At 40.8% G+C, this 72,089-nt stretch overlaps 2 protein-coding genes and 1 pseudogene across 8 annotated transcripts in view; all 3 read left to right on the top strand.

Moving 5' to 3' along the window:
- The window catches only part of XPO4 (exportin 4), a 121,980-nt gene extending 107,527 nt beyond the window's left edge, over positions 1 to 14,453 (top strand). The window contains exons 17-23 of one of the 3 annotated variants that reach the window (XM_058437796.1): positions 1,459 to 1,752; positions 2,267 to 2,447; positions 7,979 to 8,097; positions 9,921 to 10,052; positions 10,940 to 11,056; positions 11,478 to 11,570; positions 14,235 to 14,453. In XM_058437796.1, the coding sequence (XP_058293779.1) occupies positions 1,459 to 1,752; positions 2,267 to 2,447; positions 7,979 to 8,097; positions 9,921 to 10,052; positions 10,940 to 11,056; positions 11,478 to 11,570; positions 14,235 to 14,432 (1,134 nt within the window). In that variant the 3' untranslated portion in view covers positions 14,433 to 14,453. Of the gene's footprint in view, positions 1 to 1,458; positions 1,753 to 2,266; positions 2,448 to 7,978; positions 8,098 to 8,302; positions 8,904 to 9,920; positions 10,053 to 10,939; positions 11,057 to 11,477; positions 11,571 to 14,234 lie in introns of those variants that run through there. The other 2 variants (XM_058437797.1, XM_032150709.2) reach the window with 2 other exon arrangements.
- A 9,715-nt stretch (positions 14,454 to 24,168) lies between these two features.
- Positions 24,169 to 70,314, top strand: EEF1AKMT1 (EEF1A lysine methyltransferase 1). Of its 5 annotated transcripts, none has more exons than XM_032150712.2 (5): positions 24,169 to 24,209; positions 41,849 to 42,011; positions 61,641 to 61,723; positions 67,130 to 67,410; positions 70,015 to 70,314. In XM_032150712.2, the coding sequence occupies exons 2-5, from the start codon at positions 41,868 to 41,870 to the stop codon at positions 70,149 to 70,151; spliced, it is 645 nt and encodes a 214-aa protein (XP_032006603.1). In that variant the 5' UTR covers positions 24,169 to 24,209; positions 41,849 to 41,867; the 3' UTR covers positions 70,152 to 70,314. The 5 variants fall into 5 exon arrangements, with proteins under 5 accessions (XP_032006603.1, XP_058293776.1, XP_058293775.1 ...); XM_058437793.1 differs by lacking the exon at positions 24,169 to 24,209 and adding an exon at positions 24,462 to 24,636; XM_058437792.1 differs by lacking the exon at positions 24,169 to 24,209 and adding an exon at positions 24,462 to 24,701.
- On the top strand, positions 51,528 to 52,480 carry LOC116467178 (GTP-binding nuclear protein Ran-like; annotated as a pseudogene).
- Positions 70,315 to 72,089: the final 1,775 nt, after the last annotated feature.

Here is a 72,089-nt window from a genome sequence, read left to right as displayed (position 1 = left end):
TTAACCATGATATTCATTTCCTAGGGCTGCTCTAACAAAATACCACAACAGAAATTTGTTTTCTCCTACTTCTGGAGGCTAGAAGTCCAAGCTATAAGGTGTCTATGGGATTTGTTCTTTCTGAAGACTATGAGGGAAAATCTGTAGCCTCTGGTAGCTTGCTGGCAGTCTTTGGCATTGCTTGATTTGTAAACGCATCACCCTGATCCCTGCCTTCATCTTCACATGCTCCCCCTGTGTGTGTCTGCATCCACACTTCCCCTTTCTATATCAGTTATATTGAACTAGGGGCCCACCGTATTCCGGTATGACCTCATCTGAACTAATTACATCTATGACAACCCTATTTTCTTTTTTTTTTTCTTTGAGACGGAGTCTTGCTCTGTCACTCAGGCTGGAGTGCAGTGGTGTGATCTCGGCTCACTGCAGCCTCCACCTCCTGGGTCAAGTGACTCTCCTGTCTCAGCCTCCCGAGTAGGTGGGATTATAGGTGTGCACCACCATGCCTGGCTAATTTTTGTATTTTTAGTAGAGACGGGGTTTTGCCATGTTGGCCAGGCTGGTCTCCTGATCTCAAGTGATCCGCCCACCTCAGCCTTCCAAAACGTTGGGATTACAGGCGTGAGCCATTGCGTCCGGCCAACTCTATTATCAAATAAGTTCATATCCTGGGGTTTGGATTTCCACATATGAGTTTTTGAGGAACACAGTTTGACCCATAACAACCATGGGCACATTATTTAATAGGCTTTAAATCAAGGGCCAAGAGTTGCCAGTGTGTGTGTAGGTTGCCAGCCTGCAGTCCTTGTCTAGAGGGCCCTTAGTGTTTGAGAAGGGGCACAGTAATGGAATTAGGCAGTTGTTTGTGACTTCAAATCCAGGGGAAACCAGACTGACTAAGTATTTTTATTTTAAACAATTGTATTATCATATGGACAACTTTAAGTCGAATTAAGATACTGTCCTCTTGAATATGAGTACTCTTATATACAGGGCAGGACTGATTATCTGAAGTTATGTTCTGTGCCAAGAGGAATTAGGTAAAGGAAAAAGGAAAAAAACAGATGAGAGCTTTGAATCGGGCTTCACTCTGTAGAGGTTGGCAAGCTGCAACCCATGGGCCAAATGTGGCTTACTGTCTGATTTTGTAAACAAAGTTTATCTTTGTTTTTTCCTTTTTGGCTCATTACTTGGAAAGAGATGGAGGGAAATGGCAGAATTCTTTGAGTGGCAGGGAGAAAGTTATGTCCCGTGCTTTGGGTGTTCTGGCTTTGCATGAGCCGGAAGTTAGGATGACCCTCAAAATGGGGAGTGTAAAGTCTGGTTTAGATATTCTTTGTTATGTGCTTGTCCTGCCTCCAACAATTAGAAATGTTTTGGAAAGTGAATATTTATCCAAGCAGAGGAAATAAAGCATGTGAACTGAGCTTTAAGAAAATTCCTGGTTTATTTTTATAGGTTCTTCAGCCACTTCAGCAGCGATTCTTAAGAGTGATAAACCAAGAAAACTTCCAGCAGATGTGTCAGCAAGAGGAAGTCAAGCAGGAAATCACTGCCACACTGGAGGCCCTGTGTGGCATTGCTGAGGCTACCCAGATTGACAACGTAGCAATCCTGTTTAATTTTTTAATGGACTTCCTTACCAATTGCATTGGGTTGATGGAGGTTTACAAGAATACCCCAGAGACTGTCAATCTCATTATAGAAGTTTTTGTTGAAGTTGCACATAAACAGATATGCTATCTTGGAGAGGTAAGCACTTTCTAATTTTATCCCCTCAGGATTAAAACTCTTTGAAGCTATAATAAAATAATAGGTCTTTGCTTAAAATTTGATTAGTATTATCTTAAATAATATTTTTATTCCTCCAAAAGATTTTTTAAAAGGATTCTTAAAAAGAACTTATAATTCAGAGAAAGTCATGTTGAATGAATATAAATTCTTTTTGTTTTTATTCTAAAAGGAAACAGGATACATGTACAGAACGTTCAGATTTGTTACATGGGTATATGTATGCCATGGTGGTTTGCTGCACCTGAATATAAATTCTTGTCCTGAAATTTTGTTAGAAAAGGGGTAAAATTTAAAAAATATACACTCTTAATATATGCTTTATAGAAATTATTGTTTTAATGTAGTTTAAAGCAAGAATTATTGCTACTCTTGGAATTCGGAGTTAATTTATGTAGATTTTATTTTAAAATTTTTTTGATGTCAGTGTATCAAGTAGCATAATTTGTGCATTTTTTTTTTTTTTTTTTTGCAGTCCAAAGCTATGAACTTATATGAAGCCTGCCTTACTTTGTTGCAAGTATATTCTAAGAATAATTTAGGGCGGCAAAGAATAGATGTTACAGCGGAAGAAGAGCAATACCAAGACCTGCTTCTCATTATGGAACTTCTTACTAACCTGCTGTCAAAAGAATTCATAGATTTCAGTGATACAGGTAAAATGTAACGTGATGGTTTTTAAACTTTGTTGTTATCCTCCTTTTTATTAAAGCAAAGGATTGTTTTCTGTAAGAGACATCTCATGAGGAAATTCAGTTTATGGAATAAATGAAAGAAGATCTCTGTGGTCGAAGTGAGGGTGGGGACCAGTGGCCCTCCTGCTTGGCTTTCCTCTTGTAAGAATAATAGAAATAGTATCTCATTCATTGAGATCTTACTAAATGCCAAGCACTGTTCTTACCTCTCACAATGGTATGAAGTCAATCCCATTGCTATTCTCACTTTATAGATGAGGAAACAGAAGCACAGAGAGCTTAAGTCACTTGGCCGCAGATACTTAGCCAGGACTGGGATTCAAATCCCAGCCTGTGACTCCAGATGCCAGTCTCTTCAGAGTTACACTTCCTGACTAATCACTTCTCCGTGTCCCCCAGGGTGGCCACCCCAGCAAACCCCTAGCACTTTCCAGAGTGCGGCTTGGAAAGCCCTGTTGGGGTAGGAAGCACTCTCTCTGGAGTTAACAGCCCACACTTTGAAGACCTAGCCTAGTGTCTCACCTACAGTATGATGTGGGGGGAGTTGATTAGCCTACCTGTGTCTTTACTAGCTGGTCAAATGGGTATGATAATAAATACCTTTCAGCGTGTTTGAAGGATCAGCTGTAAAGTGTCTTTGGTGCCTAGCATTGTATCTGACAATCAGTAGGTAAAAGATAGTTGCTGTTACAGGCAAGAACCTGATCAGTAATTTAAACCTCATATATGTGTATAGTTTTCAGTGCTGTAGAGTTCACTCCCCTCCTATCTCACTGCCAACCTTGCCTTCAAACAAAATGGATCCTGTTTCATAACAGAAAAATAAATCATATCTAGCCTCTCCTATTATATGTTGTGCAGACATGTGTGGTAGTGGACATTTTTGGCTTCTTCCTTGTAAGATTCTCTTTCTAAGTTGGGTGCTATAATATCCCACTTGACTTACTTATCCCAATCCTTAAGATTGTTCTGTTCCTTAATTTTTTCATATTCCTTATTCACTTAACCATGTCTTTTTTTTTTTTTTTTCTTCTTTTTTTCATTCTTGGGCCACGGTTTTTCTATCTGCCCTGAGCTAGGTACCATCAACTTCACAGTGTAGAAGGTTTACTCTTTATTTTTTTTTGCAGTTAACTAGGGGTACCAAGGTGAGATAGTCTGAAAAGCACTGTACAAATTCACTTTTCCTCAGTGAATTCTTTCTGGTCTGTTTTTAGGCCCAGCCTTTCACCCAAGTTTTCTAACTTTCTTCAAGTCAGTGCTGCTTAATCCAGGAGTTCTTAACTTTTTCTTTCTTTCCTTGTTGTTGTTTGAGAGGCAGGGTCTCCCTCTGTCATCCAGGCTAGAGTGCAGTGGCATGATCACAGCTCTTTGCAGCCTCAACCTCAGGCTTAAACTGTTCTCCCACCTCAACCTCCCAAAGTACTGGGATTACAGGTGTGAGCCACTGTGCCCAGCATTCTTAACCTCTTACTAATACAGTATTAGTTGGTTCATGGACTCTTGGAAATTCTTCTATACATTTTCCAGGTGTGTCAGGGACCCCAGATTAAGAACCTTGTCCCAGAGGAATCCGTAACTAAATGGTAGGACCCAGAGCTAAAACATGTATATGTTTAGATGATTTACTATCATGATTACCCTGTGTATCATAAATCAGCTCATTGTTTCAATTTTTTCATTTCTAGAAATAGTATCATTATTTTCTTGGATTCTTATTCTATGCTCCCACTCAGGCCCCATCGCAGACCTACTAATTCTAGAAATCAGTATTTTGACTAAGTTTCCTAGTTGTTTCTGACATACTACCAGATTTGTCTTATTTTCAGAATAATTTTCCTAAAATAGTGATTCCATCGTGTTTCCTGCCTACTTAAGTACTACAGTAGTTCCCAGCACTGGCCAGCATTAATAAGAGAAAGGAGAAGGGACAGTCCACATTTCCAGAATATTCTATAATCCTGTCAAAAAAGGAAGGATTATAATAGAAGTAAACATTTAGAGAAACGATTGTGGGGCTGTGGCCAGTTTTTAGAATCTTCCATCTTCTTCCTACCTTGAAGGCCCCTTTAGGAAATCAGAACTGCCTCCCTGCTTCCTTACTGGACTCTAGATGGAGGATCCTCCCCCAGCACAGCCTTCCTGAGTTTTTCTTTGTGTAACATAATTTCTGTACGACTTGCCCTGGACCCAGTAGGACTTGTACCAACAATAAGGGATAGCCATTAATATTTTTGGAATTTTTTTTGACCTGGGAGTCTTCTTTGGTTAAGGGTGAAATGTTTCAGATCATTTACATTGAAAGGGCAGGGGACAAAAAATTAGCCAGGCGTGGTGGTGGGCACCTGTAGTCCCAGCTACTCGGGAGGCTGAGGCAGGAGAATGGCGTGAACCAGGGAGGCGGAGCTTGCAGTGAGCCGAGATTGCTACTGCCCTGCAGCCTGAGTGACAGAGCAAGACTCTATCCCAACAAATAAATAAATAAATAAGAAAGAAAGGGCAGGGGGGCTATTAAGGTGTTTGAAGACAATCTCCCAGGTTTATGGTGCAGCTGCACTTCCTCCCATCTGCCATTCTAAGAACAAATTGTAGAGCAAACAATAAAGCTAAGCATTTGAAGGAGATATTTTCAAAATAAAAGCAGTGAAAAGATTAAAGTCATAATAAGGTTAAGAAAAGAAATTGGTGCTATATACTCAGGCTAGACAGAACAAAGTAGGGGTAAAAAGAATAAAATGAGTATGTAGGGTTGAAATTCAGAAAAAACAAAAATGAAGACAAAGTAGAAAATTATAAAGAAACATCTTTGGCACATCAGGCAAATGGATGGTAAAAAGGAAGAAAATATTTTATTTAAAAATAAAGATAATAGCTGAAACAAAATATAAAATATTTTAAATATTATAAAACAAAGTTAATGGACTGGATGAGATATTAAAAGCATAACTGGGCTGGGTGCGGTGGCTCACGCCTGTAATCCCAGCACTTTGGGAGGCTGAGGCGGGCGGATCACCTAAGGTCAAGAGTTTGAGACCAGCCAGGCCAACATGGAGAAACCCCGTCTCTACTAAAAATACAAAAAAATTAGCCTGGCATGGTGGTGCATGCCTGTAATCCCAGCTACTCGGAAAGCTGAGTCAGGAGAATCACTTGAACCTGGAAAGAGAGGAGGTTGCGGTGAGCTGAGATTGTGCCATTGCACTCCAGCCTGGGCAACGAGAACGGAACTCCATCTCAAAAAATATTAATAAGAATTAATAAATAATAAATAAAAGCATAACTGGAAACCAGCATCTGACTTCTTTTTTTTTTTTTTTTTGAGACAGAGTTTCACTTTTGTTGCCCAGGCTGGAGTGCAATGGCGTGATCTTGGGTCACAGCAGCCTCCACCTCAGCCTCACGAGTAGCTGGGATTATAGGAACCCGCCACCAGGCCTGGCTAATTTTTTTGTTTGTTTGTTTGTTTTTGAGACAGCATCTCGCTGTCACCCAGGCTGGACTGTGGTGGCGCAATCTCGGCTCACTGCAACCTCTGCCTCCTCGGTTCAAGTGATTCTCCTCCCTCAGCCTCCCAAGTACCTGGGACTATAGGTGCCCGCCACCATGCCCGGCTAATTTTTTTTTTTTTTTTTTTTTTGGTAGATACTGTGTTTCACTATGTTGGCCAGGCTGGTCTTGAACTCCTGACCTCGTGATCCGCCTGTCTCAGCCTCCTAGAGTGCTGGGATTACAGGAGTGAGCCACCGTGCCCAGCCCAGGCCTGGCTATTTTTTGTATTTTTAGTGGAGATGGGGTTTTGCCATGTTGGCCGGGCTGGTCTTGAACTCCTGGCCTCAGGGGATCTGCTCACCTCAGCCTCCCGAAGTGCTGGGATTACTGCGCCTGGCCTTGACATTCTTTAACGTGGTATCCGACCTGCTTTCTTGACTCCTTAGCAGAGCACATGGTTAGAGACTGAGCCCTCTTGGAGCCCGTGATGGGTCAGCCTTTGCAGGCTCTGAGAGACCTGTCTTGTTGGCAGATACCTGGAGCAGGGAGTCAAGCTCTAGGACCAGCTTTCTGCTCCAGAGCAGGCTGGGGTTCCTTGGGTAGAATCCAGGTTTACCAGTATGATGTGCAGGGAACATTTGGTGACTCCTGCTTTAACAGAGGAGATTCTTCCAACCAGAACAAAGATTCCAGGGGAGAAGTTCAGCATTAGGCTTAACAAGTGGATTTTAAGTAGACATATATCCCTCATTTGATCTTTTTGTTGTTGTTATAAGAAATATGCCCTTATAGAAAAAAATTGTAAACATAGAGACAGAAAAATCATGCTTACTTTTGGACACCATCCAGAGTCAACTATACGTTGCATTTTAGGAATTTCTGTTTTTGTTATTTTTGTCCAGTTTTCTTTGTGATCGTGCTCTAAATACAAGTTTGTTTTTATTTTGCTTTTACTCCTGGCAAGCTGTGAACTAAATCAATTTTATATTCTGTCATTTTGTTTAATGTAGTGTTAACCTTTCCCTTGTCATTAGAATCTGTGATGATATTTTTAATGGTTATGTGGCATTCCACATTTTGGAATTTAACCTGTTTCCTAATATTGGACATCTGGAATGTTTACCTTTTTGCTCTTATAAATGGTGATGCAGTGATCATTTCTGTGGACAAAGCTGTCTGAATTTCTGATTATATCCTTAACAGATAGAATTCTCAAAATGGTCTTAATATATTGCTTTTGAGGTTAACCACATTTCATCCTTACCGGCAATGAAATGTTATCATTTTTACAAATTATTTTTAATGTAATGAATCAGAAGTAGTATCTTTTTAAAATTTGTATTGCTTGATTAATAGTTGGAATGGACTGTTTTCCTTTAGAGTCAGACTTTGATAAACGTTTGTTTAGAGATGTTAATTTATCTGTTAGACCTAGGTCTTAGTATTCTCATTAATTTATATATATATATAATTCATATGTATTAAGAATGATAACCCTTTGTCATATTGGTTGTTCTTTTTTAAACTACTTTCTTTTTTATGTAACATTTTAATTTCTGTATTTCTCGCATTCCTTTTAAGCTTAGAAATATTATACACACTTGAAATCAAATGGATATTTCTATAGAAATTGTTTAACTCATATTATGGCTAGTATGCCAGTAGGTTTTATATTTCAAAACATTGATTAAGCATTAGTTTTATTTCTAGACTGTCTCCTGCTCTTAACCTCCCCAATACTTCTGTATCAAGTACTCATATCCCCTAATAAAACTCAAAAGGATGACACAGGGCTGGGGTCTCAGATCTTTTTTTCACCTCTGGATGTGCTGTCTCCTCCATCCCCTCGCCAGAGACCGGGCAGGACGAGGTCAGATTCTTTGTTATTCACTCATTGATTTATTTAGCCTCTAGGGGTGAGTTTATTTTCATAAGGGTAGAATACACACTTGGAAGATTTATTGATGTTACCACCATAAGCCTGCATCCTTTTATTTTAATAGATGAAGTGTTTAGAGGACATGAGCCAGGTCAAGCAGCAAACAGATCTGTGTCAGCAGCGGATGTTGTGTTGTACGGAGTAAACCTAATTCTGCCCTTGATGTCACAGGATCTCTTGAAGGTAATTAATGAAATTGAATGTGAACATACCACTATATGTAACTGAAGTTCAAAGATACTTTAGACAAGAATATATCTGTGATTTAATTTAGTAGTTGTATCTGTTAAGTGCACATGAAGATACAATTTTTGTATTTTCATTAACAGTTACTTGTGCGTGCTTCTCAGTAACATGGACCCTTACTCAGTCTCTGTTTCTGCCCCAGAGTCCTGCAGACACCCATATATTAGTGACTCGTTTTGTCAGGGAGTGCTACAGAAAGAAGCCTGTCCTTTTAGAAACTACATTCTGTTAGCAGTTTTGATTACCTCGTAATTTGTCACTAAGGGAATAAAGTAAGTTAAAAGTTTCAGTGTTTTCCTCTGATACTTTCTGAACATCATTCTCAGGTTAAGGGATTGAGCAAAGGAAGGCATTTTCCAAGGGGCACCATGTAAAAATGGGATGGTATGCTTCCAAGACTGATGCTGTTTTAAAGTTTTTGCACATTCTGACTACGTTATGCCTTGGTTTTGTCAGTTGATATTAAGGGTGTGGTGGCGGTGAGGCAACTTTTTTCTACCATCCGTAAGTACCACAGAGGGAAATCTCTTGTCATGAGTTGTTATAGCAGGATAAGAGTGGGGATGAGGCCATGGGTGGAAAGGAAAGGAGGAATTTGTGTGTGTATATGCACATGTGTGTGCATGCGTGTGCACACATGAGATAAAGACAAGGAGTAGGAGGAAGATAGTAGAGGCTGGGCTGGGCGCAGTGGCTCACGCTTGTAATCCCAGCACTTTGGGAGGCCAGGGTGGGTGGATCACAAGGTCAGGAGATCGAGACCATCCTGGCTAACACAGTGAAACCCCGTCTCTACTAAAAATACAAAAAAAAAAAAAAAAATTAGCTGGGTGTGGTGGTGGGTGCCTGTAGTCCCAGCTACTCAGGAGGCTGAGGCAGGAGAATGGCGTGAACCCGGGAGGCGGAGCTTGCAGTGAGCCAAGATTGTGCCACTGCACTCCAGCCTGGGCAACAGAGCAAGACTCTGTCTCAAAAAAAAAAAAAGTAGAGGCTGAGAAGTGTCCAGAAGGTGAACATGTACGAGAAGAATGAGTCCTGTTAGATTGCCAGCATAGCAGGATCTAACCATGTGCTTCCCTCCTTGAGAGTGTCTCTAACTATTGGAAACAATGTTGATGACCCATGGCATTCACACAGCAGCCAGCCAGTGGGATGAGGAAGTTTAGTCAACTCTCCATATTGATTTGCATTTAGGGTTTGTTTAAACAAATAAGCCATTAAACATTTAAGTGTGTATTTTTCTTAAGTGTGGTTAAACCAGATTACCTACTTTTACCTCAGTTCTCTAGGATAGTACAACGGAAAAATGTTTTTGGAAGTGTTGTAAAGACCGAATACTCTGCTCTGTGCATAGTCTTAACAATTTGTATTAACCGTCTTGAATTTTTTCAACATGCTTGAATGGAAATACATTTACAAAAAGGTTTTACTCCCAAGTTATTTAATAATTTTAAATCTGGCTGCCTTGTTTACTTTTTCCGGGTAAACACAGAATATCTGGAATTGACCTTAGATTTTATTAACTATCTAGAAGATAATTGTTTCGACTGTCTGTTACTTTGTTTCATAGTAGTTACTAAAATATGCCCTTTATTTGTACCTGTTGTTACATTTAATTTGGTCGTCATGTTTTCTGTATCTTGTACATGTTTAGAAATCATTATATTTAGAAGCTTGTCAGTTACTTTATTTTATTGCATTGATGAAAATAGAAATTGGATATTAATGAGCATCCAAATAATTTAATATTTCTTTTTCAGTTTCCAACCCTTTGTAATCAGTACTACAAATTAATCACATTTATCTGTGAGATTTTTCCTGAAAAAATACCACAGCTTCCTGAGGATCTGTTTAAAAGTCTGATGTACTCCCTAGAATTAGGAATGACATCATATCCTTTAAATGAACATCATTGTTACTTGTCACTTGGGGAAAAAGATCTTCCTTTAAAGAAAAGTTTTTTAAGTTTAAATGTAACATTTTTCATTTTTCTTTTATGGTTCAATTTTATTTCTTAAAAAACCCTGGGCCAGGCACGGTGGCTCACACCTGTAATTCCAGCACTTTGGGAGGCTGACGCTGGTGGATCACCTGAGGTCAGGAGTTCGAGACCAGCCTGGCCAACACAGTGAAACCCCGTCTCTACTAAAAATACTAAAAATTAGCTGGGTATGGTGGTGGGTGCCTGTAATCCTAGCTACTCAGGAGGCTGAGGCAGGAGAATCGCTTGAACCCGGGAGGTGGAGGTTGCAGTGAGCGGAGATTGCGCCATTGCACTCCAGCCTGGGCAACAAGAGTGAAACTCCATCTCAAAAAAAAAAAAAAAAACAAAACCTGTCACCCCTGTAACTGCTCTATTTCTGTGTTTCTTTTGTTAGTTTGCCTCATCCTGTCCTCCTTTCACAGATCTCTAAGGCATTCGGTCCCTGGTTCCAGAGTTACCCCTTCATCAGGTTCCCATTAGTAATGCTGAGCTGGGTCTCTGGTCTTAGCTCTGACTGTAGAGAATAATATGACTTTTTAATAAGTTGTATGTATCATAAACTGAAACAAGCTATACATCACCAGGCTCAAACCCAAAAACGTTATAGGCAATCTGAAAAACACTGGAAATCTTCTTTCCTTATATAACTCAGTGAAGATATTGCCCATGAGTCTACTTGTGTATCTGTATTCATTTCTAGAAACACTCATCCATTTAATACTAGCTATAATTTTTTTTATCTGTTATAAATCAAATATATCCAATCTAGTTTGTTCTTTGACCTTCATGATCAGAATGAGTTCGGAGGTTTGCCAGCTTTGCCTGGAGGCCTTGACACCGTTAGCTGAACAGTGTGCAAAAGCACAAGAAACAGACTCACCACTTTTTCTAGCAACACGGCACTTTCTTAAGGTAAGATGTCTGTGCGGTAGGTCAGAAAATCAGCTACTTTCAAAAGTATGGTCAGTGCACATAATTCTGCATTCAAATGAGGAAATGCTTCCATTCTTTTGGGAGCGAGGAAACCATGGCTTCCTGTTCACTGTTTTTTTCTGGAGATCAACTCTTCATGGGCACATTCTCATCCTCTATTTTTTGTGTTCTTGGAAATTGATGTGGTAAATATTGAGGGAATTTGATATTGTTTATTATTCAGATACCACAGCAAGTAGCAATATCTGTTAGGTATTTTTTTAAACATTAAGGAAAATTTCAGATTGACTTGATAAATAGAATAATAACCAACCCTCTCTTTTTCTTTTTTGGACTGGGGAGGGACTGGAGGATATATGATCATCCTATGTTTTTATTTAGAAGTCTTATGTAATTTCAGCTGGTTTTTGATATGCTGGTTTTGCAAAAGCACAACACAGAGATGACCACTGCGGCTGGCGAAGCTTTCTACACGTTGGTGTGTTTGCACCAGGTACTGGACATGCCTCTTTTCAGGGGACTCTTCTCATTCTGTTTTGCAAAGAGATTGTTGAGATAGATGGTGCATCCTTAATCCCCCCTTATAGGATCTGTGACTCAGTGCCTCAGTTCTGTTTCAGTGAGGCAGTATTTCTTAGCTTCTTTATTAGCTTTCACATGTCACTTTGTGTTTATCTGACAGCTGTTTGTCAGTTCAAAGCATTTATTTTTTGTCCTCCACCATTATGAACCATCCTTTGCAATGGTCACTGCCCTAAAGCCTGTCCTTAAACAACTGTACTAGGAATGAGGAACACATAATGGGTGTGTGAAGAACTCATGGTTTTGTAAGGGAGACAGGATGGCAGACAAGGAAGAGTCTGCCTTCAGACAGTATGGAAGACAGTATTTTATTGCATATTATAGAAAACAGTATATTATTTCATTTTGTTGATCTTTTAAAGATTCTGAAGCATCACTGATAATGGGGTTAATAGAAGAGTTAGGCTAGCTTACCTGTCTCCCCACTTCTGATCGAATAGGTGCCTGTGAAATTTATGAAAAGGACCATATTGAATAGTTTGCTGCCTCCGTTTCCCCTTTTCCTCTCCCATGCATATATACACACACATATATATGTAATGTACATATATATATATATCTATATATACCTCCCAGCATGTCCAGGAAGCTTTGCCGTTTTATTTCCGTCTTTAAAAAAGGGTTTAGAGAAGGTCTTCCATACTAAAGACCTCCTTTCTCTAGACTTCCCGTAACATCTGTGCCCTAAGCTGAAGGTGCCCTGGGGCTTCATTTCTTGCTGTGTGCCCTAGGCTGCCACTTCCTGCAGGTGGTACCTGCTCTCAAATCTGTGCCCTTTCTCTGTCATTTGACTTACTTGTTGCTTACTAGCAAGGTAGTCTTCTTGTCTGATCCTTCCTTCCTTCCTTCCTTCCTTTTTTCTTTTTTTCTTTTTCTTTCATTTTTCTTTCCTTTCTTCCTTCCTTCCTCCCTCCCTCCATTCCTTCCCTTTCTTTCTTTCTCCCTCCCTCCCTCCCTCCTTTCTTCCCCTATTCCCTTCCACCCTCTTGTCTCTTCCTCCCTTCCTTTCTTCCTTCCTTCCTTCTCTTCCTTTATTTCTCTCTCTCCCTCTCTTTTAACATATTTACACACTGTAGGAAAGAGCAGGTTTTAGGAATGGCCAGTATGATACCTGCTGCCTGGCCCCAGAGGCTCTACTATCTCGCTTTTTTTTTTTTCTCCCCGAGACAGGATCTCACTTTATTACCCAGGCTGGAGTGCAGTGGTGCAATTACTGCGTACTCCAGCCTCGGCCTCCTAGCCTCAAGCGATCCTCCTGCCTCAGCTCCCCAAGTAGCTGGGACTACAGGTGTGCACCACCACACCTGGCTTATTTTTTGTAGAGACGGAGTTTCACCATCTTACCCAGGCTTGTATCGAACTCCTGAACTTAAGCAATCCACCCGCCTCGGCCTCCCAAAGTGCCTAGGATTACAGGTGTGAGCCACCACGCCTTGCCACCTCTACCATTTCTCATGAGTAGGGAAATGATAGGAGATTATACGTGATCCCCTGTGAACAGGACTGTCCCTTGGATAGGGCAATTAGGGGAGCCACTCTGGCTCCATGGTTGGGGATTGGGATGCTGCACCTTATCCTTCTTTTCCAAATGTAATTAACATGATATCCCATCATGTTATAACATCATCATGATATCCCAAGAAGCCAATGAAAAATTACAGCATGCCAGGTGCAGTGGCTCATGCCTGTAATTTTTGCACTTTGGGAGACCAAGGTGGGTGGATTGATTGAGGCTGGGAGCTTGAGACCAGCCTGCTCAACATTGCAGAACCCCGTCTCTATTAAAAATTGAAAAATTAGCCAGGGATGGTGGTGCATGCCTGTAGTCCCAGACTCTTGGGAGGCTGAGGTAGGAGGATCACTTGAACCCAGGAAGCAGAGGTTGCAGTGAGAAAGGATCTCACTCTGTTGCCCAGGCTGGAGTGCAGTGGAGCAACCATGGCTCACTGCAGCCTCAACCTCTTGGGCTCAAGTGATCTCCCATCTCAGCCTCCCAAGAGCTGCTGGGCACAATGCTGGTTTGGAGCTTTCAGAGTGCCCTACTCCACTTGGAGAAGGCACTGGAATATATTTCTCCGCCCCCTCCTCCCAAAAGGCTCCTGCCTGTCCTGTCTTTGTGCACATTGCTGTCCTCAGAACTGGGTGGACAAGATATCTCTATTAACCTCTGGGGAACTATTGTAGACTTAGATTATGTGTAAAACACAAAATAAATAGGAATAATGTGCTTTGAAGAGGCAGCACAACAAAGTTGATTATCACATGGGTCTTGGGGCTAGATTGGTGGACTGTTGCTTGATCTGGGCCATATCACTTCACCTCACTGAGTGTCGAAACCTTCACCTCTGGAATAGAAATAGAAACAGTACCTGTCTCAAAGCATTGTTGTAAATGATAGATAAATTAATTCATGTAAAAGGTTTTCAAACAGTAGTACTTAAATGCTGAATTACTCTAAATGTTAACTCTTAAAATGTGTCCCTGCCTTTTAGAACCCCACAGTCCAGTAACTGATAAGATCTACTTGTATGATATTCTAAGGAGGATACTTGTGTATACTTTATCTCTTCAATAGGCTGAATATTCTGAACTGGTTGAAACATTACTGTCAAGTCAGCAAGACCCAGTTATTTACCAGAGATTAGCAGATGCCTTTAACAAGCTCACTGCAAGCAGCACTCCTCCTACGCTGGATCGGAAGCAGAAGATGGCCTTCTTAAAGAGTTTAGAAGAATTTATGGCAAATGTCGGTGGTCTCCTTTGTGTAAAATAAACAACAGAACTTTATGCTTAATTTAGATCCTTTCTGCAAAGTGCACTGAATTGCTGAAAGTTGACTTGAGTCTTGTCCTATTCCTCAGTTCATTTGGCCATTTTGGATTTTGGAGAGCCTGAAACTTTGATATGTATGTAATACAGTGAAACAGGAGAGGTCAACTTGGCATCAGCTTCTGCTGTTAAGTGTTAGCCACAATCTGTCATACATATGTCTTTTAGATTTTGAATGGTGATTTAAAATTTTCAAAATGAAATTCCATATATGTGCAAACAGATATGGGCACCACGAAATACATATGCAGTGCCTTTTTTTTCCTTTTAACATAGGTGGCTAGCCAAAGTTTAGAATTTTTGTCATTAAATATGAAATGGATATATGCTAGGCAGTGTTTCTCAAAATCTCCATAGATCGCCTGCATCACTTGGGGAGCTGGTGAAAAGGTAGATTCTTAGGCCCAACTGTAGACCTTCAGAGTCAGAATGTCTGGTTGTTGGGCCCAGGAGTCTTCATGTTAATAAGCTTCTCCCTTTCGTCACCCCAAAAGTTTTGAATCAATGAAAGAGACATTGAAAACTCTTAAGAGGTTTTGTGCTTTCTAGCTTTTCCTCCCTTTGATGATTGGGTTTATAATTCAGCAGGAAGGGGAAACATCACCAGGGGTTTGTTGGCTTTTTCTTAGCTTGCTTTCTTGCTTGCTTGCTTTCTTGCTTTCTGTCTCTCTCTTTCTTTTCTCTTTCTCTCTCTTACATCAACCCAGTGCTGCAGGTTTTGTGTAATACAAGTCACTAATCATACTCTGATGCCTGAACTTGAGGAGGAAAATACATGTATATTTTTGTTCCATAAAAATAACCTTAGGAACTGTAGCCATTTCATTGCCTTAATTTTAAGAGGAAAATACAAAAACAGCTGATTTGTTTTAGTAAGAAACCACGTCTTGATGCTTCAGAGTTGGTTTAGGGTGTTAGCTGCTATGAACCTGTTGCCCCTTTCGATAGTGTATTTATGTAGGTTTATCAGTGAAATGAAAGGCTTGTTCCCATCTAGTCTTAACTTTTTGAGTGTGTTTCTATCCAGCCACATAGCCCATATCTACTCTAAATGGCTTGCTTAAGCAATAATTATTTTAAAGGATGTGAATTACTGATTCACACAGACTATTGCACGTTGGGGCATTAGGGGCAATAATTCTTCTCCAGTCATGGGAGCCAGTGAATTTAATTTCAGAGATTAAAAATTCACTTTAGATCCTCTAGTTTGATCTTTTAATCAGGATTTTTATACAGCTGCCATGCTCCCCTAATTCAGTGTGCCAGCTTACAATGTGGAAATAAAAGCTAATTTATACACAGCAGGCATATGAAACTCTACTCATTGCAGTACTTTCACAGCACAGTGACAGGTAGAGGACTCTGGCACAGGTGCACTCATGAAACTCTGCTTCCACCATGTTCCTGACACCTATCTATTATAGCATTCTGCAAATACAGTTTTTCTACCTGATTGCATATAGCATATGTGTCATTACATGTGATGCTGTGTGCAAAACTTTGTATAATTCTGTGTTATTAACAGTTAACAAAACTGGAGCATCTGAATTACATCCAACCTGTGCATGTGATGTTAGGTAGATGTGAATGCAGGGCCTTGGGCCATAACTTACATTTCTCTCAATTTGATCACCATTGAGTCACAATTAAGGGGAAGCAAAAACATCTTGAAAAGACTGCTAGGAAGGAAATTAATATCAGTCATCCAGAAGTACACATTTCTGTATTTTAAAAAATACTTTGATGCATTTATTTTTAGGTGTTTTTTTTTTCCCCTTAAAAAACTTGAAGTGATATGCAGCAGTAATCTATTTGTTTTGCGTTGTTCTTGGTGTTTTGTGTTTCCCAGATCCCTCAAGCTTTCTCAGCTGTTGCAAATTATGTGTATCTGTGTGTGTGCTAAGTACAGTCGCTTTACCAAAGGGCACTGAAACACAATTGACTGGACATGTCCACGCGCCATGACAAAACTATAATCAAGTTATTAAAAATAAAGATGAGTGGGAAAGGAATGCCTTGGTAAGTAAAAAGGCATCTATATTTAATAACTTTTATCCAGATGGCAACATATTTGCAAAATTTGCCCAGATCCTATTACAGTACTAAAAATAGAAAATTTCACTTCCATATTCCTGAGGTGTAATTTCATTAGACTAGTTTTAGTTTAAAAAGACCTTCTTCAGATTGGACCAAATAATACTTATAAGATCACCAGAATGTTGAATATTAGCTCACTGGGGTGGGGAGAAGCCACTACCATTTTTTAGGTGATGGGGATGCCACTGAGTTGCAACAGCTAGACCTTTTCAGGATGGTTGTGTGCATGTTTGCCTGATTGGATGCTTGTTCACTTTGTGTTTTCTTTTGTTTTATTTTGTCCAATTTTGTCTTTTAGCTGTGTTTTTTAACTTTAACTTTTAGCTGTGTTTATTAACTTCTCCTGTCTTGTTTTGTTCTAATGCTCTTGGCCCAGTGGGTGTCAAGAACACTGGCTTAATTCAAGTCAGTTGATTTTTTTTTTTCTATTAAAACTGTTGTTAAAACATTTTTTTAAACAAAAACATTATTTGTGCCCTCTTTTATATATGTCAAAGGGACACTGTCAAGTATTTCAGTTTTAGATTTTTGTTTTATAAAATTTCTGTTGTTCATATAGTATCCTTTAACCTCTAGTTTTCCATACATCCTTTGTTTGTTTCTCATTTTATTTTCCTTGACCCATTTATTTCCCAAGGCACAATCACTAAGGGCTTTGTACTTTCACAGTCTGTTAATGTAGTAGCACCTGTAACTGTGTTCTTGTTCTGTTAAAAAGATTGATTTGCTTTTATAGTCCTTGTGCTGGATGAGTGGCTGCCTCAGTAGCAAAACTACCTGACAGTATTTGACAGTGTCCTTTCCAGCACCATTACTTGGGTCTTTCAGGGTGGCCATCTCTGTTAGAAGACAGTAGCATGTTAACATCACTGCATTGAGTTTTTGTCTGGTGTAAAGTATGACATTTAATGTAAACAAACTGCAGGTTTTTTTCAAACTTATTTTAAGAATTTAGTCTTATTTCATTGTAAACTGTGTATCTAATTATACTACATTATTCTGTTCTGTCCATGATTTTCATTTGAAAAGCAAGTATCTATATCATTTCCCCCAAGTCAGCATTATTTAACACTCCCCTTAACTGTCTTTGAACTTTCTCTTTTACCAAAAAAGTCAAGTCTTTATAGTTGTAATATCACCATGTTTCCCATTTCTGTTAATACTTCTATGAACCCCTAAAGTATTGAAGGGAACTAGCTGTCAGTTTCAAGGATTACAAGTTTGAGTCTCCTAGTATTCAACATCGTTCTGAACCCTGAAATATTTTTCTCTGTTACAATTTTTATCTGTTTGCCACCTCTGTTGTTAGAGGTGGTTGTCAGTTGACCTTACTAAGTTAGCTGCCTTTGATGAGGAATTATTGTTATTGGTTCCTGAATAAAACATTAACCTTTTAAGTCAGAAGGAACCTCAGTACTTCTTAGGTTTGTTTGTGTTTTTTAAAACCAGAGAATAAGGAACTGATTTGGCTATGAGGTTTAACATTATAATTTTCTGTAAGTTTTCCCACAAAACAACATTGTTGATTTGAGGATGTAGTAATGTTTTAAACTTTTTAAAATATAAGTGGTTATTCTCTGACTTGGTAACTATGTTCTGAAAACACTGCATTTAAGAATTTTTAAAAATTTGTTTTCTAAAATTAAAATGTCCAAATTAGGCATATTGCTGAGCTCAAATTGATGTGAAATGCCATGGTTCCAGTTGAATTTTAAGCATATTTTCATTTAGATAGAAAATATGTGAGGTATGCTTGGTTGATTATAGTGAGAACCCATGACATAGTTAACCAAAGAATATGTTTGGTTCAAATAAAAATAGAAGTTTAATACTGGGCATTCATTCTTTTTAAAGAGAATGAATGAAGAAATCGGTTTCCTGCTGTAGTTCTGTATGGGTAAGTCTTAGTAAAGACGGGAATGCTCAAGTCGGCTGTGGCGACTCCCTCCTAGGAATTGGGAGGTGTGGCTTGCCCATTACCCGCTTGAAGCTCACATCTTTACCCTCCTCTCCCACTGTGGTTTGATCTTCACCTATTCCCAGGCCCTCCCAGCAACTGGAGAGGTGTCTTTTTTTTGGTTCTGGTTTTTTTTTCTCCCGTCTGCATTCTTAGGCCTCTTAGCTATTAGGAACTGTCAGATACATACTAGTAGCTAATTTTCCTAGCCTGAAATTATATACTGCATCTGCACTATGTACCTACTAGGGATCTGACCTCAAGTGTTTTCTGAGCCCAGGCTTCCTGGTGTGGTGTCTTTTACCACATAAAATTATTACAAATTGCAAATGTTGGTATTGTGATTTGATTCTCTGTACAAAGAAAGAAGCTCTATGCAGTGAGTTTGTGGTTTAATGGTCACAAAAATGTTAGCACTGCTACCACTCAGCACGTGTAAAATTTTTTAAATTTATAAATATTAAAATTTTAAACTTACACTGAGACTTTTCAGTTTTATTTAAAGACCCAGGGATGAGTGTACTGTTTAAATATTTACCTCTATTAACATAACTAATGAAGGTATAAAGTTGCATTTAGTTTTTCAGAAGATGCTGCAATATGATTTTAGGAAATAAGGCTATGTATTGAGCCAGTTATAGGCTGAATATCAGGTTGATAAAATTTTATTTGTATTTTTAAAATTCATAAATGGGAGTTAAAATGTGTCTTTTCACTAAATATTTTTATTATATTTTTGTTTTGACCATGTGTGATTTGTTCATGGGTATTTAGCTAGAATCTTTTATGAAACTCATTGAAATGGTGCTAGTTTGTTTACCATTATAGGACGATTGACACTGGGGACATTACACGGTCCTAAGATAATTTTAAATTTAAAAAAATGAGGACATCTGTACAGATAAACATCAAGATTTGCATTACCTTCTGGGAGAACCCCTGGTACTCACAGAATATCCAGTATTAGAAATATAAAAATTTTGTCTATATTTTATAATATTTATCTCAGCCCAGAGTCTTAGAAACAATTTCACCGTTATTAGTTGAGTCATTATCTTTGGTGCATATTTAGTAAATACTTTTTAGCGGTTTGAGTCATTCTTTTTGGCCTTTCAGGGAAAGTGGTGAATTAGCATCTTATTGTGTGCTAGACAGATCCACCCTGTGCCCAGTGTTAAATCTTGTAAACATATGAAAAGTTAATTTTTAAAGAAAATGCATTTTTAAAATGTTCACTTTTAACCTGAATTTGCTTAGAATATTCTTTGATTTGTAATATTGTTATTTAGCTTATATTGAGATTTATTCCACTCCAAAGGTGGATAAAGAAAAGTTGTTTAAGAAAACCCATTAGAGTGTATTTTGAATTTTTGTTTCTTTCATTACCAAGTGTGGGGCCATACACACAGGCTAATCATCTCATTTGAGACCCACAGATGATTTCAAAGGTCCCAAATATATAAAAATCTATAACTTTTTAAAAAGACATCTTTAATGGTGCTCTCCAAAAATACAATTTGGTTGCTTATGAGTGATGCCTTTGACAGGCTGATTAGATTATAAAACAGTTTTGTTTGTTTTTTTAAACAGGGTCTCAGATTGGGTCTTGTGCATTCTATATAATCTCAAATGGCAGTTCAGTTTGACTTTCTTTTAAAACTAAGTGGAAATGGTATATTTGGTGAAACTGATGAAAGAATCTTTTGCTGGGAAATTCCACACAGCACCCCCGGCAGCATGCTGTCTCAGTTCTGGCATATGATTCAACCTCCTACTGAATGTCCCTGTAAATTATTTTTAATATATAGCATGAGAGTGAACTGAGGTAAGTCATTGATGTTTCCCAGAGATGATGAATGAACAAAAGCAAATAGGATCTGCTAAACATTTTTATTCCCATAGTAGTGAGCAGTTTTGTTCTTGTTTTGATAATGTTCATTTCTGCCTAATTAGGCTTCAAATACTCCTTTAAGAAAGCCCAAGATGTATTGAGTAGTGGAACTTCTTATTTGTGCACCTGTTTATAACTGCACTGCCCTGGATGTTACGGTTATTTCTAAGGACTGACCTGGTAAAGCTACTTGAACTGGTAGACTGCAGGGTAGAGGCAGACCTAGATTCAATTTCTAACTAAGCTACTTAGGGCTTACATTAATTTCCACAGGTCTGTTATCCATATCATGAGCTTATAAGTGCTCCTCCCAAAGAAAAAATTTAAAAGTGATGGATGAAATATAATAGTAGATGCTCAATAAATTCCATTGTACTTAAAGATTATTTCTGAAAACACATTTCATTTCATTAGACAAATGTATCCTAACACTAAGTCTGATACCAATAGTCAATTGCTTTTAAATACATGCTGCAATATCTTCATATTGATACTACATCATAGCCCCAACCACAGCCACCCTAGGGATGTTGGGGTAGAATTCACCATATTATTTACTGTATCTGTTTTTTTTTAATGAGAAAATGGATCTATTTATGTCAACTATCTTAGTCTGTTCTGTTTAATTCAACTATCTTACTCTGTTTGTGCTGTTAGAATACCTGAGACTGAAGAACAGAAACATTTCTTTCATTTGTGGAGGCTGCCCTTTGACTTCCATCATGTGGAAGAGGCAAGAAAGCCATCACCAGATGCTGGCAAGAGAGAATCAACTCCCTCCTTCAAGCCCCTTTGTAATGGGACCTAATTTTATTCATTAGGGAGGAACTCTCTTGGCTTAATCACCTCTTAAAGGTCCCACCTCTTCATACTGGCACATTGGCAACAATTGAATTTTGCAAGGGAGCTATTCATTTACCATAGCAACAAGGATTTTGTTTTCTGCTGAATATGCACCTATTATTTCTACAACAATGAAAAAATCCTGGCTGGCGCGGTGGCTCACGCCTGTTAATCCCAGTACTTTGGGAGGCCGAGGCGGGCGGATCATGAGGTCAGGAGATCGAGACCATCCTAGCTAACACGGTGAAAACCCGTCTCTACTAAAAATACTAAAAATTAGCTGGGCGTGGTGGCGGGTGCCTGTGGTCCCAGCTACTCGGGGAGGCTGAGGCAGGAAAATGGCGTGAACCCAGGAGGCGGAGCTTGCAGTGAGCTGAGATCGTGCCACTGCACTCCAGCCTGGGCGACAGCAAGACTCCGTCACAAAAAAAAAAAAAACCTAACGGTGATTACCATTAGTAATTTTTTAAAATAATTGTTGTTAAATACGTTTTGATAAATAAAACAGGTTTCTTTAGTGCATTAAGTTGAAGGCTTTAATACATTAATGCCTATGGTGAAACTCAGAAGAAGAGTTTAATCAGATTTTCCTCATTTTACTTTATACAGTCTTTTCTCAAAGTACCTTACAGGACTAGAAATCTAAGGAATATCCTTTGCAACATGCTTAGGATAATTCGAATAACTCTGTGATAAAGCACTCAATGGAAGAAAAACAAACACCTTGATCTGTTTTTGTAATTACAGGTAATTTGTTTGTTGTTGTTTTAAGAAAAACTGAGTCTAGTGTGGTTTTTTGTTTGTTTGTTTGTTTTTGAGACAGAGACTCCCTTTGTCACCCAGGCTGGAGTGCAATGGCGTGATCTTGACTCACTGCAACCTCCACCTCCTGGGTGTAAGCGATTCTCCTGCCTCAGCCTCCCAAGTAGCTGGGAATACAGGCGTGTGCCACCACACCGGGCTAATTTTTGTATTTTTAGTAGAGATGAAGTTTTGCCATGTTGACCAGGCTGGTCTCAAACTCCTGACCTCAGGTGATCTGCCCACCTTGGCCTCCCAAAGTACTGGCGTGAGTCCTGCACCTGGCCCCAAGTCTGGTTTACTTTCTTTTTTACACCATTTCTGAAGAGAAGCAAGATGAACAGAAATCATTGGTGAATACACAAAAGGAATAATTCCTGAATTGAAATTGAAGACATCCTTCATGTCCAATTTAACTGGACAAGTAATTTCCCCTTTAATGAGAATGAGTACTCCTTTGATATTTTACATGTTTATGATCTGCAAAACCCATTAAATTACAGTGCATAGGTTTCACCAGGAAAATATTAATCTTACTGTATTACTGTCATGCTGTCTGAGCAATCGGGTCTAGTGAAGGTATAAAAAACTCTGACATCTGTGGTCACTTTAATAGTAAAAACAGTATATAGTAAAATACATGAAGATAACATGTCTTACATGCTATTAAAGCAATGTCAGCTTTGAAAGAAAATGATCTACCGTTTCAGACTCAATTTGACTGAATGTAAACTTCTGTTAAAGTAGTTATAAGCGAGGGCAGTCTTGTTTATTGAACACCACCTCCATAAAAAATGCACTCATAAAAGTTGGTTATTGTTTCTCAGTTTGTGTTAAATTTCTTTTAGTTTTTTAAATATATTTTCTTCTTGTTCCTTTTCCAGAATACACCTGATCTTGAAATATTTGGTTAATAGACCTGTCATGAGTTCAAAACAAAGTCAAAATGTAGCATGGGTTATTATAAACTGGAAACAGTTCTTAAAATAGAAATTATAGTACACCCAATGTTATAAACCTACTGTTTCATTAACTACTTACTGAATAGTATCATTTTCCAGCTGAACAGTTCATATCCTTACCTTATACCAGAAAGGATTTTCACATTGCTCAGCAGAATATATAAAATTTAGCAAGATCATGAAATTGGTAAAGAAAATGGAGGAAAGGGAGGGTAGGAGCATAATATAGATTGATTTCTTGGGGAATTGGAAACAAATACTTTGTATCACTTATAATTTGGTAACTGCTAAAACGTAAGGGAACCTTTTAATAATCAGTGTATGTGCCAGATAATTAAGGTGTTGACAAAAATCATACATACTTACGGCGCTAGATGTCTAAATACATATATTGACCAACGCATTCAAAACTGAAGACTCTGAAAGACTAACGAGTGTTAAAGGATCCCCCCCCGCCACCGCCAATGCTGTCAATTTTGCCAAAGCCTCAATTTCACGTCAACATTTAAAGTCAACAATTTGATTTAAAAAGACTAAGCAGGCAATCGACCAATGAACCCTTGACTTTGAAAATCTACGTGACTCTGCAAAATAGTGGGTTTAATTTTAATTAGGATCTTTTTCTTTTTTTTTTTATTTTTATGTTGTCTTGCTCTGTCGCCCAGGCTGGAGTAGCTGTGGTGCGATCTCTGCTCACTGTAGCCTCTGCCTCCCGGGTTCCAGCGAGTCTCCTGCCTCAGCCTCCTGGGTAGCTGGGGTTACAGGCGCATGCCACCACGCCCAGCTAATTTTTGTATTTTTTAGTTGAGACGAGGTTTCACCATGTTGGTAAGGCTGGTCTCGAACCCCTGACCTCAGGTGATCCGCCCGCCTCGGCCTCCCAAAGTGTTGGGATTACAGGCGTGAGCCACCGCGCCCTGCCAGGGCCTTAATTTTTTTTTTTTTTTTTTTTTTTGCCACCATTCTTGGGGGCAGCTGATGAGACAGGTGAAGGAACGACTGCAGGCTGGAGACGGCCCTCGGGGTTGTAAACGCGGGATTGAGAAGCTGCCGGGAGATGGCCTGCCTTGCGCAAGGGCCTGGGCGGGAGGGCCTGCGCCTGCGCGAGCGAGACTGGCCAGCCACTCCCACTGCTCACTGCGAGTCTGGGCGACTGCGCACGCGCGGCTGGTGAGTGGCGGGTTCGGGCGCAGCGGTAGGGTTGGCTGCGCGCCGCCGAGGGGTTTTGGACTGGGTTAGGTGTCTTTTCTGTGTTTGTTTCTCACCGTTTTTCCAAGGTGGTAGTGGTGGAAGAGTTTAATTAGCAGTGGCTGGCGGATGCCTGAGGGAAGGAGCTGGCGCCGGCCTGAGAGTGGATCCTGGTTGCTGGTTAGGCGCTGTTGGGCCTCGTGTCCCGGTCGCCGGAAGGGGCCGCGTCCTGCGCCGCGCACGTTGGCTCCCGGGCCTTAGGCAGCCTTAGTGCTGACGGGGACATTAACCCCCAGGCTACGGCAGCGCGTGGAGGCCTCCCTTCCCTTCGAGTAGAACTAGGACTCGGCCTGCTGTCCTTTTCATCTTTGCCCTCAGAAGTTCGCTGATGGAGTTTGCGAAATGCCGGGTCAGGCCTGACTGTCCGCTCCTGGAGGGCGGGCACCCGCGGCGCCTGTCGCTGGGGCTTCTGAGGCAGGTCCCCTGCAGGGTGCGGGGGCTGCGAGGTGGAATAGACTAGGACGCGGGCGGCTTTACTGCGAAACGGGCAGTAGCTTCGGAGGTGCAGAAGTGCTGGGACGATCGCGGGTCCCTACCGGGAGGGAGCCACGTATCAGACAGGAAGGCCTTCCTGATAGGGGTTGTGGTTACATGGGGCGTACATCACAACGTCGCACTGCACACGTACGACCTGCATTTCACTGTAAGCTTTACCTCCTTTTTAAAGTTAATTTAAAAACAGGATAAATAGAATTCTGGAAAGCAAGAAGGAAGGAACTGTTTGAGGCAGGGGGACTCAGATGAAAAGAGAATGAAAACCTTTGGCCCTTTTCTGGACGTAAATTGGATTAAGGGTTGAATCATACAGCAATTTATAAAAAGTATTTGGAGAATATCTAGGCCTTACCCATTCATAGAGGGAGGTTTGCTATCCTGGGGTTTGCTGGAGTCTGGGATGGCTCCTAGGTTAATGCTCTTTCCTCTGGATCACACTGTCTTAACCTAATTTCACACAAGAATGAATGTTGAAATTACACTATGGTGGTTTTGCCCTAAGTAAATTTGATAACATGGAAATTGAGTAATTTTATACAAAAAGAGACTAACCACAGCCCCTGAGAAGCCAGCGTGTCTGCCCCTTTGCTCATGCTGTTCCATCCTTCTGAAATCTTCACTCTTCATCCTTACCTTTCCTCAGGCCGAGTTGAAGCTCCACCTGCTCTTTCACTCCTCTCCCCACTCAGGCCCTCCACTCTGATCCCATGGCGTGAATGGTGCTTCTCTATAGAGGGACTCCACCTTACCGTGTGTCTGCCTAACCTAGAATTTATCAACTGCAGCCTGTAGGACGGGATACTTCTTTAATGTGGAGAGCTGTCCTGTGAATTTTAGGTTCAGCAGCCTCTACCCACCTGATGCCAGTAGCACCCTCCTTCCCATTTATGGCAACCAAAAATGTCTCTAGGCATTGCCAGATGTTCCCCTTAGTGACAAAAGGGCTCCTCGTTTTGTGAGAACTGCTGATTTAGAGTCTGAGCCACATAAGGTCCAAGGTCAGTTTAATAATAATATAATTTCAATATAATCCATAGGTACAAATTTTAAAATCTAAAGAAACAAAAATTTTTTTTACTGCCACCTGTAGGGCAGGGCCACCCATAGTGTGCCCAGAGTAGCCAGAAAAAATTTAAAAATAATAACAATATAACACAGTACTTCCCAGCTCTTTTGGATTTGAAAAATCTCATAAACCCCCTTAGAAATTTTAAAAATAATAAAGATATGATAAAATAGTGATTTAAAAATAGTTAAAAATAGGTTCATTTAATTTAATTTTTTTTTTTTTTTTTGAAATGTAGTCTCACTCTTGTCATTCAGGCTGGAGTGCAATGGCGAGATCTCTGCTGACTGCAACCTCCATCTCCAGGGTTCAAGCGATTCTCCTGCCTCAGCCTCCTGAGTAGCTGGCACTATAGGCGCCTGCCACCACACCTGGCTAATTTTTGTATTTTTAGTAGAGACGGGGTTTCACCATGTTGGCCAGGCTGATCCCGAATTCTTTACTTCAGGTGACCTGCCCGCCTCGGTCTCCCAAAGTGCTTGGATTACAGGCGTGAGCCACCGCTCCCTGCCATTTCATTTAATCTTTGATGTTTATCTTGCTAACAGATTTCAGTTTTCCTCATTAGAAGAGGTGATGCACTTTTGAACTCACTTTAACTATGTAGGAAACTTCTACGATTCCTAAAATTGCAGCCCCCTATGCTCTCCATGTGTTCCTCCGTTAATCTTATTGTCATCTAACATTTATTTCGTATGTATTGTTTTAGTCTGTCTTTTCCTCTCTAGAATGTAAGCTCCAAGAGAATAAGGACTTTGAGACTCATCACCAAGAACAGTGCTTTCTACAGGGTAGAAAATGATTATCGAAGGAATGGATTTGGTACACTTTATCCTTTTATTTTGGGATCAAATTCTTATATAGATTGGTACTTAATTGCCTTTTACAGCTATGAAAGTCAACAATTAAATTGCTCTTTGGAATTCCTTGTTTTGCACTTAAAGTCAGCGGGTTCCCTTTTGGTTTTCATGTTTTATTTCTAAGTGATTAACAAGTTATAGGCTGTTATTTAAAAGCCCTCCTTCAGTGATGCAGCTGTGGAAAATACTAATAAAAATGGAATTGGCTGGGCATAATGGCTCATGTTTGTAATCTTAGCACTTTGGGACAACAAGGTGGGTGGATCACTTGAATCGAGGAGTTCAGGACCAGCCCGCGCAACATGATGAGACCCCCCGTCTCTACAAAAATTAGCTGGGCATGGTGGTGTGCACCTGTAGTCTCAGCTACTCAGGAGGCTGAGGTGGGATAATTGCTTGAGCTGGGGAATTTGAGGCTGCAGGGAGCCACAGTTGCACCACCGCACTCCAGCCTGGGCAACAGAGTGAAACCCTGTCTCAAAAAAAAAAAAAAATTTCTATGTCAAGGATAAATATATATGCATATGTGTATATGTATGTGTCTGCATATGTATATGGACACACTCATATACACACACAAACACACTTTTATTTTTCTTTCAGTTCTAGGCAGTATTGTGGTTGTACTCTTCCATTTTGCCAGGCAATATTGGCTTTTACTAGTTCCGTGATTTTTTTCCTGAATGAAAATAACTCACAATTCTGAAATACCAAATTGAAACCTTTTAGTTGTTTGCAGATCATTTTGCCATGTTTTCTCAGTTCAACATGCACACAAGCTAATCTTTGGAATTTCTACTTGGAAATTTTCCAGCGTGTTGGGTCCTGGTATGCTTTCCTGAAAATGTGTTTTTGTGCTCATTGCAGTAAACTAGAACTATTCATTTCAAGCATTCGTACCATTCTTTGGTGGGACTTCTACAGATAACCCCGAGTTGACTGAAATTATTTTTAGTTCTAAGTATAAAAACCTTAAAAGTAGATAATCCATCACTTTTCATCTTATAAAACTGAACAGTACACCCATTAAACCCTATTCTCCCCTCTCCCCAGCCCCTAGCAACCACAATTCTACTTTCTGCCTCTCCGATTTTGACTACTCTAGATACTTCATATAAATGGAGTTATGCAGTATTTTTTTAAATGGCTGGCTTATTTCACTTAGCATAATGTCCTGAAGGCTTATGCACATTGTAGCATATATCAGAATTTCCTTCTTTTCCAAGGGAATCATATTCCATTGTATGTATATATTTCATTTTCCTATATTCATGCTTGCTGATTCTCTTCTGCCTGCTCAAAACTGCTTTTAATTCCTCTAGTGAGTTTTTCATTTCATTATTGTACTTTTCAGCTCCAGAATTTCTACTTAGTCTCCTGTTATGTTTTCTGTCTCTTTATTTATATTTCCATTTTGTTCATATGTCATTTTCCTCACTTTCTCTACACCTTTCTTTAGTTTTCTGAGAATCTTTAAGGTAGTTATTTTAAAGTCTTTGTCTATGAGGCCCACCATCTAGTCTTTCTCAGGGATGGTTCCTCTTGATTTATTTTTTTCCTTTGGATGGGCTGTACTTTCCTGTTTCTTTGTGTGCCTTGTAATTTTTATGTTGAAAAATAAGGCATTTGAATAATAATGTGATAACTCTGGAAGCCATATTGTCTCCCTTCACCAGATTTTGCTGGATTTTTGTTATTTTTTTGGGTTTTTTAGGCTATCTTTTGCTGGGGATCAGCACGAGTTGTAAAAAGATCTTCTCAGGTATTTTTTGAGCCCATGCCTTTTGCTGGGCATGTGTAATGACTTTCTAAATTCCCCTGTATATGCAGTTGTGTTTGAATGTCTGAGTCCTTAGATATCTGGCTTCCTGAAGGGGTAAAAGAGAAAAGTACAAGCATGGGGGAAAGGTGCTGGCCCTTTAAATCTGCTGGAAGTCACTTTAGCCAGAGGGAGAGGGGCTTGCAACAATGGCTGCCACCTGTGTCTTTGGCTTTCTTATCAGAAGCAGCAAAGGGAGTCAGAACAGAATATTCCAATGTTTGAAAGACAAGTGGTTCCTGTAAGTTTTATGCAAGGTGTTTCCTGAATGTGTGCATAGCCAAGCTGCTCCTGGAACTATTCTGTGTTTACTTAGATTTTGTGTTTGCCTATTTGACATATATTAATTACAGGGACAAACTAAAGGCTAAAGTTGTTTACATCATCCTTTTGAGCCCTCTCTTGTGGGTGCAGAAAACTCTTATCACAGACTTCCCAGTGACAACCATAGAAGGTCTGTTTTTGCTTTATGCCCAACAGGGGACGTCCCCACCTAGATCCATCCCACTGACTTATTAATAAAGGCATAGTCTCAGGTCCTCTCTCTGCTTTGTGGTCTCTGCTTGTGACAGAGTTTCATGTGGCCCCCTGTGGCATGCCATGACCCTCATTTCTGGGGAGAATTGTAACATTAAACTTTCTTTTCAGTGGCATTGATCTCTCCATGTCCTCTCTGTCACCTTTACAAATTAAGACTTAACCCAAAACAAGAATGCATGCATAGCTGCTTGTCAAGGGGCTGGAGGGTGAGAATGGGTAGCTGCTGCTGATCAGAGAGCTGAAATTCGCTGAAATTAACCACTATTTACCATCTAAGCCTTCCAGTAGACCCTTCAAAAGATTGAGGTGTCCAATCTTTTGGCTTCCCTGGGCCACATTGGAAGAAGAATTGTCTTGGGCCACACATAAAATACACTAACAATAGCTGAGAATCTGGGTAGGCCAAGATGGCCAGAGTGGAAGGCTGAGTACCAGAGAGAATAGAGAAAGAACTCCAGGTATCTGCAGAGGGACCTCCTTGAGAAACTACTGGAAGATAGGGAAATAAACATCTGAAAAGATTTGAAGGAGCAATACCTGACTCATTCAAGACCAAGAATAGTGTCTTTCTACCAGCTGGACTGGAAAACCTCATAATTTATGGGGCATTGGATAGAGTACTTCAAAGGGTTTTGCCTCTGTAGTGGGGTGTAATCAGTCTAGACTAAGTGCTGCTCTGCTCTTATCTAACAGTCTTAAAAATGAGACCTGAAAAGATCAAATTGTTTCCAAGTAACCTGTGTTTCAGGAATACTTATATAGGAATACAGAAATATACAGCATACAAGTTAAAATCTACAATGTCTGGCATTCAATAAAAAAAACTATCAGACATGTGAAAAAGCAAGAAAATACAATCCGTAATGGGAAAATCAGTCCACTGAAACTGACCCAGAATAGATATATGTTAGAAGTAGTGGAAAAGGATGCTAAAATAAATTTATATCCTGTACTTTCAAAAAGCTAGAGGAAAATTGAACATGTGAACTGGAAATATGCAAATAAAGACTCATGTAACTTTTGGAGGTAGGTCTGAGATGAAATGTCTGGGGTGAAAATTACACTGTATGAGATTAATAGATTAGACATAGAAGAATAGAAGATTAGTAAACTTGAACACTAGAAATAGCTATCACAAATGAAATACAAAGAGAAAGAAGTTTAAAATGAAGAAAGCATCAGAGAGTTGTGGTACAATATGAAGCTACTAAATATATGTATAATTGGAGTCCCTGAAAGAGAAGGGCAGCAGAAGATTACTTGGGAATAATGGTCAGAGTTTTTCCAAATTTGGTGAAAAACTATAAACCCACAGATCCAAGAAGCTCAGTAAACACAAAGTATAAGAAACGTGTAAAAAACCACACCAAGGCACATCATAATCAAGTACCCAAAACCAGTAATAAAGAGAAAAACCTTAAAAACCATTAGAAAAGAAAGACATGAAGAAAAATAAGAATTACAGCAGATTTTATGTGTGGAAACAATACAGTGAACAGACAGTGGAGGACCATCTTTAAAGAACCAAAAGAAAACTTGTCAACCTCAAATTCTATACCCACAGTTTAACAGACTTTATCAGAAACAAAAGCTGAGAGAATGCATCACCAGCAGAATTATACTACAAGGAATGTTCAACGAAGTCATTCAAGTAGAAGGAAAATGACACCAGCTGGAAATATCTTTTTTCTTTTTTTTTTTTGAGACGGAATCTCGCTCTGTCGCCCAGGCTGGAGTGCAGTGGCGTGATCTAGGCTCACTGCAAGCTCTGCCTCCCGGGTTCATGCCATTCTCCTGCCTCAGCCTCCCGAGTAGCTGGGACTACAGGTGCCTGCCTAACACCTGGCTAATTTTTTGTATTTTTAGTGGAGACAGGGTTTCACCGTGTCAGCCAGGATGGTCTGGATCTCCTGACCTCATGATCTGCCCGCCTCGGCCTCCCAAAGTGCTGGGATTACAGGTGTGAGCCACCGCGCCTGGCCCACCATCTGGAAATATCTATACAACAGAATAAGGATTTAAATATATATATATATGAGTTTTTATTTTAACAATGTAGTGTGGCATTTATAACAAATGTAAAAGTAAAATGTATGACAACAATAACACAAAGGTTTGGAGAAGAGAAATGGATTTATGTATACTATTCTAAGTTTTTTTTTTCTTTTTTCTTTTTTTTTTTTGAGATGGAGTCTTGCTCTGTCACCCAGCCTGGAGTGCAGTGGTGCAATCTTGGCTCGCTACAACCTCTGCCTCCTGGGTTCAAGCAATTCTCTTGTCTCAGCCTCCTGAGTAGCTGGGACTACAGGCACCTGCCATCACATCCGGCTAATTTTTGTATTTTTAGTTGAGACAGGATTTCACCATATTGGTCAGGCTAGTCTCAAACTCCTGACCTCAGGTGATCCACCTGCCTTGGCCTCCCAAAGTGCTGGGATTACAGATGTGAGCCACTGCACCCGGCCATATACTATAATTCTTAAGCAACCTCTTAAATAACAGAGTCACAGCTAGTAAGCTAGCAATGGAGAAAGAAATAGATTCATAAAATGTTTTCACTGCTATGTAGTGAATATACTGTAGGAATATACAACATATACTGTCTAATGGTTGGACATTTCAGTGTAGTTTAATTTTTTCTCTTACATATTTTTTTCTTTTCTTTCTTTTTTTTTTTTTTTTTTGGGCTGGAGTCTCACTGTGTCACCCAGGCTGGAGTGCAGTGTTGTGATCTCTGCTCACTGCAACCTCCACCTCCTGGGTTCAAGTGATTCTCCTGCCTCAGCCTCCTAAATAGCTGAGATTACAGGCAGTGCCAACATGCCCAGCTAATTTTTTTGTATTTTTGGTAGAGATGGGGTTTCACCATGTTGGCCAGGCTGGTCTTGAACTCCTAACCTCATGATCTGCCCACCTTGGCCTCCCAAAGTGCTGGGATTACAGGTTTGAGCCACCACGCCCAGCCTCTATTACATATTTCTATTTTGAGCATCTTTTCATATATTTATATGCCTACTTGATGTTAGACTCCTTAATTGCGGTCAATCTGATAGGTGTATAGTGTGGTATCTCATTATGATTATAATTTGCATTCCCTCATGACAAGGTTGAACACCTTTTCATATGATTTTTGATTATCTGTATGTCATCTTTTATAAAGTGCCTGTTGAAATGTTTTGCCTATTTGTCTTTTGGTATAAAAGAATTCTAAAAAGAAAAAAATTCAAGAAACATATATGAAAGCTAGAAAATGAAACAAGAATTAAAACCAACGGAAGAGGCCGGGCGCGGTGGCTCACACCTGTAATCCCAGCACTTTGGGAGGCCAAGGTGGGCGGATCACGAGGTCAGGAGTTCGAGACCAGCCTGGCCAACATGGTGAACTCCGTCTCTACTAAAAGATACAAGAATTAGCCAGGTGCGGTAGCAGGCGCTTGTAATCCCAGCTACTGGGGAGGCTGAGGCAGGGGAATCATGCGAAACTAGAAGGCGGAGGTTGCAGTGAGCTGAGATTGCACCACTGCACTCCAGCCTGGGCGAAAGAGTGAAACTCCATCTCAAAAAAAAAAAAAAAAAAAAACCCAAGGGAAGAAATAGAAAGCAAATAATGAAATAGCAGGCTTAAGCACAATATATCAATAATAACATTAAGTGTAAAAGGTCCAAATGCACCAATAAAGGAGCTTATCAGTAAGGATTTAGTTTTTATTTTTATTTTTATTTTATTTTCGAGTTGGAGTCTCGCATTGTTGCCTGGGCTGGAGTGCAATGGCACGATCTCGCTCACTGCAACCTCTGCCTCCCGGGTTCAAGCGATTTTCCTGCCTCAGCCTCCCGAGTAGCTGGGATTACAGGTGCCCTCCACCATGCCCGGCTAGTTTTTTTGTATTTTTAGTAGAGACGGGGTTTCATTATGTTGACCAGGCTGTTCTCGAACTCCTGACCTTGTGATCCACCCGCCTCAGCCTCCCAAAGTGCTGGGATAACAGGCGTGAGCCACTGTGCCTGGCCAGGATTTTTTTTTTTAGACGAAAACTACACGCTGCCCACAAGAAACTCGCTTCAAAATTAGCAGGGTGTGTGTGTGTGTGTGTCTGTGTGTGTGTTGAAAGTGAAAAGAAGGGGAAAATATATGCCATAGAAGCTTTTTTTTAAAAGCATGAGCGCTTTTATTGATAGCAGGTAAAACAGACTTATGAGAGTAAAGAAGTCACCAGGAACAACAACAACAACAGAATTACATAATGATAAAAAGAGTGAATTCATCAAGAACAAACAACAATTCTAAGTATGTATGCACCAAATGAGAACAATTTAAATTACATGAAACATGAAGTAAAAACTGATAGAACTGAAAGGAAATGGACAAATACACCATTACAGCTGGGTACTTCAATTCCCTGTCAGCAATCGATAGAACTGCTAGATGGGAAACCAGCAAGGATACAGGGGACTTAATAACACCATTAACCAAAAGGATCTATTCACATTTATATAACCCTTCACCCAACAACATCAAAATACACATTATTTTCAAGTATTCATGGAATATTTCACCAACATAGACCATATCCATGGCCATTACACAAACTTCAGCATTTTTAAAAAGTGTTGAAATTATACATGGTAGAAAACCTAACAGGAAAATCTCTAAACACTTGGAAATTAAACAGTGTACTTCTAAATATATGGGCCAGAGAGAAATTTAAAAGTACACTGAACTGAATGAAAATGGGTGAAAAAGGATAAAAATTTGCTGGGATGTTGCTAAAAGGGAATTTAAAGCACTAAACACTTAAATTAGAAGAAAGGTCTCAAAACAGTGTTCTAAACTCCCAGATCAAAAAGGTAGTTTAAAACAAAATAAATGCAAAGAAAGTAGAAGGAAGGAAATGAAAGGCAGAAATCAATGAAATTGAAAATAAAGTCAATGATGCAAAAACTTATTTTTTAAAAGAGATCAATAAAATTGATGAACCTTTAGTAAGAAAAAAGAGAAGACAAAAATTACTGACATTAGGAACGAAATGGGGATATCAGTACAGATCCTAAAGACATTGGAAACAATTGGGGACTGCTATAAACATCTCTATACAGATAAATTTTAACAACTTAGATGAAGTGGACCAATTCGTTGAAACTACAAACTACCAGAACTCACCCAATATGAAATTGATAATGTGAATAGCCCTATAAGTATTAAATTGAATTTGCAGTTAAAGCCCTCTCATACAAGAAATATTCAGGCCAGGCATGGTGGCTCATGCCTGTAATCTCAGCAGTTTGGGAGGCCGAGGTGGACAGATCACCAGAGGTCAGGAGTTTGAGCCTGGCCAACATGGTGAAACTCCATCTCTACTAAAAATGCAAAAATTAGCCAGGTTGGGTGGTAGACACCTGTAATCCCAGCTATTCAGGAGGCCGGGGCTGGAGAATCGCTTGAACCCAGGAGGCGGAGGTTGCCGTGAGCTGAGGTGGAGCCATTGCACTCCAGCCTGGGCAACAATAGCAAAACTCTGTTTCAGAAAAAAAAAAAAAAAAAAAAACAAAGAAAAATTTTGGGCCTTAAATGCTAGGGATGCTATAACAAAATATCATAGACTGGGTGGCTAAAAGTAATGGCAGAAACGGCAATTACCTTTGCACCAACCTAGCATCTCCAGATATAATTACAATGAGGGTTAAGGCTTTAACATATAAATGGGGTGTGGGGGGCGGGGTGTGTCAATTGAATCCATAGCACATGATTTCACTGAAAAAATTTACCAAATGTTTATTGCATTAGCACTGATTGTACACATTCTTTTCCAGAAAATAGAAGAGGAGACGTTTCTAGTTTATTTGATGAGACTAATATTACCCTGTTACCAAAACCAAAGACAATACAAAGACCGAAAACTATAGACCAATATACCTCATGAAGATAGGTGATGAAATCCTCAGCAAAATATTAGTAAATATGACCTAGCAATACATAAGAAGAATCAGTTAAGTGCAACCTATTCCAGGAATGTGAGACTGGTTTAACAGAAAATCAGTCAGTTTAATTTATATCATGAGGTTAAAGAAAAATCACATGATCGTATAAATTGATATCAAAAAGTTATTTGAAAATTCAACACCCATTCATGATGAAACTTGGCAAACTACTAATAAAGAGAACGTCCTCATCTTAATATAGATCATCTACACTCTGGGTGTAGTGACTCACACCTGTAATCCCAGCACTTTCGGAGGCTGAGGCAGGAGGAACACTTGAGCTCAGGAGTTTGAGACCAGCCTGGGCACCAGAGTGGGACTGCATCTCTACAAAAAATAAAAATGTTAGCTGGGCATGGTGGCACATGCCTGTAGTCCCAGCTGCTTGGGAGGTTGAGGTGGAAAGATCACTTGAGTCCAGAAGGTTGTGGCTGCATCGTATTTAATGGTGAAAAATTGAATGCTTTCCCACTTAAAATCTGGGGCAAGTGTAGGATATCTGCTCTTATCACTCCTATTCAGCTCACTAGAAGTCCTGGCCGAGCACGATGGTTCGCACCTGTAATCCCAGCACTTTGGGAGGCCGAGTTGGGTGGATCACTTGAGGTTAGGAGTTCGAGACTAGCCTGGCCAACATGGTGAAACCCCATCTCTACTAAAAATGCAAAAAAATTTAGCTGGGCGTGGTGGCAGGTGCCTGTAATCCCAGCTACTGGGGATGCTGCTGTAGCAGGGAGAATCGCTTGAACCCAGGAGGTGGAGGTTGCAGTGAGCCGAGAACGCACCACTGCACTCCAGCCTGGGCAACAGAGTGAGACTCTGTCTCAAATTAAAAAAAAAGACTGATGAAATAAAGATGAACTAAATAAATGGAGAGATGTGCCATGTTTTATGGCTGGAAGACCCCAAAAAATAAAGGTATCAATCCTCTCTAAATTGATATACAGTTTTAATACAATGTTAATCAAATTCCCAGGAAGATTTTTTTTTGTAGCCATACATAAGCTTATTTTAAACTTTGTATAGAAAGGCAAAGGAACTAGATTAAAACATTTCTTGAATAAGAAGAGTATGAAGAATCATGCCAACTGATTTTAAGACTCAATATTCGACTTCAATCATCAAGAATGGTATTTTCAGAGTAGACACAGATCAATGGGATAGAATAGAGAACCCAGAAACAGACCTATTCAAATGTGCCTAACTGATTTTTGACAAAGGTGAAAATGCAATTTCAAAAATAGCCTTCTCAACAAATGTTGGAGCAATTGCACATCCACACACAATAACAACAAAAGAGAACCTGACCTAAAACTTATGTGAACATTATTTAATTCAAAATGAATCATAGATTAAAATGTAAAGTTGTATACATAATAGAAAAAGTTTTATATAAAACTTCTTTGGGGCCAAACATGGTGGCTCACACCTGTAATCCCAGCACTTTGGGAGGCCAAGGCGGGCAGCTCACCTGAGGTCAGGAGTTTGAGACCAGCCTGGCCAACATAGCGAAACCCCATCTCTACTAAAAATACAAAAATTAGCCAGGCGTCATGGCGCACACCTGTAATCCTAGCTACTCAGGAGGCTGAGGCAGGAGATTTACTTGAACCCGGGAGGCAGAGGTTGCAGTGAGCCAAGATTGCGCCACTGCACTCCAGCCTGTGAGACAGAGTGAGTCTCTGTCTCAAACAACAAAAAAAACTTATTTGGGACCCAGTGGTTGGCACATCCTTCTGAGCACCAAATACAAGATCCATAAAAGAAAATGATATATTGAGCTATAGTAAGAGACATGAGCAGAAATTTCACCAGAGATAAAAAGAGATGGCAAATACGAATATGAAAACATGTTCAACATTAAGTATTCAGGAAATGCGAATTAACACTACCATGAGCTAGCACTACACACACGTTGAGACAGCTAAAATAAATACCAAATCCTGGTGAGGCTGCAGAGGAACTGGATCTCTCAGATACTGCTAGAGGAAATGTAAAATGGTACAGACACTCAAGAAAAAGTTTGGCAATTACTTACAAAACTAAACAGAACCATTTACAAAAGACTACATATTGTATGATTCCATTTGTAGATGGGATTTTGTTATGTGCAGAGTAACCAAATACATAGAGACAAAGTAGGTTAGTGGTTGCCTAGGGCTAAGTATGGATCGGGAGATAGGGATGCACTGCTAATAGGTATGGCATTTCTTTTGGGAGTTTTGAAAATGTTCTAAAATTTTATTATAGTGATGGTTGCACAACTCTGAATATACTAAAAGTTATTAAATTATACACTTTATTTTTTTTATCTTTTTTTTGACACAAGTTCTCGTTCTGTTACCCAGGCTGAAATACAGTGGTATGATCTTGGCTCACTGCATCCTATGCCTCCAGACTCAAGCAATCCTCCCGCCACAGCCTCCCATGTAGCTGGGTCTACAGGCACATGCCATCACACTCAGCTAATTTTTAAAAACATTTTTGTAGAGACAAGGTCTCACTATATTGCCCAGGCTGCTCCTAAGCTCAAGTGACCCTCCTCCCTCAGCCTCCCACATTCCACCTGAATTATACACTTTAAATAGATGAATTGTATGGTATATGAATTGGATCTCAATAAAGACGTTTTAAAATTTGCACATTTCACTTCAATAGGCATTTCAAAAACAACTACATGACTGCAAAGAGAATCCTGACTTCTTTGGCCACAGTAAACCTCATAGTACAGGGATTCAGTTCTTCATTTGATGAAACCCTCTTATAATGTATCATCATGAAATAAATTTTTTGATGTCCTCAAAATAAACACATTCTAACCATAAAATCCAACATCATACTCTTGAGCATTTATCCAGAAAAATGAAAATTCCTATACATTTTACAGGAATGTTCACAACAGCTCTATTTGTAATAACTTAAAATTGGAAACAACCCAAATGTTTTAGTGGTTGAATGGTTAAGTGTGGCCATACTATGGATTACTACTCAGCAATAAAAAGGAATGAACTATTGATACACAGAACAACCTGGGTAAATTTTTAAACCATGCCGAGTGAAAAATGACAATCTCAAGTTACATAATGTATGATTCCATTTATCTAAAGTTCTTGAAGTGACAAAATTATTGAAATGGAGAACAAATTAATGCTTTCCAGGGGTTAGGAATGGAGATTGAGGTGGGAGAGGATGGGAATGACTTTAAAAAGATAGTACAACTCATCTCTGTGGTGCTGGAATATTCTGTCTCTTATCCATGGAAGTGTTTTCATGAATCTACACGTGATAGCATTATATAAAACTATACACATGTGCATATGCCTGCAAATAAATGTGTGTAAAACCTGTGAACTGAACGAGCTCTGTGGATTGTACTGTTCATTTCCTGGTTTGACAATGCACTGTAGTTATATAAGTTACTACCATTATGGAAAAATAGGTAGAAGGATACATGGGATGGACCTACATTATTTTTGCAAATTCCTGTGAATCTGTGATTATTTCAGAGTAGAAGGCTCAGGAATTAGAATTGGTGTATAAAAATAGAAATATTTATGTCCAAATTATCAGATTCCTTTCCAAAAGATTATGCCAATTTAAATTGTTACCTAAATTAGAGAGTATACCAATATCACTACATTCTCATCAGCATTAAGTATGTCCATTATTTTGATGTACTTGTTTTGTCTGTGTATTCTTTTTAATTTGTTAGAATATGTATATTTTTAAATTTTAAAACATGTTTTATTTTATTTTTAATTTTAGATTCAGGGCATACATGTGCAGGGTATATTGGGTGATACTGGAGTTTGGGTTTCTAGTGAACCCATCACCCAATATTGAACATAATATCTGATAGGGTAGTTTTTTTCAATCCTTCCCCCACTCTTTTCGGCTCCTTTTTTGGAGTCCCTAGTATCTATTATTTCTGTCTTTATGTCCACCTGTACCCACTGTTTAGCTCCCATCTATAAGTGAGAGCATGTGGTATTTGGTTTTCTGTTTCTCTTTTAATTCACATAGGATAATAGCCTCTAGCAGCATCCATGTTGCTGCAAAGGACATGATTTCACTCTTTTCTATGGCTGTGTACTATTCCATGGTGTATATGTAGCACATTTTCTTTATCCAGCCCATCTTTGATAGGACACTTAGGTTGATTCCATGGCTTTACTATTGTGAATAGTCCTTTAATAAACAGACTAGTACGGGGTCTTTTTGTTTTACATAGGATTAGCTAACTTACATTCATACCAGCAGTGTATAAGCATTCCCTTTTCTCATATCCTTGCCCACATCTGTTATTTTTTGACTTCTTCCTTTTTTTTTTTTTTGAGACAGAGTCTTGCTCTGTCACCCAGGCTGGGGTGCAGTGGCGCGATCTCGGCTCACTGCAAGCTCCGCCTCCCAGGTTCATGCCATTCTCCTGCCTCAGCCTCCCAAGTAGCTGGGACTACAGGTGCCCACCACCACGCCCGGCTAATTTTTTTGTATATTTAATAGAGACAGGGTTTGACCGTGTTAGCTAGGATGGTTTTGATCTCCTGACCTCGTGATCCACCAGCCTCGGCCTCTCAAAGTGCTGGGATTACAGGCATGAGCCACCGTGCCCGGCCTATTTTTTGACTTTTTAATAATGGCTATTCCGACTGGTGTGAAATGGCATCTCATTGTGATTTTAATTTGCTCTTCTCTGATAATTAGTGATGCTGAGCATTTTTTCATGTTTCTTGGCCACTTGTATGCCTTCTATTGATCATGTACTTTGCCCACTTTTTAATGCAATTCCTTGTTTTTTTTTCTTGTTGATTTAATTCAGTTTTTCTTTCTTTCTTTCTTTTTTTTTTTTTTGAGACTGAGTCTCGCTCTGTCACCCAGGCTGGAGTGCAGTGGCGCCATCTCGGCTCACTGCAAGCTCCACCTCGCAGGTTAACACCATTCTCCTGCCTCAGCCTCCCGGGTAGCTGGGACTACAGACGCCCACCACCACGCCTGGCTAATTTTTTGTATTTTTTAGTAGAGACGGGGTTTCACTGTGTTAGCCAGGATGGTCTCGATCTCCTGACCTCATGATCCACCTGCCTTGGTCTCCCAAAGTGCTGCCATTACAGGCATGAACCACTGCGCCCGGCCGATTTAATTTTCTTATAGATTCTGCATATTAGTCCTTTGTTGGATGCATAGTTTGCACATATTTTTTCTGATTCTGTAGGTTGTCTATTTACTTTGTTGATTGTTGCTTTTGCTGTGCAGAGCTTTACCACTGGTCAATTTTTGATGTTGTTGCAATTACTTTTGAGGTCTGTCAAATTCTTTGCCTAAGCCAATGTCCAAAAGAGTTTTTTAAGTTTTCTCCTAGAGTTTTTATAGTTTCAGGTCTGACATTTCAGTCTTTAATACATCTTGAGTTAATTTTTCTATCTGGTGAGAGGTAGGCGTCCAGTTTTACTCTTCTGCAAATGACTAGCTAGTTTTCCCAGCACCATTTATCGAATAGAATATCCTTTCCCCATTGTTTATTTTTGTTGACTTGGTTGAAGACCAGTTGATTGTACGTGTGTGGCTTTATTTCTGGGTTCTCTATTGTATTCCATTGATTATGTCTCTGTTTTTTTATCTGTACCATGCTGTTTTGGTTATTATAGCCTTGTAGTATAGTTTGAAGTCAGGTAGTGGGATGCTTCTAGCTTTGTTCTTTTTGCTTAGGATTGCTTTGGCTATTCATTCTCTTTTTTGGTTCCATATGAATTTTAGAATTTTTTTTTAATTCTGTGAAAATGATGTTTGTAATTTGTTAGGAATTGTATTGAATCTGTAGATTGCTTTGGGCAGTATGATCTCTTATGTCGACCATCTGTTTTTCATACTGAGGATATATAAGCTAACCAAAATACTGATACATGATTTATATGCCATAATTTGTTTGATGTATGTATATAAATAAAACTATTCAGAAGAAATTGGCTTTATATGTTTTAGGGAGACATAAGACATAAATCAGTACATGTAAGGTATATATTGGTTTGGTCCAGAAAGGCAGGACAACTGGAAGTGGAGGGCTTCCTGGTCATAGGTAGATTCCAAAATTGTTTTGATTGGCAGTTGGTTGAAAGAGTTAAGTTATTATCTTGGAATCAATGGAAAGGAGTGTCTGGATTAAGATAAGGGATTCTGGAGACCAAGGTTATTATTATGTAGATGAAGCCTGCAGGCGGCAGGCTTCAGAGAGAATAGATGCTAAATGCCTCTATCAGACCGAAAAAGGTGCCAGACTCTTAATTAATTTATCCTGGGTCAGGAGAAGACCTGGAAAGGGAAGGGGATTATCTACAGTTTGTAGATTTTCTCCACAGGAGACAGCTTTGCAGGGCCATTTCAAAATATGTCAAAAAATATATTTGGGGATAAAATACTTCAACTTCTTTCGGGGCCTGTTACCTGTTGTGTGTACTATACTAGAGTCAGATTGGAATTTGATATCTTATTGCTACAAAGAGCCTGTTTTGTCACTCTTAAGATCTCTGTTTTAATGTTTATACTAGTCAGTTGTGTCTGAAGTCCAAAGGAAGGAGAATATAATGAGACATGTCCTTCCCATCGTGGCCTGGTTTTTCAGGTTTACTTGGCCACAGAAGAGGGATTTATTCAGTTGGCTGGGGGGCTTAGGATTTTATTTTTGGTATACTTGTATAAAACTCACATCAGTTTGGATCCTTGCTGTTAAATAAAAATTTTTTAAAATTATTACTGGATGGGAAGGGGAAACAAAATCTGCACAGAACATTTATTTCTTGATCTGCAGGTTATAAACAACTTGTGAAATGAGTGATTTGGAAGATGATGAGACACCCCAGCTTTCTGCCCATGCCTTAGCAGCTCTCCAGGAATTTTATGCTGAGCAAAAGCAACAAATTGACCCAGGCGAGGAAGATAAATATAACATTGGAATAATAGAAGAGAATTGGGTAAGTAAATGCATTTCACAGCCATCAGGAAGTATTGATGTGGAACCTACTCTGTGCATTAGTCCAGTGTTTGTCTGTCTCACCTAAAACTGGAATCTCTGTCACCTGTCATTTGGGATCTGAACTTCTCTATGGGGAGCTAAGACAGAAAGCAGTCAGTGAACGTTTTAGAACAGTGTAACAGCTTTTCTTGAACAGCTGTTCTTGATTCTGACTATCAGGCTGGTTGGTGATCAGAAGATGGGGTTTTTCAGATAAGGAGATAATGATGGAGGATTTCTCCTCTTGGTCACTTTGCAAGCCAGGGACCCTCAGCTGGCAACACCCCTCCTGGGCCTTGCTCGGCCACGCTGGTGTGCCCCAGCTTGGCTGTGTTACAGCTCGTACCCATGTTCAGCGGTTCCCAAGTTGTTCTTCTGCGTCCAAGAAGAATGAGGATATGAGGGACATTGGAGGGTGAAGAGGGTGGGGAAGAATTTTAATGAGTGATGAAAACTGCTTTCAGCAGAGACGGGATGCAGGTTTAGGGGATAGTTACCCCATGTGGCTGGGTGTGGGGCCCTTTATGGACTCAGAATGGGGAGTATGTGCTGTTGGTTTGTGAGTATGCAAAAAAGGTGAAGGTGAAGGCACCACTCAAAGGTGGGCACAACAGTGTAGAAAAAACAAATAGGAAAGGGTAAGTATATGTAAAATAGGTAAAGGGTGGAGAACAATGAGAGGAAAGTGTGCAAACAGGAAGACAAGTTCTCAATCTGTTCCAAGGATTTCACTTGTAGCTTGGCTTTCAGGCTTTAAACTGTCTTCATCTTGGAGGTGGGGTTTTCCTGGGGACCCACCCCATCTGCCTAGGCATTTGTCTGCCTCTGTCAATAATACCTTATTATGTCCAATACAAACTTCTGCTTCATTCTTGGATACAGATACACCCTACCAGTTTTTATGGACCCCAGAAATCCTGGTGGAAACAGAAAATATTATCATTGCCGGAAATTGGGGAACTAAATTTAAACATGTGTTGAAAAATTGATGAGAAGGAAATTTAAAGAAGATACTAATAGTTTCTGGTGTATAATATATATTTCAATTATATTTTTATCATCTGAATTACAATAGGGATTAGAAAAAAATGAGTTGAAGGAAACTCCTAACATGACCTGGAACCTATAATTTTTTCTTTAAAGGAAATAGTTGGGAAACAGACAAGGCTTGAAGTTTGTCTGTGACTACCCCTTGATAATAGGTGTATCTTCAACACTTTGCAGCTGGAAGGAAGCTTCTGTATGCTTATCATTTTTTATAGTCTTTAATATTTTTGTGTCCAGTTTGGATCTCTGAGTTATATAAACTTTTCCTATTTACCCTGTTTGAAGCTAACTGTGATAAACATGTTTCTTTCCATTTATTCCACATGTTCCACTTATTCTAAAGCCTCTTTCTCACTGTTTCCCTTCTTTATGTCTGTTTATCTTCTAGCTTGATGCTTCTGTAAGTAAAAAATATAGGAAATTTGAAGTACTGCATTATTCTTGAGGTGGTCTGTCTTTTTCTTTTTTCCTTCTGCTTAATTTTTAAAATACTATGTACTTTTTTTCTAATTATGAAAAGTAGTCCTAATCCCACTGCTTAGAATTAACACGTTTTCTAATTTTGAAACTTTGGTTTGATTATAAAATTGAGGAAATGTAGAAAGCATAAAAATTGACAGACAAGATTTAGCCATGATGTCTACTAGAGGTATTGGGTACTTGCCTCCTCCACAAATAAGAATCAAAATATTGAGCCAATAATCTCACTTCAAATAGATTACCTTAGAGAAAATGCTGGAATTCAACAGGGAAGTGACAGGAAACACCTAAGGTGAGGACGGAGAGGAAATGAGGCAGCCTGCTTGACAGGGATCAGTTAGGATCCTGGAGAGGCCCCCAGTGTGGGGAAAGGCTAAGTGAGTGACTTCTAGCAGTTTATATTCCCACCAAGGATTCTGCAATTCTAGCCACAGAAGAGCCCTTTTGGCCCATGAAGGCCCTGAGGCAAACATAGGGAACTGCCTAGGGACCATGTGATGGCATTGCTCCAGATAGGGAGCACATGCCAAGTCCCACACAAGGCACCGTTTTGAGAGCCCAGCTCCCACAAGACTGCATCCTGCCGTGACACCCAACAGCTCCTGCATCTCCACATCTCTGGAGCCCCATTGACTTCCCCCAGACTCAGCTGAGGTTGCTGTGGTCTGCTGCCACCAGGGGTGAAGTGTGAGCCATTGGCAGCAAGCAACCCCACTGCCGGTAGTAGCAGGACCACTGCACAATTAAAAGTTACCTTAGGAAAAGCTACCCTGCTTATAGCCATGACTAGGGCCAAAGTGTGCCCTTCCCAACCTCTTGTTTATGGCTGCTGCCACTGAAAGCCACACCACCCTCCCTAAGAATAGCACAGCTACTGCTGTTTCCACCGGGAATCCTGAGTACAGGCCTGCTCAGCCTGGCTCCATCTTCCCCTCCATGATGTAAGGGACACCATAAGTGGCCAATTTTTTTTTTAATTTTCTTTTTCTCCAAGCCAGAGTCCCACTCTGTCACCCAGGCTGGAGTGCAGTGGTGCGATCTCGGCTCACTGCAACCTCTGCCTCCTTGTTTCAAGCCATTCTTGTGCCTACAGGCATGTGCCACTACACCTGGTGATTTTTTTTTTTTTGTATTTTTGGTAGAGACAGGGTTTTACCATGTTGGCCAGGCTGGCCTTGAAATTATCTGCCTGCCTTGGCCTCCCAAAGTGCTGGGATTACAGGCAGGAGCTACTGTGCCTGGCTTTTTAAAAATTTTCAGGGTCCCAGAAGGCAAAGCGAAGACAAAAGAGATAGAAAACCTATTTCATGGAATAATAGCTGAAAACTTCCCAAGTCTAGCAAGAGATTTACACATCCAGATACAGGAAGCTTAGAGATTCCCAAACAGATTAAATTCAAAAAAGTATTCTTCATGGCACATTATTGTCAAACTGTTGGAAGTCAAAAGTCAAAGAGAATTCTAAAAACAGCAAGACAAAATGACTAGTCACTTAAAAGGGAAACTTCATCAGACTAACAGCATATTCTCAGCAGAAATCTTACATGCCAGGAGAGAATGGGGTGATATATTCAAAATATTGAAAGAAAAAAAAAAGAAAAAAAAAACTGCCAACAAAAGATTCCATACCCAGCAAAATTATTCTTCGTAAATGAAAGAGAAATCAAGACTCCCAGACAAGTAAAAGCTGAGGAAATTCATCACCTCTAGACCAGCCCTGCAAGAAATACTTAAAGGAGCAAAAGGATGAAATCTACCATCATGGAAATACACTAAAGTATAAAACCCACTGGTAAAGCAAACACAGAAAACCATCAAACCATAATGATAAACAGTAAGAGAAAGAAAGGAACAAAGGATATACAAGACAACCAGAAATAAATTAATAAAATGTTAGGAATAAGCCCTCACATATCAACAACAACCTTGAATGTAAATGGATTACACTTTCCTCTTAGAAGATAGAGACTGCCTGAACAGATTTAAAGAAAAAAAAAACCTGATCCACCTATATGCTGCCTACAAGAAACTCATCTCACCTGTAAAGACATACAGACTGAAAGTAAAGGGATGGAAAAAAAAAAGATATTCCATGCACAAGGAAACCAAAAACAAGCAGGACTAGCTGTGCTTATATCAGATAAAGCAGATTTTAAGTAAAAAAACAGTGCAAAGAAACAAGGTTATTATATAATGATAAAGCGATCAATTCAGCTAGAGTAAATGATTCTAAACATATATGGACCCAACACTGGAGCACCTGATGTATAAAGCAGATCTTATTATATCTAAAAGGAGAGATAGGCACGAATACAGTAATATCTGGATACTCCAACATTAGTTAGATCATCTACATAGAAAATTAACAAAGAAACATTGTATTTAAACTGCACTTTAGACCAATGGACTTAAGAGACGTTTGCAGAACATAGCATCCAACAGCTACAGAATATGCATTCTTCTCATCATCACATGGAACCTTCTCCAGTTCCATGTGGTTATGTTCGGACAGAAAACAAGTCTCAACAATTTTTGAAAAATTGAAATGTCAGATATCTTCTCAGGTCATAACAGAATAAAACTAGAAATCAATAACAGGAGAAACTTTGGAAACTAAAAATACAGGGAATTTAAATATTCTCCTGAATGATCATTAGGTCAGGGATGAAATTAAAGAGGAAGTCCAAAAATTTCCTGAAACAATGGAAAATCAAAACACAACATACCAAAATCTATGGAATACAGCAAAAACAGTGCTAAGAGTGAAGTTTATAGCAATAAAAATCTACATCTAGAAAGTAGGAAGGTTTCAAATAAATAATCTAACAATGCAACTTAAGAAACTAGAAAAGCAAGAACAAACCAGTCCCAAAATCAGTAGAAGGAAAGAAATAATAAAGAGCAGACAGAACTAAACAAAATGCAGAATAAAAAATATTCAATGGATCAATGAAAAGTTGGCTTTCTGAAAACATAGGGAAAACCAGTAAACTACTAGCTAGACTAACCAAGAAAAAAGACAAAAGACAAAAATAAATAAAATCAGAAATAAAGGGGACATGACAACCGAAGTCCAGGACCAGATGACTTTACTGCTGAATTCTACCAAACTTAAAAAGAATAATCAATACCAATTATCTTTAAATTATTCCAGAAGTTTGAAGTGGAGAGAATTCTCCCTAATTCATTCTATGAGGCCAGCATTATCCTGACACCAAAACCAGACAATAATGTAAGAAATAAAGAAAATTACAGGCCAGTATCCCAGATGAATATAGACACAAAAGTCCTCAACAAAATACTAGTAAATAGAACCCAATAGTACATCAAAAAAATATGGCACCATGATTAAGTGGGATTTATCCTAGAGATTCAAGGAAGGTTCAACACCTGCAAATCAATAAACATAATAACATCACATCAACAGACTGAAGGACAAATATTATATGATCATCTCAATAGCTGCAGAAAAAGCATTTTAAAAAATTCAACATCCCTTCATGATAAAAACTCTCAACAAACTAGGCATAAAGGAACATACCTCATCATAATAAAGGCTATATATGATAAACCCACAGCTAACATCATACTGAATGGGGAAAAGCTGAAAGTCTTTCCTCTAAGATCAGGAATAAGATAAGCCTGCCCACTTCCACCACTGCTATTTAATATAGTACTGGAAGTCCTAACTAGGACAATTGGGCAAGAAAAAGAAATAAAAAGCATCTAAATTGGAAAAGAAGTCAAATTGTCCCTCTTTATAGATGACATGACATGATCTTACACCTAGAGAAACCTAAAGACTCCAGGAAAAAACTTTTAGATCTTATAAATTCAATAAGATTGCAGGGTACAAAATCAACATACAAAAATCAGTAGCGACCGGGCACGGTGGCTCACGCTTGTAATCCCAGCACTTTGGGAGGCCGAGGCGGGCGGATCACGAGGTCAGGAGATCGAGACCACGGTGAAACCCCGTCTCTACTAAATGAGGCAGGAGAATTGAACCTGGAGGTGGCAGTGACCGAGATTGCCATGCTGCAGCCTGGGGACAGGATCCGTAAAAAAACAAAAATCAGTAGCATTTCCATACACCAGTAATGAACTAGCTGAGAAAGAAATCGAGAAGGCAATCCTGTTTACAATAGCTACAAGAAAAAGAAATACCTAGTAATAAATTTAACCAAGGAGGTGAAAGGTTTCTACAAGGAAGACTACAAAACTCTGAGGAAAGAAATTGAAGACACCAGCAAATGGAAAGACATCCCGTGCTCACGGATTGAAAGAATAATCATAGTTAAAATGATTATACCTAAAGCAATGTATATATCCAGTACAATCCCTATCAATACTAATGTCATTTTTCACAGGAAAAAAAAGTCCTGAAATTCCTATGGAACCAAAAAACAGCCTGAATGGCCAAAGCAATCCTGAGCGAACAGAACAAGGGTGGAGGCATCACACTACCTGAATTCAAATGATGTTACAAGGCTATAGTAACCAAAACAGCATGGTATCGGTATTACAACAGACACATAGACCAATGGAACAGAATAGAGAACCCAGAAATTAATCCACATATCCATAGCCAACTGATTTTTGACAAAGGTGCCAAGGGCAAAGGACATCTCTTCAATAAATGGTGTTAGAAATATTAGATATCCATATGCAGAAGAATGAAACAGGACCCCTATCTCTCACCATATGCAAAAGTCAACTCAAGATGAATTAGACTTAAGACTATGGCCTGAAACTATAAAACTTCTAGACAAAAACATAAGGGACACACTTCAGAACATTGGTCTAGGCAAAGATTTTATGGCTAAGACCTCAAAAGTACAAGAAACAAAAATAGACAAATGGGACTCTATGAAATTTAAATGCTTCTACACAGCAATGGAGAGGCAACCCATTGAGATGTATAAAATATTTGAAAACTATTCATCTGACAAGGGACTCATATCTAGAATATATAAGAAACTCAACCAAAATTTCAAAACCAAATAATCCCATTAAAATGGGCAAAGGACCTCAATAGACATTTCTCAAAAGAAGACATACAAATGGCCAACTGGTATATGAGGAAGGGCTCAACATTACTAATCATTAGGGTTATGCAAATCAAAACCACAGTGAGATGTAATGTTATCCCAGAATGGCTATTATTAAAAAGATTAAAAATAGCAGGTACTGGTAAGGGTGTGGAGGAAAGGGAACTCTTATACACCATTGGTGGGAATGTAAATTACTATAGTTACTATGGAAAACAGTATAGTGATTTCTCAAAAAACTAAAACCAGAATTACCATATGACCTAGCAGTCTCACTACTGAATATTTATTCAAAGAAAAAGAAATTAGTATATCAAAAACTTACCTGCTCCTCATGTTTCTTGCAGCACTATTCACAATAACAAGGATAGGAATCAACCTGTCCATCAACAAATTAATGGATAAAGAAAATGTGATATATATACACAATGGAATACTGTTTAGCCATAAAAAGTAGTGAAATTATGTCATTTGCAGCAAAGTGGATGGAACTGGAGGTCATTATGTTAAGTGAAATAAGCCAGGCACAGAAAGACAAATATTGCATATTCTTATATGCGGAGGCTAAAAATGTTGATGTCATGGAGATAGAGAATAGAATGATAGATACCAGAGGCTGGGAAGGTGGGGTGGGGGTGATGAAAAGAGATTGGTAAATGAGTACAAACATATAGTTAAATAGAAGGAATAAGATCTGATGTTCTATAGCAGAGTAGGGTGACTATAGTTAACAATAGTGTATTGTATATTGCAATATAGCTAGCAGAGAGGACTTGAAACATTCCCAACACATGATAAATACTCAAGGTGATGGATACCCTAAATACCCTGACTTGATCAATACACATTCTGTGCATGTAACGAAATATAACATGTATCCCATAAATATGTACAAATAGGAAAGAAGACATTGGAAAACTAGCAGATAAATCCAGGAGGCTCAATATTCAACAAATAAGATTCCAGAAAAACAGAACAAAAAACGAAGAGGGAAGGAAAGCTTTAAAGAATATTAGAAATTTCCCAGAACTGAAGACCCTGATGAAGATACATGATTATGATGATTATGAAAATTCTGGATACAGATGACAAAGAACATCCTAGAACCTTCCAGAAGAAAAATGGGTCTCCTACAAAGTCTTCGGACTATGAGTTACATTGCACTTTTCAATAGCTTTATTAGAAACTTTTAAAAATAGAGTGATACATTCAATATTTTGAGTGAAAATTTTGTTCACCCTAGAATTATTTTTCCTTTTCTTTTCTTTTTTGAAATGGAGTCTCACTATGTTGCCCAGGCTAGTCTCAAACTCCTGGGCTCAAGCAATCCTCAAACTCAGCTTCCTGAGTAGCTGGGATTATACACATACTACCACACCAACTGTAGCCTAGAATTCTGTACCCAGCTAAACTATTACTTGTGTGAGGATAAAATAAAAACATTTTATATATGACAAGTCTCATTACATTGACCTCTTGTGTACTTCTCAAGAGCTGTACGAGGGTTTGCTGCAAGTGAGAAGAAAGAAGACATGAGCTCCAAGGAATAGGAAATCTGATGCATATAGTAGGAGAGGGAATTCCCAGGATGATGGTGACACAGAATATCCCAGTGTAACGGTTGTGCTGCAAATCTGGAGAGCAGACAATCTACATTGTAGTAGGAGGATGGCGTGTTCCAGAACAGAGATCTTCGGGGAAATATAAAAGTGATAGGATATCCAATATGTAGAAAATTGTATTGAAAGGCCAATAGAGGATGTTAGAAGAATTAGGGATAAATACAAACTAAACAAGCAAATGAAACAGTCATGCATTTACTTACTCTAGGAAAAACAAGAAGGAATTCTACTGAAAGGAAAAGCAATTATAGTATACCACTTGGCTCAATAATGAACACTGACACTTAATTCTAACTAACCAAAACTTGCTTTAAAACTACACTGGGGCTGGGCACGGTGGCTCACGCCTGTAATTCTACCACTTTGGGAGGCCTAGCGGGGTAGATTTCCTGAGGTCAGGAGTTTGAGACCATCCTGGCCAACATGGCAAATCCCAAGTCTACTCAAAATACAAAAGTTAGCCAGGTATGGTGGCATGTGCCTGTAGTCCCAGCTACTTGGGAGGCTGAGGTGGGAGGATCATTTGAGCCTGGGAGGCAGAGGTTGCAGTGAGCCGAGATCATGCCACTGCACGCCAGCCTGGGTGACAGAGTGAGACTCTGGCTCAAAAAACAACAATAACAACAACAAAAAAAACTATATATTAGGAGGGTGAAGGAAAGGCAAATGATGTGTATGAGAGAGCAAAATCCTCATCTATATAATAAATACCTAGTATATATACGGTGGATTATCAAGGGATAGCATTTAAAATGTAGTATTTAGAGATGTGGCAATAAATGATCAGAGAAAGAGCCAAAAGTTGAAAAGGGTTGCTTCTGAGGAGTGAGGCTCAATGGCAGGGGGTCATGGGATAGAAGACTATTGTTTTTCTTTATAAGCCTAGTAGTGCTTTTGACTTTTTTTTTTTTTTTTGGATGGAGTCTCGCTCTATCGCCCAGGTTGGAGTGCAGTGGTGAGATCTCACCTCACTGCAAGCTCCGCCTCCTGGGTTCACGCCATTCTCCTGCCTCACCTCCTGAGTACCTGGGACTACAGGCGCCTGCCACCACGCCCAGCTAATTTCTTTGTATTTTTAGTAGAGACGGGGTTTCACCATGTTAGCCAAGCTGGTCTCATCCGCCCGCCTTGGCCTCCCAAAGTGCTGGGATTACAGGCGTAAGCCACCACACCTGGCCTGCTTTTGACTTTTAAAGCCATGTTCATGTAACGTATTAAGAGCAGGGTTCTCCTCAGTTGGACAGGCACAAAGACAATTCTGGAAGGAACATCATGATGACTGCCCAAGGAGAGTCCCAAGTCCAGTTCAAACTTGTATTGGTTGGTGATGGTGGTACTGGAAAAACTACATTTATGAAATGTCAATTGGTGAATTTGAGACGTACATAGCTACCTTGGGTATTGAGGTTCATTGCCTTGTGTTGCACACCAACAGAGGACCCATTCATTGTATGGGATACAGCTGGCCAGAAGAAATTTGGTGGAGTGAGAGATGGCTATTATACCCAAGCCCAGCATGCCATGATAATGTTTGATGTGACATCGAGAGTGAGTTACATGAATGTGCCGAGATCCTGTGGTGGCTCACGCCTGTAATCCCAGTACTTTGGGAGGCCGAGGTGGGCAGATCACCTGACGTCAGGAGTTTAAGACCAGCCTGGCCAACATGGTGAAACCCCGTCTCTACAAAAATAGAAAAATTAGCCAGGCGTGGTGGCATGTGCCTGTAATCCCAGCTACTTGGGAAGCTGAGGCAGAAGAATCTCTTGAACCCGGGAGGTGGAGGCTGCAGTGAGCTGAGATCATGCCATTGCACTCCAGCCTGGGTGACAGAGAGACATTCCATCTCAAAAAAAAAAAAAAAAAAAAGAATGTGCCTAACTGGCACAGAGATCTGGTACGATTATGTGAAATCATCCCCATTGTGTTGAGGGCAACTGAGTGGATATAAAGGACAGGAAAGTGAAGGCAAAATCTGTTCTCTTCCACCAAAAGAAGAATCTTCAGTACTATGACATTTCTGCCAAAAGTTACTGCAACTTTGAAAAGCTCTTCCCCTGGCTTGCTAGGAAGCTTATTGGAGACCCTAACTTGGAGTTTGTTGCCATACCTGCCCTTGCCCCATCAGAGGCTGTCATGGACTCAGCATCAACAGTGAAATATGAGCACAATTTAAATAGAAGTTGTTCAGAGATCATCATCTCCCTGATGAGGATGATAACCTGTGAGAATGAAGCTGGAGCCCAGCATCAGAAGTCTAGTTTTATTTGTCCTGTGAGATCAGCAGTGCAACATTTATTATGTAGGTAACAAATGTGCCTATTTATTATGTAGGTAAGTGGAACGTGTGCTTCATCTGTGGGATGCTGGAGATGAATGGGCTTCAAAATAAATGTCACAGTTTTAAAAATACCTTAATTGTTCGGACTTGCGTATTTAGCTGTTTTGGAATGCAGTTGATTTCTTCTTGAGTTTCAAATACAAGACTGCTACAGTCACATCACAATGCTCAGCGGTGAAATCTTGTTTGTTACTGTCATTCTTATTCCTTTTCATTTAGAATCAGAATAAGGTTGTATTTCAACTATCTTAAAAAAGGAGTGGGACTCTTTATCTTTATGGAATGATATGAGGAGAGCCAAAATCTATCATTGTGCCCTGATGGTGTTGGAGTGAGGAAGAAGGGCAGTTCAGTAGTCAACCAGCAGACAACTCTTACCACTTACGGTGCACGGTAGCAGATACTGTCTGCCACCTCCAAAATCAAGTGAACTCAAAACGCTTCCATTCTCTGTATGCTAGGGGCTTTCTTCCAGCTGTCCTTTGCAGAGGTAGAGGTCAGAGCTAGGCATTTTTCCTGTAGATAAGAATGGATAGACATGGCCAGGCACGGTGGCTCACACCTCTAATCCCAGCACTTTGGGAAGCCAAGGCGGGTGGATCACGAGGTCAGGAGTGCGAGACCAGCCTGACCAACATGGTGAAACCCCGTCTCTACTAAAAATACAAAAAATAGCCGGGTGTGGTGGCATGGACTTGTAATCCCAGCTACTTGGGAGGCTGAGGCAGGAGAATCACTTGAACCTGGGAAGCGGAGGCTGCAGTGAGCCGACATTGCGCCATTGCACTCCAGCCTTGGCGACAAGAGTGAGACTCCATCTAAAAAAATAATAATAATGGATAGACAGATGTAGATATGAATTAATACATACACCCACATGTATATGTACATTTTGTCTTTGGAAATATTTTAAACGTGGGCTTATGAGTGAATATTCAGCAAATAGCATGCAGACATCCAGATGGGAAATATTTGAAGCAATTCTCTTTTTCATTATATTCAGTAAATATTTATTGGTTTAAATATGTGTTATTAATGTTTTCATTCATACCACGTGCCACTTTGAATTGTACCTTGTTTCAATTGTTATAGTCATTTTGAATGCCATCTTGTTTTATTTTTACTTTTATTTTTATTTTTTTTGAGACGGAGTCTTGCTCTGTCACCCAGGCTGGAGTGCAGTGGCACAATCTCGGCTTATTGCAACCTCCGCCTCCCAGTTTCAAGCAGTTCTCTGCCTCAGCCTCCCAAGTAGCTGGGATTACAGGCCCCCGCCACCATGCCCAGCTAATTTCTGTATTTTTAGAAGAGATGGGGTTTCACCATCTTGACCAGGCTGGTCTTGAACTCCTGACCTCGTGATCCACCCACCTCAGCCTCCCAAAGTGCTGAGATTACAGGCGTGAGCCACCGTGCCTGGCCTGCCGTCTTGTTTTGAGTGATTTAGAACCATTCCATATTAGTAAGACCATCCAGATAAACCTTTTAAAAGGTCCAATAATAGACAAGCAGAGAGCCAAATCATGAGTGAACTCCCATTCACAGTTGCTACAAAAAGAAGAAAATACCTAGGAATACAACTTACAAGGGACGTGAAGGACCTCTTCAAGGAGAACTACAAACTACTGCTCAAGGAAATAAAAGAGGACATAAACAAATGGAAAAAAATTCCATGCTCTTGGATAGGAAGAATCAATATTGTGAAAATGCCCATACTGCCCAAAGTAATTTATAGATTCAATGCTATTCCCATCAAGCTACCATTGACTTTCTTTGCAGAATTAGAAAAACCTACTTTAATTTCATATGGAAAGAAAAAAGAGCCCATATATATAGCCAAGACAATCCTAAGCAAAATGAGCAAAGCTGGAGGCATCACACTACCTGACTTCAAACTATACTACAAGGCTACAGTAACCAAAACAGCATGGCACTGGTGCCAAAACAGATATATAGACCAATGGAACAGAACAGAGATCTCAGAAATAACACCATATATCTACAACCATCTGATCTTTGACAAACATGACAAAAACAAGCAATGGGGAAAGGATTCCCTATTTAATAAATAATGCTGGGAAAACTGGCCAGCCATATGCAGAAAAGAGAAACTGGGCCCCTTCCTTACACCTTATACAAAAATTAACTTAAGATGGATTAAAGACTTAAATGTAAAACCCCAAATCATAAAAACCCTAGAAGAAAACCTAGGCAATACGATTCAGGACATAGGCATGGGCAAAGACTTCATGTCTAAAACACCAAAAGCAATGGCAACAAAAGCCAACATTGGCAAATGGGATCTAATTAAACTAAAGAGCTTCTGCACAGCAAAAGAAACTATCATCAGAGTGAACAGCCCCCTACAGAATGGGAGAAAATTTTTGCAATCTACTCATCTAACAAAGGTCTAATATCCAGAATCTATAAAGAACATAAACAAATTTACAAGAAAAAAACAGCCCCATCAAGAAGTGGGCGAAGGATGTGAATGCACACTTCTCAAAAGAAGACATTTATGTGACTGATAAACATATGAACAAAAACTCAACATCACTGGTCATTAGAGAAATGCAAATCAAAACCACAATGAGATACCATCTCACTCCAGTTAGAATGGTGATTATTAAAAAGTCAGGAAACAACAGGCTGGCATGGCTGTGGAGAAATAGGAATGCTTTTACACTGTTGGTGGGAGTGTAAATTAGTTCAACCATTGTGGAAAACAGTGTGGCAATTCCTCAAGGCTCTAGAACGAGAAATACCATTTGACTCATTACTGGGTATATACCCAAAGGATTATGTCATTCTGCTATAAAGACACATGCACACATATGTTTATTGCAGCACTGTTTACAGTAGCAAAGACTTGGAACCAACCCAAATGCCCATCCGTGACAGACTGGATTAAGAAAATGTGGCACATATACACCATGGAATACTATGCAGTCATAAAAAGGATGAGTTCATGTCCTTTGCAGGGATATGGAAGAAGGTAGAAGCCATCATTCTCAGCAAGCTAACACAGGAACAGAAAACCAAACACCGCTTGTTCTCACTCATGAGTGGGAATTGAACAATGAGAACACATGGCATGGACATAGGGAGGGGAACATCACACAGTGGGGCCTGTCAGGGGGTGGGGGACAAGGGAAGGGAGAGCATTAGGGCAAATATCTAATGCATGCGGGGCTTAAAACCTACATGATGGGTTGATTGGTGCCCCAAACCACCATGGCATATGCATACCTATGCAACAAACCTGCACATTCTGCACATGTATCCCAGAACTTAAAGTAAAATAAAAATACGAAAAAAAAAAAAAGCACAAAGTCAAGTGTAGTATAACAATAAATAAAACACTGCCCTTGCTCTCAAGCAAACTATTCTAAGACAAAAGTGATGATTGGAGCAAAATGCAAAACACCTCCCCAGACTTTTGAGATGGAGAGGAAGTTAAGGAAACCCACTGAGAGAAAGTGACAGGTGTAAATTGAGTCCTGATGTATCCTAGATTTGGAAAAAAAATTCAATCTTTATAATCCACACACAAAATTAAAGTCAAGGTGGATTAAAGAGCTAAACATAAAAATAGTAAAAGTATTAGGCCAGGCACGTTGGCTCACGCTTATAATCCCAGCACTTTGGGAGGCTGAGGCAGGCAGATCACTTGAGGTCAGGAGTTCGAGAGCAGCCTGGTTAACATGGTGAAACCTCATCTCTACTAAAAATACAAAAATTAGCCAGGCCCCAGCAACCTGTAATCCCAGCTACTTGGGAGTCTGAGGCAGGAGAATCGTTTCAACTTCAGAGGTGGAGGTTGTAGTGAGCTGAGATTGCGCCACTGCACTCCAGGCTGGGTGACAGAGTGAGACTCTGTCTCAATAAAAATAAATAACAAAAGTACTAAAAGAAAATATAGGATAATATTTTTATGATCTAAGGTAGAAAAACAAGTCAAAACTAAGAATCATAAAGGAGAAGATTGATAACATTGACAAAATAAGAAACTTATTGATAACAGAAGATACCATAAACAAGTTTAAGAGACAAGAAAAAGACGAGGAGAAAATATTTGTCTCATGCATGAGAGCAAAGGATTAATATCCAGATGTCCATGCCCACCAGCCAAAGATACCAGGAAACACACCTGTAGGCAAACAGAGTGGGGTCTGTTACTTGTTGCAACAAAAGAGGCTGAGGACCATGGGCAGCCTGTGGGACATCTCAGTAAGAGGCAGCTAAGAGGAGATTATCCTGTGAGTTTGGCTTGCATTAGGTGTTGGAGCAACTTTGTCAGAAAGCCAGAATAATTATTATGTAGGAGGTGGGAGAAATCAAATGGAGTTAAAGGTGTAATTGGTAAAGTATCAACAGGCACTCATGTTAGCTGGGAAAGAGACATTCATGGTCATTTTTGTGATTTGCACAGTGTTCTTGTTTTATCTGTACTCAGCTATGATTACAGAATGGTCATATTTTTATCTTGCTCCATCACAGGAATAACTCAGTCTGATGTTGGTGTTCTTTGAAATAGTTTCTGTTAAGTAGGGAACATCTGGGCCTAGGTACTAGTTGCAAGCTAGTTCTATTTGACACTTGTCATTTTTTTTCTCGAAGACTGTATAAAGATCTTCTATAAATCAATAATAAAACAGTAAACCCAGTGGAAAATTAGGGAATGCTAGCAACAGCTGACAAAATAAAAATAAAAATAAAAAATATAGGGAAAGATACTCAACTGTACAATAGGGAAATGCAAGTTAAGAGTAAAATGTTAGTAGTCATTTTAATTGGTCCAACCTTTTTGGAGGGCAATTTGGCAATATCTACCAAAATATTAACTGTATATGCCCTGCAACCACGAATTCCATTTCTAAAAATCTCTACACAGAGATTTTTATATGCACATGTATACAAAAAGGAATATTTAGAATACTCATTGTTGCATGTTTGTAACAGGAATAATTAAATCACTGTCAAAAGGGAAGTAAACTCTGGAAGGGTCAAGTGTAAGTTTCTTAGTTTTATTTAAGAAACTCAGCTATGATGGCTTACAATGTTAGGTTGCAAAGTTAAGTCTGTAGAGGTAAAATTTGTGTACTAAGTAAGATTGTTACCTTCTGACTCAAGATGGTAGACTGGTCATATGAATGATCACTTTTCTCTTCCATTGAATGAAGAGTAAAGATGTTTTTAAAAAGTAATTACAAGCTGGGCGTGGTGGCTCACCCCTGTAATCCCAGCACTTTGGGAGGCCGAGGAGGCAGATCACGAGGTCAAGAGATTGAGACCATCTTGGCCAACATGATGAGATCCCATCTCTACTAAAAATACAAAAATTAGCTGGGCATGGTGGTGTGCACCTGTAATCCCAGCTACTCGGGAGGCTGAGGCAGGAGAACTGCTTGAATCCGGGAGATGGAGGTTGCAGTGAGCTGAGATTGCACCACTGCACTCCAGCCTGGCAACAGAGCAAGACTCCATCTCAAAAAAAAAAAAAAAGGTAATTACAATGTTAAAAAACAACAAACAAAGGATGCTATTGACAGAAATTTCAGTAAATTAATGGAAGAAAGAAAGAAAGTGGGTGTAAGATGGTCTGTGGAACAGCAGAGAAAACTACCAGCCTGTCTGGGAACTGGAGAAAAGATGAGAGTCTGTCTTCCAGAAAAGAAACAGAGACTCTGGGTTCCAAACTCAGAGCCTGTGAACGTAAGTCGTAAAAGTGGCTCATGGACCAATTTCTGCGTGATTAATTAAAGGATGGCCTGCTGACATCTTTGGGCCAGTTGGTCTCTTCCCCTTCTTCTGATCATATCCAGAAGGCATACATAGAATCGGAGGTACTCACCTCCAGGCTGAATCTCTGAGGATTTTTCACTAAACAAACTGGAGAATCTGCTTTGGGACGCCCTAATTTGGGTAGGAAAGCCAGAAAGAGACACAGAATAGAATCTAAGATAACTCCAGAGCTCCACCATTGCATAAAAGAAGGAAAAAGGCAGCTCCATTCAGGAAGGAAGTACACAAAAGTCCTCCATACTCTGAGTAAAGCTCTCCTTATTTAAGCAGATCTCAGTTTTGTTGAGCTATAATTCACATACCATAAATTCACCTATTAAAAGTGTAGAAGTCAATGGTTTTTTTGTTTTGTTTTGAGACTGAGTCTTACTCTGTCGCCCAGGCTGGAGCGCAATGGTGCAATCTTGGCTTACTGCAACCTCCGCCTCCTGGGTTCAAGCGATTCTCCTGCCTCAGTGTCCCGAGTAGCTGGGATTACAGGCACGTGCCAACACGCCCGGCTAATATTTTGTATTTTTAGTGGAAGCAGGGTTTCACCATGCTGACTAGGCTGGCTCGAACTCCTGGCTTCAGGTGATCCACCCGCCTCGGCCTCCCAAAGTGCTGGGATTACAGGCGTGGGCCACCACATCCGACAAGTCAGTGGTTTTTAGTAAATTCACAGATAGGTCAACTGAGAGGTGACAGCGTGCTGGTAGCCCTTGCTTGCTCTCGACACCTCCTCAGCCTCAGCGCCCACTCTGGCTGCGCTTGAGGAGCCCTTCAGCCTGCTGCTGCACTGTGGGAGCCCCTCTCTGGGCTGGGCGAGGCCGGAACCGGCTCCCTCCGCTTGCAGGGAGGTGTGGAGGGAGAGGCGCGGGCAGGAACCGGGGCTGCGTGCTAGGCGCTCACAGGCCAGCGTGAGTTCCAGGTGGGTGCGGGCTCAGCGGGCCCCGCACTTGGAGCGGCCAGCTGGCGCCACTGGCCCCTGGCAGTCAGGGGCTTAGCACCCAGGCCAGCAGCTGCGGAGGGTGCACCAGGTCCCCCAGCACTGACGGCCCGCCTGCGCTGTGCTTGAATTCTCGCCGGCCCTCAGCTGCCTCCCCGCGGGGCAGGGCTTGGGACCTGCAGCCCGCCATGCCCGAGCCTCCTCCCCTACTGTGGGCTCCCACGCGGCCTGAGCCTCCCTGACGAGCGTCGCCCCTGCTCCGCGGTGCCCAGTCGCATCCACTGCCCAAGGGCTGAGAAGCACGGGCATGTGGCACTGGACTGGTGGGCAGCTCTGCCAGCAGCCCCAGCACGGGATCCACTAGGTGAAGCCAGCTGCGCTCCTGAGTCGGGTGGGCACTTGGAAAACTTTTATGTCTAGCTAGAGGATTGTAAATGCACCAATCAGCACTCTGTATCTAGCTAAAAGATTGTAAACACACCAATCAGTGCTCTGTGTCTAGCTAATCCGGTGGGGACTTGGAGAACTTTTATTTCTAGCTAGAGGATTGTAAACGCACCAGTCAGCACTCTGTGTCTAGCTCAGGGATTGTAAATGCGCCAATCAGCACTCTGTGTCTAGCTCAAGGTTTGTAAATGCACCAATCAGCACCCTGTCAAAACAGACCAATCAGCTGTCTGTAAAATGGGCCAATCAGCTCTCTGTAAAACGGACCAATCAGCTCTCTGTAAAATGGGCCAATCAGCTCTCTGTAAAATGGAGCAATCAGCAGGATGTGGGTGGGGTCAGATAAGGCAATAAAAGCAGGCTGCCCCTGGCCGGCTGTGACAGTTATCCCGGGTCCCCTTTCATGCTGTGAAAGGTTTGTTCTTTTGTTCTTCACCATAAATGCTGCTGCTCACTCTTTGGGTCCACGTTGGCTTTATGAGCTGTAACACTTACTGTGAAGGTTTGTAGCTTCACTCCTGAAGCCAGTGAGATTACTAACCCACTGAGAGAAAGGAACAACTCCGGATGGGAGGAATTAACAATTCCAGACGTGCCATCTTAAGAGCTGTAACACTCACTGCGAAGGTCTGCAGCTTTACTCTTGAAGCCAGCAAGACCACGAACCCACCAAAAGGAAGAAACTCCGAACACGTCTGAACATGAGAAGGAACAAACTCTGGACACACTGTCTTTAAGAACTGTAACACTTACCCTGAGGATCTGCAGCTTCATTCTTGAAGTCAGCGAGACCAAGAAGCCACCAATTCTGGACACAAAACTATCATCACCGTCAATTTTAGAACATTTTCGTTGCCTCTAAAAGAAACCCTATGTCCTTAAGCTGTCACCTCCTAATTCCCCAATCCTTCCAACACCTGGCAACCACGAATCTACTTTGTCTTTGTAGACTTACTACTTTGGATATGTCATATGAATGGAATTACACAGTCTGTGACCTTTGGTGTCTGATTTTTTTCGTTCAATGTAATGTTTCTAAGGCTCATATGACCATGTAGCACATATCAGTACCCTGTTCCTTTTTATGGCCAAATATTTCATTGTATGGATGTACCACGTTTTTTCTATCCATTAGTTGATGGGCATTTGAGTTGTTTCCACATAGGGCGGATTTTAAAAGCAGAGAACCCCCAGTTGGCACGCCCCGTGCAACTGGCTGCCCCCAGCCTGCCCTTCAGGGAAGAAAGGCATGTTGGAGAAATACGTTTGGATGATTGCAGAGGAAAACCATACTACTACTTCCATTAAACTCCTGCTTAATTTATAACTATGAATAGATAACTAAAGATCACTAAAAATTTTTAAAAAATCATCCATCAGCATGAAGCAGGAGGAGTAAGATGAAAAACAAACTTGCCCCCAAGGGAAAAACAAGTAATTGAGGAAACATGCATGAGGTAAGATGAGGCTGTGGGGAAGGAGCACAGTCTGGATTTGGCTGATTGCATCCTCTGGTGTTAGTGAACTCATTCTTCCATCCTCTGTGTTTGTAATTCTGTTCATTGCTAGTTGAACCTAATCAGATTCAAGTTCTATTTTTTTTTTGGCAAAACTCACACAAAGATAGGGGTATGTTCTATCGGGAAAAACACTGGTTGTCTCCTTTTGTGGTGTTAATAGCCATTGATACTCAGTGCCTAGATTGCATTAATTCATTAGGGGCTTGTATTAATTTAATTTCGAAGAAAAATTAATTTTCAAAAAAACTTTTTAAAAATATCTGTCCACTGGTATAGATTATATATAAATTAAAAGAACAAAGCTTATGCCAGTTCTAAAATGCTATCAACCCATTTCTCGGTTACAGCAACTGAGCCAGTTTTGGTATAGTCAGGAAACTGCTCTGCGACTTGCACAGGAGGCCATTGCAGCTGTAGGAGAAGGTGGCAGGTGAGATTCAAATTTTGTTTCTCTTTTTGGCATCTAATGTAATATTTTGAATGCCCTTCCTGGATGACAGCTGGTTTGTAAGAAGTCTAAACTATAATCTGTAAATATTGTAGATCATGGTTTGCAGCATATGACAGATTAAGACCTGCTTCAACACTGAGTTGAGACCCACTCAGAAACCTATTCATTGTGGAATGTCTTATCTCTTTTCCTTTTAACATTTTCTAACCTGTTTCTTATTTTTATAGAGTTCAGTTTAAAAGAGAAAATCTTACCTTTTTGAAGTTTTAAGAATATAGATTTTCTTTTTCGTTAATTTGGTATGTATGTATGTATTTATTTATTTATTTTGAGACAGAGTCTCACTCTGTTGCCCAGGCTAGAGTGCAGAGTGGTACAATCCCGGCTAACTGCAACCTCTGCCTTCCGGATTCAAGCGATTCTCTTGCCTCAGCCTCCCAAGCAGCTGGGACTACAGGCACACGCCACCATGCCCACCTAATTTTTGTATTTTTAGTAGAGATGGGGTTTCACCATATTAGCCAGGCTGGTCTTGAACTCCTGACCTTGGGATCCACCTGCCTCAGCCTCCCAAAGTGCTGGGATTACAGGCGTGAGCCACCGTGCCTGGCCTGGTTTTTATTTTTATCAGAACTTTGCATGCATATAAAGAGGCAAATGGTGACTGGGCGTGGTGGCTCATGCTTGAAATCCCAGCACTTTGGGAGGCCGAGGCAGGTGGATCACCTGAGGTTAGGAGTTTGAGACCAGCCTGGACAACATAGTGAAACCCTGTTTATATGAAATACAAAATTAGCTGGGCATGGTGGTGCATCCTGTAATCCCAGCTACTCAAGAGGCTGAGGCAGGAGAATTGCTTGAACCTGGGAGGCAGAGGTTGCAGTGTGCCAAGATCACACCACTGCACTCCAGCCTGGGAGACAGAGTGAGGCTCTGTCTCAAAAAAAAAAAAGTCAAATGGTTCTAAAATGCTTAATGTATTCTATATCGGTATCTCTGATTAATCCCCAAACTCTCTGTCTAAATATCCTATCAGTAAGTTCAAACATATTTCAACTTCTTTAAAAAAAAAAACCTATTCCCAGGGCTCTGCAACCTGTCCCAGTGTGCATGGTCTTGCGCTGGTTTTACTACACCTCTTTTCTTGGTATCGCCCTTCATCATCATGCTGGAGTCCTTATACCTGTCTTTTGTTCTAGATTCCCTATTTCCTGTACCCCGATCCTTAGTTTACAGCCTTACCATGGTGGCACACCTCCTCCGATAGCTGCTACAGAAAAGGCACGTAGGAGGGAAGTTTTTAGAACCTTTCGTGTCTGAAAATGCTTTTTTCCTACCCTTCCTCTTGATTGTGATGGTTTTGTTGGACAGCAGATTCCAGGTTTTGAAGGCATTGCTGCATTGTCTCCAAACTTCCATACATGCTGCTGACAAATCCAGTATCATTCTGATTTCTTATAGGAAACTTGCTTTTTTCTATCCATGCCCACAGCAAGCTTCGGATTTTCTCTTAATCCCCGGTATTCAATGTGCCTCACTGTGGAGTTTTTATCTATTGTCCTGGGTCCTAAAGGGCCCATTCATCCTCAACACACGTGTCCTTCAGTTTAAGAAAATTATTTTAAATTATTTCTTTCCCTACTTTTTTTTTTCTGTTCCTCTTTTTGGAACTTCTATTCTTTGAATATTGGACCTGATCTTCTAATTTGCTTCTTTTTCTATTCATTGTCTCTTTACTTTCTGGGAGAATCCCTGCACTTTATCTTCTAAACTTCCTACTGAGTTTACCATATCTGCTTCCATGCTTGCAATTGTCTGCAGCTCTTTTTTTGGTCTTTGAGTATTTCTTTATTATTGTGTCTTGTTCATCCTTTTGAGGATATTATAGAATTTTTTAAAGTTCTCTTCTCCCTCCATAGTCTCTATTTACTCCAAAATGCTTTTTCTGTTTGTTAATTTCATATGATATATTTATCTAATCTATGTTCCTTAAATGTCTGTGGACATTGAAGGGTGGGGCACTGGAAAACTGGGAGCCTCATCTGCTTTGATCTCTACAGTTGGAGCATCTGAATGAGCCGTTCTCCTAGGGAACCCCCGTGTCTAAGACTTTTCTTGTAGTTTTGTCAGTGGTCCAGGGAAGATTCTCCTAATTCCTGACTGGAAGTTATTCATCTAGTTGGCGTCATCCTTGGAGGCATGTGACTGAAAGGCTAGAAGTTTCATCATTCAATGCGTTTAACTTAATCCTCCTAATTTCCACATGGTACATCATCATCCGCTGTGCCTGGCATCCTCCTTCCAAGCATTTCCCCATCCAGAGAACACTCCTCCAGTTTTCTGCCACAGTCATGGTGGGGGGCAGGCTTTGGGATATAGCAGAGAATCCTGAGAATGAATTGCTTCTTAAAATGGGCCTTTCAGTAAAACCTCCCAGTTTTGGCCCCACCTTCACCTCTGCTTCTTGAGTTACCAGGTTCTGTCGCTTCCTGAGTCCTCGGGTATGCCACCACGTGAACCAGGGCGCTTTTCAGCTTTCCAGCTGCCATTGCAGGTCTGCCGAGCCCCACTACCCACCCGTCTGCTGTTCGCTTCGTCAGTGTGATGTCTTTAGTCTCTGCTGACATGCCCTTTGGTTTTTGCTCTTGTATTCCTAAATAAGACAACATGAAATTGCACTCTTGTTTTTAGTGGGCTTTCATGAGGGAGCAAATTTAAATGAATGTGTTCAATCTGCCATCTTTAGTGGGAAATCTTCCATTTTTCTTTTAACTGTTCTTTTTGTTTTTTTGATTATATGTAGTGGTTTAGTAGGTTTTTCTTAGTGACACTGCTTTTACATATACTTTCTTTTTTGCCACTAATATGAGGGCCTTGGAAGCAACTTTTAATCTCCTCTGAAAGTCAACTTCAGTATTCATAGGAACTAAGTCATCATTTTAAAGATGAATAAGAACCGCATTTATTGAGTGCTTACTGTGTGCCCTCTCCTGTTGTAAGTGCATTGTCAGGGTCATCTCATTCTATCCTCATATCTCTGTGCAACAGTTCCTGTTATACTCTCCAGTTTAAAGACAGACACTGAGACCAGAGGTTCAGCCACCTGCAGAAGGTCACCAGTGGGAAGTGGCAAAGCTGGGCTTTCAACACAGGTTCTCTGATCCCACTGCTGCCATCCCACCACCATCCCCACCAGAACCACCAGTCTTTCTGCTCTCATTCCTTCTTGCATCCTGGACCACTGTCCTACCTGAAGTACATCCTTCAGGTGGATTTCTCAGGGAATGCCTGCTGGAGGCAATTTTGTTGTCTGAAAATATTTTTATTTCACCTTCTTTATCGGAAGATGTTTTCATAGTGTGCATATATAATCTTTGGTTGCAGTTCATTCTCCGTCAGCGCAGTGAGGCTATAATCCCACTGTACTCCAGCTTCTTTTCCCCCTCCCACTGCCCTGCTCTAGAGCTGCTGTGCAGGGAGAGTTGTGTCCTGCCAACAGGGAAACACATGTTTCCATAGAAACATTATGCGACGTCACGGGTTCTGTTATCTGTTGCAGTGTCTTTGGGCTGAGAAGCCTGCTTAGCCTGGCATGGGTACCTAAGTAAGACGGGTAACATTGTCTCTGTTGGAAATGCATCACACATTTTTAAAGCTGAGCGTAATTTTTAAATTAGGTCCTTTTTTGAATGACAATGTATGCACATATAAAAATCCAAACGTGACAAAGAAATTGTGAGAAAAGGTCACTCTCTTATCTATTGTATCCAGGTCCCCCAGGCACTCTCCCATGAGGCAGCCATGGTCATTGTCTCTTGGACACCTTCTAGAGGTCACCTGTACATCTATATGCATATATTCCCACTCCCATGAAAGCATACTTTACACTGTTCTGTTCCTTGAATAGAGCTCAGAGATCATTCCTTATCAGCATAGAGAGGGCTGCTTCAGCCTTTTTTAAATGGCCACAGAATGTTCCATTGTAATAGGCATACCAGCTGGGCACAGTGGCTCATGCCTCCTTTGGGAGGTCAAGGCAGGCAGATGGCTTGAGCTCTGGAGTTTGAGACCAGCCTGGGTAAAGTGGCAAAACCCTGTCTCTATAAAAAAAATTAGTGGCCAGGCATAGTGGCTCACACCTGTAATCTCAGTACTTTGGGAGGCCAAGGCAGTTGGATCATGAAGTCAGGAGTTGAAGACCAGCCTGGCCAAGATGGTGAAACCCTGTCTCTACTAAAATTACACAAATTAGCCAGGCGTGGTGGTGGGTGCCTGTAATCCCAGCTACTCAGGAGGCTGAGGCAGGAGACTCGCTTGAACCCAGAAGGCAGAGGTTTCAGTGAGCCGAGGTCATGCCTCTGCACTCCAGCCTGGGCAACAGAGTGAGACCCTGTCTCAAAAAAAAAAAAAAAATAGGTGTATCACAGTCAACTCAATTCCATATTTAGGTTATTTCTAGCTTTTTGGCAGTTGGTTTTAACAGTTAACTCTTAAAACACTACCCATTCATAAACTGGGCTGCTGTAATGAGATAGATACTTTAATTTCCTTATACAAAAAAGAAGCAAAGCAGAAATTCAGAATAGCTTGTCTGCAGTGAGAGCACATTTTAATGTATCTTTATGGAAAACTGGAGTGAGTTGAGTTATTTGGGTTTATCTTTCAAGATCATGAATATTACAAAATGAGTTTATAGTATTTAGTTGGGACAAAAAGTATTTAAAATAAATATCAAAGGCCTAGCATGAAAATAATAGGTAAATTTAGGCTTTGAGCTAACTACATCTAAATTTTGTCATATGTATTCCTGCTATTTTACATTTTTCACTATAAAAACTATAGCCTTTCATACCTCAAAATTATAAGCTATAGGCCGGGTGCGGTGGCTCACGCCTGTAATCCCAGCACTTTGAGAGGCCGAGGCAGGCTGATTCCTGAGGTCAGGAGTTCAAGACCAGCCTAGCCAACATGATGAAACCCCATTTCTACTATACAAAAAAATTAGCCAGGCGCAGTGGCACGCGTCTGTAATCCCAGCTATTCGGGAGGAATAGCAGGAGAATAGCTTGAACCCAGGAGGCAGAGGTTGCAGTGAGCCAAGATCACACCACTTCCCTCCAGCCTTGGCAACAGAGTGAGACTCCATCTCAAAAAAAAAAAAAAAAGAAAAAAAATTATAAGTTACAGACTTTTAAGTACCAGATTCCTTAAAAGTGAGACACTATAAAGTCTTTTCTCAACATTGACTGTTACACTAGTTTGCATTATTGCTTCCTGTAAGAAAATCTGAGCACTCGGACCTATGTATTGTTTAGTGAAGAAGTTGTTAACACCGTAATCTCTCTGTTAAAGATGTTTCATGAGTGTGTTCATTTTGTCTCCTAGAATTGCATGTGTGAGTGCCCCTAGTGTTTACCAGAAACTCAGAGAGCTGTGCGGAGAAAACTTTTCTATATACATCTTTGAATATGACAAAAGATTTGCCATGTATGGAGAGGAGTTTATTTTCTATGATTACAATAATCCATTGGACTTACCCGAAAAAATTGCTGCACATAGTTTTGACATCGTAATAGCAGATCCTCCCTATCTTTCGGAGGAATGTCTCAGAAAAACATCAGAAACCATCAAGTACCTGACGCGGGGCAAGATTCTGCTGTGCACAGGTAGGTGCTGCATTTAATATCTCATCAAAGTCACTGACAGTGGCTACTCAGGTCTTAAGGGTCAAGAAAAAATCCTGAGTCCACCACTTCCTGTGTGACTTGTGAACAAGTTATTTAACTCTTTGTGCCCTGGATTCCTCATCTGTAAACTAGGACTGATAATACTCTGCCATTAAGGGTCCTAAAGAATTAAGTGACACAAAGTACCCGACACTGGGTCTGGTGCATGGTGACTGCTTGATGAATGTCAGCTGTTACTTTTACATACCATCATCAATACTAGTGGTATCTTATCCAGCCTCTACATTTTATCAAAGAGATATTTGGAATCTATAGAGTTTAAGTGAATTGCCTAAGGTTACAGAGTAGACATTAGATTGGGTTAATGTAGAAGAGTTTTCTTACTGGTGAGATTGTTATACTTTTTTTTTTCTCTCTGTAACCTCAAACCATTGGGCTAAGCAGTCCTCCCACCTCAGCCTCCCAAGTAGCTGGAACTCACATGTGTGTGCCACCAGGCTGGGTTTGATATACTTAAGGCAGATATGGTAAAATTCAATAGAGTAAATCTGAGAACTTCAAGGTGGGAAGATTACTTGAGGCAAGGAGTTCTAGACCAGGCTGGGCAACACAGCAAGACTCCCATCTCTACAAAAATTTTAAACATTAGCCAGGTGTGGTTGCATGGGCCTCCCAGCCATTTGGGACATAAAGGTGGTGTGTCTGGAGTTTCTTCCTTCTGATGGGTTCTTGGTCTCACTGATTTCAAGAATGAAGCCACGGACCTCGTGGTGTTACAGTTCTTAAAGGTGGCACGTCCAGAATTGTCTCTTCTTCCTGATGGGTTCGTGGTCTCGCTGACTTCAGGAAAGAAGCCGCAGACCCTTGTGGTGTGTGTTACAGATCTTAAAGTTGATGCGGACCCAAAGAGTGAGCAACAGCAAGCTTTATTATGAAGAGCAAAAAACAAACCTTCCACACCACGGAAGAGGACAACACCCGGTTGCACTGCTGGCTGGCGGGTGGCCAGCTTTTATTCCGTTATTTGTCCCCGCCCACGTCCTGCTTATTGGTCCATTTTACAGTGCTGATTGGTCCATTTTACAGAGTGCTGATGGGTGTGTTTACAATTCTCTAGCTAGACAGAAAAGTTCTCCAAGTACCCACTAGACCCAGGAAGTCCAGCTGGCTTCACCTCTCAGTGGGATGATTGCTTGATCTCTGGAGGTCGAGACTACAGTGAGCTGTGATGGTGCCACTGCACTTCAGCCTGGGCAGGGAGCAAGACTGTCTCAAAGAAAAAAAAAATTCTGAGAACTGAACCTTACCAACTGACCCATCTCTTTATTTCTGGGCATCTGTGGTGTCCACACTCTTGAGTGCTGTTCTGGACGCTATACCCCAGTCCCTCCGGGCCGCCCTTGTCCCCTGGGCACCCTGCTGGGAACAGGGCTGGGCCAGGAGTGGAGCCACGGGAAGCTGTTCTGGTGTTCCAGAGCTGCGTGTGTGGGGAGGGGCGCTCTGTTCGCACAGATGCCGTGGTTGCCTGCACGCTTATTCACTCCGTTGCTTCCTTGAGCTCTGTGCACCACTCTGTGCACCGGCAGGCAGCGCTCTGGCCTGAAGGAGTTGTGCATTTTAGTTTCAGGGGATACTTTTAAAAAATAATAATAAAATAGACTAAAGACTGGAAACACTAACTCTGAGAAGAGTAACAGAGACCCAGGGACCTGCACTTTGCCCCAGGGACCTGAGGGGTCAGGAGCCATGGCCACAGCAGCCCAGGAGGGCAGAGTCAGGGCAGGAGGTCCCCAGTGCCTAACAGAGGGGACCATGGGCATTGGGGTTTTCTTCAGAAGCCCAAGGCGACGGGACGCAACTTGTCTGAAGACGTAAGACGTTTGCTTTAACTTGACCGAGGTTTTGGGGCACGTGGACCTGGGCACCGCTGGCTGTTGCTGCACCCTAGGGAGGGCGGTGGCCTGCAAGGAGGGCAGGGCAGGGGCATCAAAGAGATACTTTGAAGATGAAGTTGAGAGAGCTTGCTTGTGTTCGAGTGTGGAGGGGAAGAGAGGAGAGGAATCAGGGCAGTGGATGCCACCTCCCGCGGGGATGTCGCAGAGGAGCTGGCTGTGCGTGGTGGTCCCAAGGCGGGGAGAAATTGGGAGGAGGAGGTGGCAAAAGGGAGTGGCAATACATTCGCACCTGTGTTTGCAAGATTGGATATTACTGAAAAAGGCTCTTGGCTCAACGTTGGGAAATGCTAGTTTTTAGTAATTATTTTTGCTTGCCATATATATATATATATATATATGTATAGTGCGTGTGTGTGTATAATCTGCTTCTAAATTTCTAAGTGTCTCAGCTTTGCAGAGGTAGGAAAATAATTCATTCAATAAAAAAGACATGGAAAAAAGTTGGTAAATTGCAAAAATATTAGGGAAGGTGAAAGGGAATGTAAAGAACACTCGCTCCCTCCCCCACCTTGTGAATTGTCAACTGATTGTCACCGGTGGTCCGCCTAGAGCCCCTCTCACAACTCAGGACGCACTGAGCTCCGGCTGGGCCGTCACTCTCTGGATTCATTTGCTTTGTTCTCTTCAGGTGCCATCATGGAAGAACAGGCAGCAGAACTCCTTGGCGTGAAGATGTGCACGTTTGTTCCAAGACACACCCGGAACTTGGCAAATGAGTTTCGCTGTTATGTGAATTATGATTCTGGGCTGGACTGTGGGATCTAATTACAGATGGTGACATAACACAGGAAGGAACCCTGTCGCATTCCCCTTTTTGTATTTTCGTAGTAGATTTAAAAGTTGTGATCTCTTCCCCTCCCCCCAAACTGGAGCTGTCCCTGGCCTGATTTTCAAAATAAAGTACACGAGCTTCATTATTGTTTCCTTAGGGAGGCCTCCTGGAGCTCAGTCTTCTGCCAACCTGAATCCATGGAATTCGAGTTGGAAGAAACCTGAGAACCTACCTGATCTTCTCTCCTCATTTAACATGTGTAAAAACAGAAGAACAGTTGTGTGGCTTGCCCAAGGGCTCCTGAATGAGACAGGACCTTGGCCTCTGCCTGGGGCCAGAGCAGTCTGGTAGCACCCTAGGGCTTGTGAGGACCCCCACCCCCATGTCCCACCCCAGCCCTCCAAGGAGACAGACTTGCCTCCATGAAAAAGCAATAATCCAATAACTCGCGTCTGAATGCCTCTCGGAGCTCTCCTCCTCCTCCAGGTTCTAGGTGGGCTGCGAGGGATGACAGGTGCCCTCCCCACGTGGCTCAGACTCAGCACCCTCCCTCTGAACTGCCTGAGAAAATGAAAGACCCATCTGTAAACCAAACACCAGGACCAAAAAATGGAGCTGGGACGAGTGTGCTAGATTCTCACTGTTCAGAAAATATTCCTCTGTACACACCCCAGAGGATGTCTCAGCAATCAGAAGTGAACACGCAGCATGGCTGGGTCTCGAGGGCATCGTGCTGAGTGAAAAAGCTGCTCCACAGAGGTCACACACTGGATGTTTCTAGGTATGATAATCCCAGGGAGGAGAGATTCGTGGGTGCAAGGGGAGCATCAGGATGGGGCGAAGGGGATGGGCGGGCCACAAAGGGGAGTTCTCCTTGGTGGTAGCTTGTTCTTTGTCTTGTCTGTGGTGGTGGCTTCATGAATCCGCATGTGGCAGCGTTGCATAGAACCACACACACACAGAGATGAGCTCGCATGAAACTGGTGAACTTGGAATGGGATCTGTGGGTTGAGCCAGTGTCCATTTTCTGATTGTGACACTGCACTATAATTATGTAAGATGTTACCATTAGATAAACTGGGTGTAGGGCATAAGACCTATCAGTATATTTTTTGCAATTTCCTGGGAATTTACAATCATTTCGAAATAAAAACTTTCCAAAAAATTAATGTCCTCTTCCTAGGAAAGGATTATACTTCCCCACCTCATAAGACTTGCTTTGGCCAACAAAATGTGAAAGGAGGCAGGGTGCTGTGGTTCATGCCTGTAATCCCAGCACTTTGGGAGGCCAAGGCAGGCATGGATCACTTGAGTCCAGGAGTTTGGGACCAGCCAGGGTAACATGGTGAAACCTTGTCTCTACCAAAAGTACAGGAAAAAAAAAAATTAGCTGGGCATGGTGGCACACTCCTGTAGTCCCAGCCGCTTGGGAGGCTGAGGTGGGAAGATCACCTGAGCCCAAGAGGGCGAGGCTGCCATGAACCGTGATGTGCCACTGCACTCCAGCTTGAATGACAGAGCCAGACCCTGTCTCAAAAACAAGGACAACAAAACCCCAAAATGTGCAAGGAAGTGATGTGTCATTTCCAACCTCTGGCTGTGAGTGGAGCAGGACCACTGCCCATCTGCCAGGCATGCGAGGAGAGCCAGGAATGAGCCTGTGTCATTGAACCATGGGCTCATTACCCACTGGGGCAAAACCCAGTCTGTCCTGACCAAGCCAGAGAGGAGGCCTGGGTCGGGGAAGCCTGGAGGACAGGCCTGGTCTTTCTTGCTGTTTCTTAGCCCTCGGCTGCCCGACTTCTGGACAACTTTTAATTTACTTTAAAAATCACTCTTTTTGGCACGGTGGCTCACACCTGTAATCCCAGAACTCTGGGAGGCTGAGGCAGGTGGATTACCTGAGGTCAGGAGTTCAAGACCAGCCTGGC

Source organism: Hylobates moloch, unplaced genomic scaffold (genome assembly GCF_009828535.3).
Source record: "Hylobates moloch isolate HMO894 unplaced genomic scaffold, HMol_V3 SCAFFOLD_4, whole genome shotgun sequence".
In the NCBI taxonomy this organism is placed as follows: Eukaryota; Metazoa; Chordata; class Mammalia; order Primates; family Hylobatidae; genus Hylobates; species Hylobates moloch.
Note: the sequence above shows the minus strand (reverse complement) of the source record. Positions and strands in the feature narration are given on the sequence as shown.

Bases quoted from the DNA above. Each gene is read 5' to 3' on its own strand.
- EEF1AKMT1 (XM_032150712.2), top strand. From the start codon at position 41,868: ATGAGTGATTTGGAAGATGATGAGACACCCCAGCTTTCTGCCCATGCC. The intron at 61,724-67,129 runs GTGAGATTCAAA...TTTGTCTCCTAG, and splicing joins GCTGTAGGAGAAGGTGGCAG to AATTGCATGTGTGAGTGCCC. The intron at 67,411-70,014 runs GTAGGTGCTGCA...TGTTCTCTTCAG, and splicing joins CAAGATTCTGCTGTGCACAG to GTGCCATCATGGAAGAACAG.